Source organism: Bactrocera neohumeralis, chromosome 4 (genome assembly GCF_024586455.1).
Source record: "Bactrocera neohumeralis isolate Rockhampton chromosome 4, APGP_CSIRO_Bneo_wtdbg2-racon-allhic-juicebox.fasta_v2, whole genome shotgun sequence".
Lineage (NCBI taxonomy): Eukaryota > Metazoa > Arthropoda > Insecta > Diptera > Tephritidae > Bactrocera > Bactrocera neohumeralis.
Genome location: NC_065921.1, coordinates 35,725,435 through 35,796,780, shown reverse-complemented (window position 1 = coordinate 35,796,780; position 71,346 = coordinate 35,725,435). Strand labels below are relative to the sequence as shown.

The 71,346-nt window shown below is 35.6% G+C and overlaps 7 protein-coding genes, 2 long non-coding RNA genes and 1 pseudogene across 11 annotated transcripts; 2 read left to right on the top strand and 8 right to left on the bottom strand.

Moving 5' to 3' along the window:
- Nucleotides 1–9,847: 9,847 nt before the first annotated feature.
- LOC126755109 (uncharacterized) lies at nt 9,848–24,754 on the bottom strand. 3 transcript variants are annotated; one of them, XM_050467444.1, is made up of 4 exons: nt 24,672–24,754; nt 22,506–22,747; nt 14,026–14,244; nt 9,848–11,033 (listed from the first exon to the last, which is right to left on the bottom strand). In XM_050467444.1, exons 2-4 carry the CDS (start codon nt 22,555–22,557, stop codon nt 10,621–10,623), a joined length of 684 nt encoding a protein of 227 aa, XP_050323401.1. In that variant the 5' UTR covers nt 22,558–22,747; nt 24,672–24,754; the 3' UTR covers nt 9,848–10,620. The 3 variants fall into 3 exon arrangements, with proteins under 3 accessions (XP_050323401.1, XP_050323402.1, XP_050323403.1); XM_050467445.1 differs by lacking the exon at nt 24,672–24,754 and adding an exon at nt 22,867–23,118; XM_050467446.1 differs by lacking the exon at nt 24,672–24,754 and having other exon boundaries at nt 9,848–11,030; nt 22,506–23,128.
- Nucleotides 24,755–39,048: 14,294 nt separating this feature from the next.
- On the bottom strand, nt 39,049–41,606 carry LOC126755101 (uncharacterized). Its single transcript, XM_050467437.1, has 3 exons — nt 41,369–41,606; nt 40,531–41,306; nt 39,049–40,420 (listed from the first exon to the last, which is right to left on the bottom strand). The coding sequence occupies exons 1-3, from the start codon at nt 41,451–41,453 to the stop codon at nt 40,271–40,273; spliced, it is 1,011 nt and encodes a 336-aa protein (XP_050323394.1). The 5' UTR covers nt 41,454–41,606; the 3' UTR covers nt 39,049–40,270.
- Nucleotides 41,607–42,105: 499 nt separating this feature from the next.
- Nucleotides 42,106–43,001, top strand: LOC126755114 (uncharacterized). The gene is made up of 2 exons (XR_007666455.1): nt 42,106–42,257; nt 42,322–43,001. It is a non-coding gene; the product is annotated as an uncharacterized LOC126755114 (long non-coding RNA).
- On the bottom strand, nt 42,976–44,848 carry LOC126755107 (solute carrier family 25 member 35-like; annotated as a pseudogene).
- Nucleotides 44,849–44,940: 92 nt separating this feature from the next.
- On the bottom strand, nt 44,941–48,086 carry LOC126755102 (solute carrier family 25 member 35-like). Its single transcript, XM_050467438.1, has 4 exons — nt 47,718–48,086; nt 47,480–47,655; nt 47,286–47,421; nt 44,941–47,117 (listed from the first exon to the last, which is right to left on the bottom strand). The coding sequence occupies exons 1-4, from the start codon at nt 47,781–47,783 to the stop codon at nt 46,569–46,571; spliced, it is 927 nt and encodes a 308-aa protein (XP_050323395.1). The 5' UTR covers nt 47,784–48,086; the 3' UTR covers nt 44,941–46,568.
- A 514-nt stretch (nt 48,087–48,600) lies between these two features.
- Nucleotides 48,601–50,485, bottom strand: LOC126755104 (solute carrier family 25 member 35-like). Its single transcript, XM_050467439.1, has 4 exons — nt 50,151–50,485; nt 49,917–50,092; nt 49,725–49,860; nt 48,601–49,436 (listed from the first exon to the last, which is right to left on the bottom strand). Exons 1-4 carry the CDS (start codon nt 50,220–50,222, stop codon nt 48,912–48,914), a joined length of 909 nt encoding a protein of 302 aa, XP_050323396.1. The 5' UTR covers nt 50,223–50,485; the 3' UTR covers nt 48,601–48,911.
- Nucleotides 50,486–51,257: 772 nt separating this feature from the next.
- On the top strand, nt 51,258–51,757 carry LOC126755115 (uncharacterized). The gene is made up of 3 exons (XR_007666456.1): nt 51,258–51,434; nt 51,492–51,586; nt 51,662–51,757. It is a non-coding gene; the product is annotated as an uncharacterized LOC126755115 (long non-coding RNA).
- A 3,427-nt stretch (nt 51,758–55,184) lies between these two features.
- Nucleotides 55,185–55,994, bottom strand: LOC126755106 (aquaporin AQPAn.G-like). Its single transcript, XM_050467441.1, has 2 exons — nt 55,463–55,994; nt 55,185–55,408 (listed from the first exon to the last, which is right to left on the bottom strand). Exons 1-2 carry the CDS (start codon nt 55,988–55,990, stop codon nt 55,220–55,222), a joined length of 717 nt encoding a protein of 238 aa, XP_050323398.1. The 5' UTR covers nt 55,991–55,994; the 3' UTR covers nt 55,185–55,219.
- Nucleotides 55,995–56,181: 187 nt separating this feature from the next.
- On the bottom strand, nt 56,182–59,870 carry LOC126755108 (lens fiber major intrinsic protein-like). Its single transcript, XM_050467443.1, has 2 exons — nt 59,352–59,870; nt 56,182–56,370 (listed from the first exon to the last, which is right to left on the bottom strand). Exons 1-2 carry the CDS (start codon nt 59,868–59,870, stop codon nt 56,197–56,199), a joined length of 693 nt encoding a protein of 230 aa, XP_050323400.1. The 3' UTR covers nt 56,182–56,196.
- A 57-nt stretch (nt 59,871–59,927) lies between these two features.
- Nucleotides 59,928–62,648, bottom strand: LOC126755105 (aquaporin AQPAn.G-like). The gene is made up of 3 exons (XM_050467440.1): nt 62,430–62,648; nt 60,511–61,069; nt 59,928–60,448 (listed from the first exon to the last, which is right to left on the bottom strand). Exons 1-3 carry the CDS (start codon nt 62,495–62,497, stop codon nt 60,263–60,265), a joined length of 813 nt encoding a protein of 270 aa, XP_050323397.1. The 5' UTR covers nt 62,498–62,648; the 3' UTR covers nt 59,928–60,262.
- Nucleotides 62,649–71,346: the final 8,698 nt, after the last annotated feature.

The window sequence follows — 71,346 nt, the reverse complement described above, 5'->3', positions numbered from 1 at the left end:
ACTGCGATCACTTTTGTTAGAGTTTTATATCATAATTTAGTCTTTGATTATGGCGCTTTATAGGTTTTCGGCTAATGATGTTTTGTGTATATATGCATACATATAACCCTATATCTGTCTATCTCGATTAGTTTTAGGAGATACGTTCAACCGTTATGTGAACAAAACTATAATACTCTCCTTAGCAACTTTGTTGCGAGAGTATAAAAATGGGGCACAGAAATGGCAGGCATTTAATCCAAGTAAACTTAGTGATGAAGGGTTGCTCCAGTTAATGGAATCAGTTGAAATAGACGAAGATGATAGTGATTTTAACAGTGACGATAGATTGGACGACCGCTATTATATGCCTGATGAAGTCTCTATGGAAGATGAGCATAGCATGTTCAGCGTGTATTCAGAAAATGAATGAAGCAACTGATTCAATTATACAAATCACCGATATGTCCTTGAATACTCGTATAAGTTCAATAGATGATATACCTCTGGGATCATCAACGGTTACTGAAATACCTTAAGCAAATTCCTCTACCGCAGCAAGGTCATTGGCAGCAATACACTTCAAAGAAAAAACGTACCTCGATCTCCATTACCAATCCCGGAAACTACTTAGTCATTCCCTCTTCTGGTGGTTTTACAGGTTCAGGTATATGTTTTTCAAAGTTTGCACTTGATTGCCTCAATCGATAACACGTGTTTTATAGATATTGAAAATATCTCGAAAAGTGCAAATGATTTTTTAAACATTATTTGGCGAAACAAAAATATGTGTTTGCATGGGATTGAAGTGGTTTTCCGCGGCAACTCACGCCTACCGCCGCGTATTACAAAGCTTGACACACCGATGGAAATGTTCTGCTATTTTTTTTACAAAATAACTAATTCTAACGTCAACAGCCAGTTTAAGATCGACGCTGAAGAAATTTTTAAATACATGGACTTACTTATTTATATGTCCGTTTGTAGCATAAAATTAAAACATCATCTTCGGCAGTATATGCCATATAAGCCACACAAGTGGGGAATAAAATTGTTCGTCTTGTGTGACTCCACTGGATTTGCGTATCGATTCGTGTCATTTTATCAGATCAACCGGATCTTGGAAGTACTGCAAATGGCGTTATACGACTACCACAAGCAATACCTGATTTTGCTCATCACATTTTCTACTTCGACAATTTCTATACATCGTTACTTTTGTTGGTATATTTACGCGCAAGGATCATCTACAGCTTGGGCACAATACGAGCGAACTGAATACCAAAGTGTAAGCTTCCGTTGGATAAGCATGTTAAGAACGAAGAAAGAGGCTACTCAATTGAGTACGTGGGTGCTGCATATGGTGTCGATATTAACACGGTTTTATGGAAAGACAACAAGGCAGTCCGATTGGCATCAACTTACGTTGGCATTCAGCCATTAAAAAAAAAAATGAACACGAGCAATCGGTCCAAGTTGCACGCTACGATCGAAAACAAAAGATTAAAATTGCTACAACAATCTATCAACGGAAGATGACAAGCTGTTAAAGTTGCCTGAGTTCCGTAAAGAAATTGCTGCTGGTCTCGACGCTTACAAACTCAATCGTCCTGCTGTTCGGCCAAGTTTCACACCATCAACACTCGGAGGAAAGAAACTAAATGTGGGGAAAAGAACAGAACATCCAGTCGCGGATGTGCGTTTTGATCAGTATGATCACTTTCCCAACTGGCTTCCTAAAGATGGTGGAAAAAGAAAATGTAAATTATGCTTAAGTTCAGAAACGCAATGTCTTTATTCCAAATGTAACGAAAAACTGTTTGACTATCATCGCAAAAATTAAGAAACTTTGTTATTTGAATCCCCCAGTTACTGAAATTCTTCATTTGTTTTTCTTATTCTCTTTTTTTTTTAAATAAAATAAATTTTTAATAGAAACCACAAGGCTTCCCTGAAGCGGGCTTCAGATTATTCTCACCTGTGAGCACAAAAAAATTTAAAAAAATCACATGATGATATTTTTGAGGTTTATGGAGCCTAATTACCCCAGAAAAAAATTCCCTATCTTTTCTGTCCACGATTTTAGTTTTGCTTGTTAGAGGGTTAAGACTGACGTAAAGAACTTGAGCAATTTTTGTAATGGATTCCTTAACAAATGTAAGAAAAATGTAATTTAGATTTAGTAAGAAATAACAGCAGTCTATATTGTACTTGAATAGATTAATATTTTGCTTTATTGCTTTTATTTAATTAAAAGTTGAGGTCGCAACTAACAAAATAAAGATATGTCTCCTCTGACTCGAAGAAACGCGCGAGCTACTTTAGCCGTCAGTTTCACTGCACCCTATACTGAATCCTGAAAATCCCCCAACACAAGGTACAGTATTGAAGTCCAATAAATCGCCTTGTAGTTAGAAATTTTTATTCTCCACCTTCACCCACTATCTGAGTCAAGCAGAGCATCAACATAAATTCCATAAAGGTCACAGCATCACCATCGCACTTATAACGCCCAGATAGTTCGTGCTCTTGACACAGTAAGCCATAAAAGACATAGAACAATCTGTCCTTCCTCCAGGACTTTTGAAACTGTGGCAACCCCCAGAGAGAATTTCATGACCGCGTATGCGGAGTACATCATTTCTAACTCCAATCCCTAGCTGCTTATCTTTGCAATGGACTCATTAATTTGCTATAGACCGGAATCTAAGCTTACTTTACACAAGCCAGGGCTAGCTCACTTTTCTCGCTTCTGAATATCGCTTGGGCATCTAATTGCAGCAATATTGTGAAAGTGATTATTTTTACTGTCAATGCTTTGCCAATCTTTGCTTTGGTATAAATATACTTATATACATACATATGTATATATTAAAAAATATATATATTTAAAACGAATATTCAAATCGTGAACGTAACATCGAGTGGCAAACTTTTTTTTAGCATTTTTATGTATATACGAGTATACATATGTATGTATGTATGTATAGTATGTATGTAATTGAAATCTTTAAAATTTGTAAAAAAAAAATCAAAACGTTTCATTTATCTAAGTACCTACCTAATTTAGATTAGTTGGTTTATATAATTTTTTTATAGTTTTGGTCACACTTTACTTTTAACATTCATAATTGAGCTTGATATGCGAGCTCTTGACAGTGTCTCGAACTTTTGGAGATGTTTCATGTTTGCCAACTTCCGGTTTGTGTCAACGTTTGAAGACATAAACTTTCGAGAAAGCTTCTGATATGTTTATACACATGTGTATATAAACTTACCATATTCTAGCAACATGTTGATAAAAATATTTTACTTTTATTCAATATCTTTTTTTAAACAGCTCCATTTCTTTAGTCGGAAGAGCATTGATGGTCGGATGTTGTGGACTAAAAATTGTCCTTTCTTCCACGAAATATAAAATAATTCATATAAGAATCTTATTACTAGGCTGAAACTCGCAAAAAGCAGAGTTGTTTTCATTAATGGTTCAAATAGTTACGGTAAACAAACGAAAGTTTGTTTGTGCTCACACCCTCTAATAAATATTGCAAACTTTGGAAGTACTATAAAGCCAAACTCATATAATAGCGCGTTAAAATAATTTTATAGAAGTTGAAATACTTTATGTGGACCATGGAATTATTGAAGTAGTTTTCATATCACATTTATATCTCAGTATTTTGTTTTAATTCAAATTTGTATAGTTTTCCGGCGCATATTTGATTGTGGCAAGGTCATGCACAGCGAACCAAGGGGTCGATATAGAGGCGAACTATTTCTGTCAGCAATAAAGGTTCATATAGTTTTTTAAATTCTATAGAATTACCTTTTCGAGAAATTAAACTTTGAATTTCCAATTTTTTTCTAAAACAATGAGAAGCCCGTAACTAAAATTTCGAAAGCAACGTAGTCGTAATCGAAAGTTTCACCATTCAAGCTCTTTGGGATCAGAAAGAAAGTGGCTTTCACAATATATACAAATTTTGAAGAATTAATCGATAATCAACCTCTACTGTAAACAACACGTGTTTGCAATTTAGAATTTACACACAAAGCAAACACAGCAAAAATGCAAATTTACTAACTACTTCTCGAGCATGCATCTGGTAAAGCCAATAATAATGGAAAATTAATTTAACGCAAATTGAACTGCATTTAATTTCAAGTTCAACTGGTTCTATATACCCCATTCGTTCCCAAGCCGTTAGCATATAGCACTATGTGCTTATTAAAAACAACAGATTTACTTTTAATTAAAAATAAATCACTAACGATTACATTCTATGGAACGTTAAATTACAGAATTCATATACATAATTGCATAATATGACTAACATTTATATATGTACATATGTGAAGGAGCAGTAAGTCAGCTGTTATAGCGTTTTCTTTTCTAGCTGAAAATGGCAACATTAAAGAAATTTTCCATTCATGACATGACAACTGAATACAATAAAATAAATCTATTATTGGGCTTCAAAAACTGATCGATTCTTTGTAATTAGTAGAAAATTTTGATTTAAAAAAATAACTATCAAATACGAAGAATAGAAATCGCCTACATTCTGAGAAAAGAACACACAACTTTGAAGACCCGGGCATAGGACAGAATAAATGCAATATATGTATCTAATTGTGAGAAAAGAAAACGCTGTTAGTAATATGATCTTAAACCTTGTTTCTGGCACTCATAAATGATCAGCGTGAAGAGCTGAGTCGATTTAGCGGTCGTTTGTCTGGCCGTTGTTCGTCCGTTTGTCTGTTTGTACATATTCGAACTAGTCCTCATTTGTCGGAACGGCCAATATCGGACCACTATCGCATTTTGTAGCTAGCATATAAACTGAACGATCGGAATCAAGTGTTTTTTCATTTGACGAAATATCTTCACCATATTTATGGATTATTTCTTAAGGCAATGATGCAATGTCCGAAGAAGTTGTTTAGATCGGATTGATAGAGCATACAGTTGTTACACAAACCGAACGATCAAAGTTCTTGTAAGGACTATTTTGCATTTGTGAAGCGTGAAACCGAAGTTAATGCTTTTTCTTTACCTTTTCACTCTACATTTTCGAGTACAGAATTAAATATTCAATAAAAGAATTTATCACAATTTTAGCATGTGTGATAATTATCAAGTTATATATCTATAAGTCTCAATTTAGGGTTATTTCTCTTGATTCTTTGAGTTGAAGGAAAAGTGGTGGTTCCTTTAAAAAATAAGAGCATTAGATGGAACCGAAAATAACATTCATTAAATACCATTTCATAGCAAAGGAAAAATAATATTATTGCTTTTTATTTCAGAAATATAATCCCGAATTTGATTGAGCTTGTCGAAGGGCAAATTTTCTTCTAATTTTTGATTTTCGTTCTGTCGAATTGTTAACTGATGCCTACACAATTTTTTGAAATCTAAAAATGTTTGCATGACAGGTGTTACACAGTGAAATTCATGATTGTTTACTCGAGTTTTGAGTTGATTAGCCTCCTCACCCAATTTGCCGCCCAGTTTGCGAAAGCTAAGGTGTGTTCTATTGCCATCAAACCAAGGCAAATACCTCAAGTTTTAAATATTATTCTTATCAGCAAGACAATTTGCCGGTAAATGTTGCACAAATATGAACACACATACGAAGTTTAATCTAAATTGAGCGTTGAATGAATAAATAAAAGCAATTCATGTGCTTAATTATATTCAGTTTATTTTATGGAGCTGTCAGTCTCTCACTAAGCAAATATTAGTCTAACAACCCAAAATAATTACTTTATTAAGGCAATAATTAGCTGGGCACCGTAACAATGAAATCTTTTCAACGGATCGTTTTCATTTCATTTTTAACGTGTTAGCATTTTTCTAAATTTATACTCTAGCAACATGTTGTTACAGACTCTACATCATAGTTTTTTTACATAGAGATTGTTTGGTTTAGGAGTACTTACATATGTATATATAAACGATCAGGATGACGGAACGAGTTGAATTCCGAGGGAAATTCTGAGCAAACCCGAATGTCAAAAATGGGTTGAATCGATAAATTCTTTTCTTAATAGAGTTGATGGCACTCTCAAACCTAAGATCAATAGATCGATCCCTTAGAATCCATAGACTTAATATACAATTTTGAAATTTCTAGTTGAACCTATACGATATACACGAATTATTCCTATATTGTAACGAGTGATTCAAGAAGAGGTACTTTTTTCATTAACCTTTTTTGACAGATCACGCGTGAAGCCAAGCTGTCATGTTATTTTTGTTCGGTGTTGGCATTAAACAGCTGAGTCAACTGCAATACCAAAAGCTCCGTCAGGATCGCGAAGGACCTCCCCGAGCCAAGGCGACTGCCTATCGCGCGGCATCTCAATCCTCAATCTATTGATGCAGAAAATAATTCTAGCTGCAGAGCTTAATCGAGCAGGTATAATATTCTATAAGAGTGTACAGCTGCTGGCGTACGTGGATGAAATTGATATCATTGGCCTCAACAGCCGCGCCATTATTTCTGATTTCTCCAGAACGGATAAGGAAACAAAGCAAATGGATCTGGTAGTGGACGAGGACAAGACGAAATATTTCCTGTTATCAAACAAACAGTCATCGCAATCGCGACTTGACTCCCACGTCACTGTTGGCAGTTATAACTTCGAAGTTGTAGATAATTTCGTCTACTTTGGAACACTATTAACACCAACAACAATGTCAGCATCGAAATCCAACGCATTATAACTTTTGCCACTTACAGGTGCTACTTCGAACTGAGTAGGCAATCGAGATGTAAAGACTTGGCATATTTTACGTCGAGCCACATTTTGTTCAGCAATGAGGCCAATTTCTGGCTCAATGGGTATAGTATAAACAAGCAAAATTGCCGCATTCGGAATATAGAGCAACCTAAAGAGATTCAAGAGCTGATATTTCATACAAAAAAAAACAAGTGAGTACATGACTTTGAATATATGTATGTTAATAAGACCAAACTTTATTGTTATCTATTCACCGTAATATACTACTGTGATCAAATTGAAAGGTGAATTTTGTCCATTTCATCTTCTTCAAAGTAATCCCCTCACGCTGCAATATACTTATGCCAACGAATTTTCCCGTCATCATAGCACTTGGAAAAATCTTCCGTTGTGATGACCATCAGAGCCTTCATCATTCGAAAAGCCTTTCACTTTGATCGCAGTAGTATGTTGATAGCCAAAACCTGTGAGTATTTCTCCGGCTTTAATCTGCAAGTTACAAGAGTATAAAATGTTCAGTACACCCGAACTTAGCCCTTCCTTTCTTGTTGATTTTTATTCACAATTGTATACATATAATGTACATATGTATATGAGATTCTGGAAGCTAAAGAAATATTAGTCTGTAAATTTTAGACAAGTTTAATCGTAATTTTATTTATAAAACATTAATTTTAGGAAAACAAGTCAGCTAGATGTCAATAAAAAATATATGATAACTCATAGATAACGAATTGAGTCAGAGTGAAGAAAGTCGGAAGATTTTAGAATATACTAATAGCGATAAATACGAGTATACACAGATCGATATACAAAAACTTTCATTTACCGATTCCAACTCGGACTATATGTATGTACGTATAACATAACTACTCACAGCGCTTTATCAAAAGCTATGTTAAAATAATTAATAAAGATAACTGAATCGTGTCTAATTCAAAATTGGTCCCAACATCACATCCATTTAAAAGTACACTGGAAAACTACTTAAAATTTCCTGTCCCCGCCCCAAAATGAGAATTATTATAGTATGTAAGTAAGTATTAACTAAAAGTTAAAAAATACAAAAGCGATGCTTCGAACTATATACATACATATGTTCACATCTATGACATTGTGATAATTGATGAATCCCGCATTTACGCGTATGAGCCCGAAAGTACAGAGCACTCGACTCTATGGGTGTACACAATCATTTGTTTTCCATTTGTCTTTCAAAAAATTCAGAAAACCAACTCACAAAGACGGACCACTCTTCACCACAATAATACTAGCTCACACACATCGACTGAAAAAACTGCATTTTTGAGTACTCAAAACATCAATCATCATCAAATAGTCCTGACTTTGGACCGAATGTCCGAGTTTTATTCCCGCACGTAAAAGAAAAACTAATAGGTCAACGTTTTTCGAAACCTTCTGCACGCGGTTGATGCGTTGAGAACGTGTATTGGAAGATACCTGAAACAGAGTGTCAAAAGTGCTCTCACAAGGAGTTCAAAAGCAAGCAAGCTATATAGATCTTAATGGAGAATATTTTGTAAAACAATAAAGCGATTTTCGAGGATTTAAATTTGTTTTTGTTCTCGAATCCGGAAATATAAAAGGCGACTTACGTGCATATATATTCTACTGTCGAATATGCTAACGGAACGAAAAACTTTTTCCGATAGGAAATGAGCATGGTTGTGATCCGAGTTTGCCATAGTTCAAACTTCATTAAGAACGGGTCAAAGAGCAATAAGAAAGCTCAAAGTTTCTTCAAAATGGTTACGTAGCTTTTAAGATCTGAAATAGATGTCAACTCATTCGACTACATGTACATACATATATATAGAATATTTTGATATTGAGAATGCTATCGAGTAGTATTTGATTAGTTTACTGTGTTAAACAACCGTTAAGTTCCGAACGTTCCTGAGCAAAATGTTTTTACTTCAGGGGTTACATGGATTTACGGGTTTCAAAAAATCGATTAGTCTTATTAAATTCTACAACACCTCTAAAATATTGTCAGAATTCGTGTAATAGTTTCGGAGATACAGCCTTAAGAACTTGTGCGCTCTTAGCAAGATTTCTCTAGAACTACTTAACCGATCTTCATGAAATTTTATACAGGTTGTACCTCAAACTCTTAAAAACTTGTACGAATGATTTTTTTCGATTAAAACTATTTGAAAAAAAATTTACCGAAATTTTCACTGAAATTTTAATTTTTTTTTTAAATGTCTGTCAAAAATCCAAATTTCAGTTAATTTTACCTTCATCCAAATTCTAAGTTAAGGTTTTAACTAAAACGCTATCGAAAAAACAAGCAAAATTCGACACTTTTTGTTCAAACCGCCGCTATTTTGTCAAATTAAAAAAAAAACAAGCTTCCATAGCGCGATATCGACTTTCCTACAGATTAATAATCTTTCATGTCATTTCAACAATTTATTTAACTATTATACAACCAATAAATAAACATAAAAACAACCATTTTGTATTCGTCATGAATGTATTTATTTATAAAAAAATCGGACTGATTAGTTGATTCCAACATAAAAAAATCGCGAAAATCAGTGATTTTTCGGAGGGTCACACTGAAACGATCCCTTAACTCAAACTTAACGAATTTGATGTTTTCATGGATGCATTTTACTTGATCTTTTTGCACTTTCCCTAGTTGATACGCATCTATATGATTCATAAAATTTATGGCTATGCTTATGATATGTAATTTTTATAGACTTTGCGTAATGTAACTAATCTGTTTGACCTTCATGAGTCGTATTACCGAATTCATTATTAATACATAGCACAAATAGTTGTTATTTATGAATGAGTTAGTAATGAGTAGTTCCCTGATAAATTCTATTGGCTCCCGTAAGTTTTTCACCTCCACTATAAGTGAAGGACATAAAAGTTAATTATTACAAATAGTAGACCCTGAAATTTTCAGTAGAACAATCCATTCACCGATATTGCACTATAATCAAATAAAAACGTGCCATTTTTAATTTTCATTCAATTTGTTAATGATAATTTAATTCATTTTATTATCTTTTCTTAATATACTACATAATACTTGTTCGCACGTTGTGCACTTAATTGTATTAAATACAAAAAATATTAATTATTTGTTTAACATATTTTGTTTTTCATTTCAAATAAACACTTATAATAATATATATATATATTTATGTATGTACATATAGTTTAATAACAGCAAAACTTAAAGCACCGACTAATTACAGTGGAAAATATGGTTTTTGCATATCTTCGCAAATAATTCAGTCTTTCGCTTACATACTTACAAATCAAGGTAAAGCTAAGTCGTTTTATGTATGCACATAACGTTAGCATTACGTTACGTAATTGAGGCTACGTAATAGAAATGATACATACATATGTACGCACGCATATTATTTACAAAGTAATATTTACATATGGTGTTTTGGTTTTCATTTACAAACGCACTGCAATTACTTACATATATTTACATATGTACATATACTAATGGCGATTGTTACTTTTGTTATTCTCATTCACTTGCAAAACATAATAATAACAGAGCTTGCTTAAATATGTATTCAACAAATGCAATTAGAAGCAACTTTAACTAATATCACAGTTCTTTTGAGAAAATTTGATTCGTTTTACGGTGTAAATATATACATACATATATATAAATGTGTTCTCCATATACACTATTATACAGTTAAACATGGTAGTTACTAGTTAGAGCTATCACTTGCGCAAATCGACTATGACGTATTAGAATACGCTTTACGTTAAGCGCGCCGGGTGTGATTCATGCTGACACATACTGTCACATTTAAATCGATTAAATGTATAAACACATGCGCACATATTGGCGACCGTTAGCCCAGCTGCCCAGCTGCCCAACTAACAACTGAATTTCTCCAACTCATTCACTGTGTAGAAATTGATTGCTGGCGTGGTTGGTGTCTGCGGCGTGTGCACACCGCCACCATTACTGTTATTGCTCACATCTTTGTTCGCTGATGGATCCATGGGCGCGAAAGGTATAACGAAGACGCTGGTTTTGGCGTCGTGCTGCATTTTGATCACTGAATCGTAGCTGGGCGGTGCGAATTCGCTGTACGAGGGCGAGGGTGTGGGCGGTGCAATTGGCGTTTCGTTGCGCAGCACGCTGCCTCGGGTCTCTGTGCAGCGTCTATCCGAGCAGGCCATGAGCAGGAAGAATGCCGCCAGCGCCAGAAATGTGGCCACATACCAAACTATGGTTATGATGTCCATTGCAGTCTGTGACAATTCGTTGGATTGTTCGTGTACTGCTGCAAAAAATACAAAAAAAAAAAATACAATTAAACAGTTTGTAAAAAAGTATAGTAAATAATTATTCAAGTTTAATTATAGAAGCAGTGTAAAAACAACTACAAGTTCAGCTGTACATTGGAATTCACACTAAGTCCCATAATGACTTGGCTTAAATCGCTAGTTGGAAATCGAGTTGATGATTACTATTAGTCCGTTGTTGTGAAATAGAAAACGCAGCGCATGCTGATTGGCTAAACAGCTCGTTACTTTAAGTAAGAATTTCATAACTGATTGCAGCGATAATTACCAAAAACGAATAAGGGAAAAAACTGCGAACCCAAATAATGATGGTTCAATGGCTTCTTTATCGTTTTAGCTCTTTAAAAATAGCATTCTTATTGCACATGTAAATGTACAATATGTTAACATAATCTACGGTTCCACTCGTAAAGGTAATTGTGCTGTAAAGTGCCGAAAATCGCGATTAAACTTTCTTTACTCCAAGGCTACTGATTACACAAAATTATTAACGATTTTTTTACATTTCTCTAATTATAGAACTGCGCGTCTAGTTTTTAATCACAGCTGGTTAAATATTAGATCCCATGGAGTAGATCGTGATCCAACTGATAGTGGACAAATAATGGGTATTAGCAGAGTAAAATTTTAACCCTTATATTACCAATATATTTCCTTCATGTAAAAAATGATGCCAACAATTATATCGATATTTTTCAACGGGGAAAGAAAGTTCAAAGTAAACATAGAAAAAAAATGGATTCCGTAGAGGTACATACATATGTTAGCTACGCGGAGCACTCTAAATATCTATACGGATGACTCGAAAATGGACGATTAAGTTGGTGCGGGAATATAACCTCGTATCGCATATCGGCCCGAAACTTGGGAAGCAGGGCAGCAATGAAAAGGGTTGCCAGAAGTAAGCAACTTTACTTCTACTAGGCGCCAGGCCACAAAGGCATCGAGGGCAATGAAATAGTGGACGATATTGCCAAGAATGCAAACACAACACAAACGAAAACACAATCATGCATTGTCTGTCTATACGACGATCTCGACAGAGGTATGGTAAAGAAAATCAAAACCCGATGGAACTAGGAAATATCTAGAGCAGGGCACCAGGGAAACAATAGACCATCTCTTGTGTACTAGTCCCGCATTGGCAAGACTACGCTGTAAGCATCTGAGGTACCCACGAAATGATACACTGGAGGATGGAATGACTACTCTTCTTAGACCTAAAAACTGAACTCCATCTGGTATCACAAAGGACCAAAACTGGTCTATGTGTGGCTTAATGGCCTATCAACTTAACCTAACCTAACCAATCCCCGATATGCAATATTTTAGCGCTATAAGAGGAAAGGTTAAAAATTAGCGTTGATAAAGACCACCTATCACATAATGTTCCACAATTTGTTATGACTTCAACATACACCCTGTCAAGAAAGTATCGGGAATTCTTCATTTTCCCTTCACATCTCCCGCTTATATGGAAGACAGGTACATTTCTTTTTCTAGGTTGGTACAACTGTCCTTAATTATGAAGACAAAAATTAGCGCGATCTGTCAATCAGTGTGTTAACAGCAGCTGTTTATGTCAGTCTACCTCAGAAGTGTTTGTCGAATTTTACAAAATTTTTTAACGTATTTGTGTTAAATTTTGGCCAAAAACTCAACAAATATCATTAAGCAAGCACCGTATTCATCTGATATGGCCCCCTATGACTTTTTCTTATTCTCCACACTGAAATATCCACTTCGGGGAACACGCTTCGACTCAATTGAAATCATCAAAACAAATTCGACGCGAGAGCTGAAGGCCATCCCGGAAAAAAGCCTATAAAATATATTTTGACGATTGGAAGAAGCGTTGGCACATGTGCATCGCTTCAAATGGATGTTACTTTGAAGGCAATAAAATAAATTTGGATGATGATCGAAACATTTTCTTTTTATTTATAAATTCCCGATACTTTCTTGACAGGGGTTATAACGCAAACTGATCGTATATATATAAATAAAGACTGGTTACAAAGGGTAGTGTTAATAAACATAATTACACCCTAAAACAAGAGAACTGTAGGAGACCATATAAAATGTATCGATTTGTCCGTCTGCCAGTTTGTATGTATATGCTTTATTTCGCGTTTTTGAGAAATCGATTTGAAATTTTTTATACATTCTTTTCTCCTTAAGCAGAAAAATATCGGACCACTATAGCATATAGCTGTCATTCAAACGACCGGGATTCAGTTCTTGTAAGGGGAAAGTTTTTTATTTGACGAGATGTCTTCACGATCTCCGTAAAAATTTTCCAGATCGACCACTATAGCATATAGCTGCCATATAAATTTATAGTGCAAAATTCAGTTCTTGTATGAAAAACTTGCTCATTTGACAGAATATCTTTACAAAAGTTGCCATGGGTTGTTATTCAAAACAATGACACAATCACCGAAGAAATTATTCAGATCGGACCACTGTGGCTTTTTTCTTGTTGTTAAATAAATTCGTCGAAATTCTGTGAATTCGCAATCAAATCAGCGAGAGAGTTTCACAAGTTCGTAGAATAAATTCCAGATTTCAGGAAATAGGAAAGATATTTTACAGAGGCACTTGTAGCTTTCATAGTGGAAAGTACCGAAACTTCGTACACCGAAATTTAGACACTTGTTGTACTCTAAGCCATTAAATATAAGTATTTATTAATGGCTAATTCTGCTGATACATAATTGATTACTGTTTATTAATAGCACATGGCGTCGCGCTTTATTTCACGTATGCGATATGGCTTTATGTCGTGCAACAACACTGAACGATAACACAAACGGCTAGCAAAACAAAGCAAAGTGCACTTTTAAGTTTAGAGCTTCAAATACATTGTAAATGCTTCTTAATTAATTTTAATTTTAACGGTAATTTCGCAGCACTCGTTTTAACCCATTTCCGCAAACTAAAGTGGTACTCTTAGGCACAGATACTCACTACTCTTTATAACAATTATCGTGGTGTTGTTATCATCAAACTCTCCACGCGTTTCCAAATGTATGTTCGGCACTGTATCCGTATAATTTAGACGTTCGTTAAGTGGTTGATTCAAAAACGTTTCATGTGAATTGCCTTCCGAAAAGAAGTTTCGCTGATTTTGTCCCAAACTGAGCAAAAACGATTGACCGAGCGTTCCTTGCACTAGAACAGTTAAAACTGAAATGAAATCGCATATCGAAAATCAATATTAAAAACTCATGAAAAAATATGATAACGAAATAAAAGTAATGATAAAAGCGCAGAGTCTGTATGTATACTGTAATGAGTGTGAACAATGATATGCATGTTGAGGTGGATTTTAAATTAAAACAAAGAATAGCAGTAACACTGTTCGGGTGGTGAATAAACGACATCTTCGTAATTGATGGCGCAGACGAAATATGGGCGTGTGCCAAGATTTAATACAAACTTACAATAACAATATGCGCATTTGAACTACAACTGTACTTTACTAATGTCGTAACAGCAGTCTTGTAGTTTTCATTAGGTTTACTATCGGAAACCTACATTTCTAGTATCTATGCGCAAAAATAGAACGCTTGCAAAGGTTCTTCTGGTATAATCCGGTTATCGACAGTATGACGCAGCCGTTCTGAATTGACGTATCGGGGTGAACTGGCTAACAGTTTGTTCCGCACCTGCTCAGCCAACTCTTTCGACAGAAAACACGAACCATTCCGTTGTGATAAGAAAGGTAAACAAAAGGCGTCCATCACGTATCGCAGCCGATGTAAATTGGCAACGCTTGAGTACGTATGTACGTACATACGTACCTAATACGAGTATATACAGTATATCTGTAGGTTCCGTTAAGTGCGATTCGGATTTGCCGTACTTAAACTTTGGACACTGCACCCGGTTGAAGACTAGTATATATGTAATACAGGTAACGAGCCAAAAGTTAACGGAATAGAAAATAGAATCCAAATTCAATATTACTAGTCATGAGTCGTGGTCTTTAACGCTTTCTATTGATTAATGGTCAAAAACGGTCTTTTATGGTTCATAAAAGCCAATTAACAAATAATCGTAAACTGGTTCCGATTTCCTATAGTATATGATAGTTATGACCAACCGCCAACCTGGTGTATAGACATAGATACTATTTACAGACTTTTTACGTTCTTATGCCCCAATAAACATGCCTATATGACATATTTCCACTTGAATTAAGAAAAAAAGTAATAATGGCCATTGATAAATAAATAAGGAGAGTGTGTCGAGTAAAGTGATATATACAATGCGACAAGCTTTCTGGAAAAGAAAACAACATTAGTTAGCTAAATAATTTTAGCAAGTGATGCATGCATTTATAGCTAATATTGACACATTCAAGGCAAACAGCACTTCAATTTACTATGAGTTGCTTAGGGTAGTAAGTGAGACCGCATCAGCTGATCGACAAGTGGCCATTTCGTCACAAATCAAACTAATTGCTCGATACTTTTTATCAATATCATTATTTATATACATTGAGATAATGGTTACTATCAAAACATTCTTTACTGTGAATACAGTAAGTAGATCGGTATACAACAATGAATCGGAAGATCCCCTATTGGATTTTTTTCCTAAGGTTTTTCTAAAGACCTCCAAACCTACAACTAATGTACAATAATATAATTTATGTGGCAATTTCCTGAAACACAAGGTCGAAAATTTGAAACACCAACCTACTTCGACAAATCGTCTGACATTCATTTCACATTTCCAGCTGATCATCTCAATATTTTTTGGTTGGTATCAAGAATGATAGCAATAAGATTGCGCGACCCAAATAGCGGTGACATAATGAATTTCAGAATGAGAGAGAAGAATATGAAATAAATACAATTACAATGAACGCAAGTCAAATAAATCGTTATAACCTGAGCAGGGTACATTAAATTTATCACCTTAAAGGAAGCTTCGGAGACCCTATAAAGTATACTTATATAAAAATGACCAACGTGACTGGTAGAACCAATTTAGCCATATCTGTCCATTTTTATGCATGCGAACTAGTGCACCAATTTTCGAAATGTTGATTCGAAATTTTGCCCACGTACTTTTTCCCGCATAAAGCAGCTCATTTGTCGGAAACGACGGTATCGGACAAATATAGTATATAGTTGCCATACAAACGGACCGATAAAACTCAAGTCCTTGTCTTTACAAAGTTCAGATCGGACCTTCATTCAAACTGACCGAACGAAGTCAAGATTAAGATCTTTCTACCCATTAGCAATAATAATGCAGAATGAAGGGTATGATAGCTTCGCTGCAGCCCCGGCATGTGTCCTATTGACTTGACCTATTCGCACAAAAAAATGGTGTATGAGGCCAATTGAAATGATAACTATCTCCCCAGAAAATTTTAGGACACATTTATTTAAGTAAAAACTTTATCTATAAGGTTAAATTAATGGCGCACGCTGTCATCCAGTCATCAAATTGGATTTTCTTATTAATATTTTTAGAAAAATGATAGTGTCGAGTGAAAAATTGTTATCATTAGCATATGATAATATTATAAAGATAGTTTATACACGCGGCACGATATTTTTCTGAAATAACTGAAGAACTTTTGAAATCTCGAAGTCATATGAAAGTCGCATAAATCTGAAAATTGTCGTACAATAAATTAATTATGAATGAAATCTATTGTAATCAATTTTTAAATTAAGTGATAAAGTATATGGCCTACTAACGTCCCATCAGACCGGTTGACGACTGTGTAAAACAATAAAAGATAATAACATACTAAAAATAAATAAATAGAGTCGAATGGACTGTAGTATATTATTTTGGGATAAATAGAAAGCTGTCGAATGTACACCGAATATGGATTATAAAACCTTTGTTGAAGCAATAAAAAGAAAAACAAGAAAATGTATGCACCCTTCACAAAATCAATAGATTCCTATCAAGAACATGACTTTGATGGGTCTGTTTGTATGGCACCCATAATGGCTACAATATGTATATGCAATAATGATTCAATCAGAACAATTTCTTCGGAGTTTGTACTGCTTCCTTGGGCGGTAATCCATGCCAAATTTTGTGAAGATATCTCGTCTAATAAAAAATTGTCCATACAAAAAACATGATTTTAGTCGTTCAGTTTGTATAGCAGCTGTATACTATAATAAGATTATAAGGAGATTATAACATTGTCTTGGACAGTAATCTATGGAAAATAATTTTTCCTTTTCCATACATGGACATGGTTTTGATCATTCAATTTGTCCGACTGATTCGTGCTAGAGTGGTTCGATATCGGCGATTCCGACAAATGAGACCGATGCGCTGTTCAGGGTATAAAAGATGTAAAGAAATAACAATGATCATTATCGACTATGCCGATCATCAAACTGTTGGATATCTTTTTTGTAGTAAAATTTGTTATTCGCTTCAAAATGGACATCATTTTGATCATTTGTGACACTGAGATGGTTTATGAGTTCACGTTGTCCCAATTTGCACCGAGTTTTCGAATACACAAATAATCATGAACGATATGTCCAACCCGACCGTTTGATAGACTGTCGGCCAGGAATAAAGGGACATCCAACTTATTCCAGTGTGAGAGCGCTTCAAAATTAGCGTTTTTTATAACATTTTCCATTGTGGCCAGATCGAACAAAATAAGAATTTTTGGGCATTTATCAACCTAATACCCAACATTTAGTACTATTAAAAATTACTATATAGTGGTTATATATTATATGGAGAAACTATTTGAATCCTTTTAAAGTATATTAGAACACCTGACTTTTGACCTTTCAATACCCAATAAAAGAATTTAAGCTTGTTTGCTGTCAATCATTAAATGTTTTTAATCATTTTCTGTTGACAATAATACTGTGATGCTTTAAATTACAAAACGTTTCTCAAATACCTTTAAATTTCGCAAATTTATTTAATTTTCATTGTTTAATATTTTTATAAGTGGTCTGAACGATGCAACAAATTCCTCCGTTTACATATTTTTTTTGGTAAGATTTCAATCTGGCCATCGCTCATTTCCAATTGATAAACGTCAAAACCTACTGAACTCGATTAGCTGCCAAAGTTCAGTAGGTTTTGACGTTTAGCAATTGCTCTCTCACTGGAAGGAGTTGGACATCTCTTTATCTCTGCTGTCGGCTATTTCGATCAATTTTACTTTACGGCCATCCAAAATAATTTTGTGACTTTTTCCCTTTGAACCGAGCGCTGCTTTCATCGTCTTCAAACTCATTACGGTGGATTAAATAGTATTTCATTAAATCACGAAATATCTTTTTATCATTTTTTTTTTTTAAATACCAAAAGTTGTAGTAAATTCTAGTGGTTCGCTTCCATTGGAAAGATGCGAAGCTTTCAGTCTGGAAACAAATATTTGAAATTCATTTGCGAGTCAGGTTTAAGTTCAAGTTGAGAACCTCTAACTCTTTTCTCATTGTCAATTGCTGCAATCTCTACAAAAGTGTTGATGTCGCCGTGAAAGCTGTGCTAATGACAACTCTCGAGTGAAGGTGCTGCTAAGAGCAGTCGCAAATCTGAGAGGTACGTATTTTCTCGAGTTGCGCTCGAACTTAAATGCTTATTGGGGTTGTTTAAAATTATCAACAGTATACCACTTTCGAGCAATTGTTCATCACATGATCGTTTGACGGTATCTGTTGATGTTGCCAACAAAAAAAACTGCCGTTAATTGCCATATAAAATATATGACAAACATGATTTACATACTAGATAATAGCGCTTTATATGTATATATGTAAGTACATACTTATATACCTGACTTTTTCAACTTATGTATATACATATATACATATGTGCCTATATATAAATATTTGTATATTTACTATTGTCATTAGCTTGGTGTGGTACGGCTTGCTCCGTTTCATTTGATTTGTTTGTGTATCTAAGTAATTGTCATGTTACTGCAAGATAGGAATGTATGTATGTATATACATAAGGAGAAACGTGCAGATTCACAAATAGGCACATACATATATACATATGTACATAATCGCCTAGGAGTTCATAAAGTGTCTGAATTCGTAATTAACACAATGCAGGTATAATAATGATAACTGCGCCGAACTCCAGTTGTACTTAGTAGACACGCTCAGAACTGCTAGCCGTGCCCCAAGGAGATGGCTCCAAATGCGTCAAATGAATGTTTTGATTTTTCAATTGGCGCACTTAGACGCATGCCTACCTTTGAGAACCGACGAAATTATAAATTGAGTGTACTTTTATAACAAAATAACACTTCATCTTTGCAAATATTTGCAAATAAAACGTTTACTCAACTTTATTGACATTCCGCTTTACTTTTGATTATTTAAATGAGTGTCGATATGTGCACCCTTTTATTTCCCAAAGATTGTTTATAACTCATTGACACTCATATAAATTTCATTGTCAACATTTTATAAGGAAGTTAATTGTTGATTGTTCAAGTTACGAATGCTGTAGTGACAATGCTTGCAAAAAACGCAATAGGTACGTAGCTGAATATATGGGTTTATATACATATGTATTGTATTTGGAATTGAAGTGGACCAAGGAATGTAGCAGCGCAATATCTCGAAAGAATACAAAAATTATATCTCTTTAATGTTTCTTGAACTGCGCTAGACGCCGACTAAAAAGCTTGAAACACAGGAACACTGTCGGAGTTATGGAATGAATGTCCAATCCAATGAATGGCTCATCACGAACGTCCGACAACAGAACAAGAAAAGTTTTTGGAAAGTCCATTGTTAATATTTTGGGTTCAAGGTCACCAAAACTGATGAATAATAATTAAAAAAAAGTTAAAGAAGGAGAGTGCAAATATTACACACATTTTATTTAGTCGTAATAACGTCAAAAATCAATCGCATCGTTATTACTTAGATACACACTTAGTTCTCATTCAAGAACTCAGAGGCAGTAAGATTTCCCAAACCGGCCTTGAAAGCAATTCTCTTTTAAACTAGGGGATTAGAGGAAAAAAAATACCACTTTGGTATATTAAATCTTAATGTTATATATTTAATATATTATTCTGGTTATTAGTAATATGCGTTGAAGATACAGCTAAACCTCTGTACTGTGAACCTTTGTAGCGTGTAATTTCTTCTTTTACATATGTACATATGTGCTACTATGAGAAAAAATAGTAAGACTTTGTTCAATAATTTTAAAATTCTTACTTTACTCTTCAAGCTCTATGTCGTCCCCTTCAAACTAATCCCCCTTGGCCGCAATATACTTGGGTCAAAGTTTTTTTTTTCAATTCTCGAAATAATTGTCGAAGTCAATTTCCGGAATAGCCTTTAATGTGCGCTGCGATTCACGTTTAATAACTTAAATTGGCTCAAAACGGTTTCCCCGATGTGATCGCTTGAGTTTGCTAAATAGCCAGAAGCCACTTGGAGCTAAATCAGGCGAATACGGTGGTTGTGGCACGATATTGGTTGAAAATTTGGCGTAAAACTCAAGAAAGAATCAATGCAATATGCGACGGTGCATTATCGTGGTGCAAAAACCATGAGTTGTCGGCCCATAATAACATTCAAATATAATGAATCGGAAAGAATTCGGAGTGCACCACACCTCGATAATCGAAGACAACTGTCAACATAACCTTGATTTTTAAACTGCTTTGACGTGGTTTCTTTGGCTTCGGCTCACCTTTGCGACGATATTCGGCCGATTTATCGTCTGTTTCTAGTCGTAAGCATAACTCATCGCGAGTAATAATACGTTTCACGGCATCCTGATAGTCGGGAAGCATTGTTTCACAAACGTTAACGCGACGAAAAAAGTTGAGTGGTTTTGGAACCAATAGTGCTTTCACTTTTCTTGGGCTCAAATGACATTTGAAAATGGTTTTCATTGGTCCTTCCGATATTTCAACGATGCCAGTAAAATCTCCGACTGCTAGTCACCAGAAATTTGAATGGATTTTTTGAATAATTTCACTTATCGTATAGCCGAATGCTCTTAATGTACTTCAGAAAAAGGAGCATATAGTAAATACTAACGATAACTGTGATGTGAAATTGGGCACAGATGTCACGGAAAGTCATACCAACCTATAAAAAAATTTCGACGAAATTTTTTTTTTCGCGCGCGAAATTTAAATTAAAAAATATCCCACATAAATAATTCGAAATCGTTTCGTGCAACTATAATAACAATAATGAATGTCTCTCAAATATAAATGCTTGTTCGTGATCATAAAATTTGTCAGCCCATTAAAGTTTCAATGATAAACGATTCAATTCTAATTTTAAACCATATTAGATAAGAAAAATTTTATTTCTTCTTTCGAAAAGCCTCTGCTTACTACGCTTTCTCACGCCAACTTACATTTCATTAAACATACTGTCTGTATGATAATTAAAAATTATTTCATATTTCCGTATAATCATAATATTCGCATTAAAATTGCCTGTTAGCTCATTCTTCAGTACATTACACAATTCGAAATACGCGGAACTGTCAACCGAAACCACTCTTACGCTGCAAACACTTGAAGAAACTGAATATGGGCACATGTGTAGAGTAGAACTAGATAACACTGCAAATATTATATTAGCAAGAGAACTAATTAAAAATTTAATAAAGATGTGCACTTAGAAAAGTCTGCTTATCTATTTAATGGCACTTATTGTCTTTAAATAGCACAAGACTTAAATTTTGCAGAAAATGAGTAGCATTTTTGTTATACCCTGAACAGTGTATATTAAGTTTCCCACGAAGTTTGTAATACCCAGCAGGAAACATCGGAGTCCCTAAAACATATACATACATACATATAAAAATGATCAGCGTGACGAGCGGAGACGATTTAGTCATGCCTAGCTGTTGGGATATCAATCTAAAATTTTGCACACGTTTTATTCTCCCCATGGAACCGACGAGGTCGGTCTTATATAGCATATTGCATCGATACAAACTGAACGATCAAAAACAAGTTCTTGCATGGAAAAACTTTTTATATAACAGGATATGTATGTATGTATTTGTACAAAATTTTGGATGTATGTAGCACTCTCCAAGCCAACAATAAAATCGTTGAAGAAACTGTTCTGATCGCACCCAAACCAAACCAAACAAACTAAATTCAGATCTTATAAGAAAATTTAACCTGTGAAGGGTCCGATGTTAGCTTTTTTTTTATTTAAAAAAAAATATTTAAAACATTCGCACGACTTTCTAGACTGGGTTACTGCAGATAATTAGTTATTTCATGAATTAAGCAATCAAATCAGTCCTTATCGGTCATTGGGTAATTGTAATTGTCCAGATTAAGGGGATTTCACCCTAAGTGTATTATTCAATATTAATCACTGCATTAGTGCCGTATTTATGATTTTAATGCTGGTATGCATGTGTGTCTACTTAAACGTTAACTGGCAGCTTCGGCTAAATTTAGTGGCGGTGCTTACCTGTGATTAGTTTCAGAAGATATTTATGATCCAGTTTGGTGTACTTTGCCATCTTTGCTATTTGTATTTGTTGTTGCTGTTTATGGTTTAGTTTCAGTTTTTTAGTTTTTTTTTAACCAACTAAGCAAGATCACTTTTGTATTTTGATAATTTTGTTGCTTGTAGGTTTCGTTGCTTTCAAAGCGATCACTTCACTTCCTCAATTCGTTCGAACACTGAATCGATCGGCGCGTACAACTACACTGTTCGTGAAAAACAATACAAATTATTTTTAATTACAAAATTATAATTTTTATGTACAATTTAATTTGCTTAATTCATTTGTTAATAACGCGCAGTCAACGAAACTCGGTGCACTCACGCGAACTCAAAAAATACAACAAGCTTGAAATATTGGTTATGAACAACACACGACAATCACAGTGAGCGACTGAAATGCGAATAGTTAGAAAACCGGCTGAAAGATCAATGCAAAGCGGCAGATCGGTTGGTCATCTCGCGACGCTAACGATTCAATGCATGTGCGGGAGCTTCGGCAGTGGAAAGCGCAACGGTAGAATGGCCGTTGAGAGGGGCTCCCCAGCCAAGCGTGGCGAACTCAATGAAGTGATGTTTAGGAATTCCAGAAATGTAAGCTGAATCACATTTTGCAAAAAGCGCAGCGGCTGTGACGAGTACGAAACTTTGCCTTTTCTTTTGAAAGACATATGTATGTACATACGTCAAATCCGAGTGACTAATGACGTTTCTATATTAGCATACTTTTAGAGATTTTTGAGTGTAAGTAAACGCATTGTATGGACATAAGAGAGCTCATTATCGGTGAAAGGTGCGTGGCTCAACTAGCTGACATACATACACATGTATATATGTATATATGTACACACATAAGTGGCTTAAGCGCCGTTTTATAGCTTTTATACAGTATATAATCTATTTTGTTGTTGCTTGCAATTGTTATTGGCGATTAGCATTTTTTTGTTTGCTGCATCGATTATACTCATATGTCTAATTGCTTTAAGGACGCATTTTCTCGTGTAATAATTATCTAGGCACGAACCTAAATCCAATCCCGCAAAACGCCATGAAATCTTCTCTCTATCAGCACACTAGTGAAATATGGATATCAATAAGACCATAGCAAGCAATGTGCATCAATTTGTGCAAGTGTTTGTATATACAGTAGAATCCGCTTATAACGACATTCAAGGGACCGATGAAAATACGTCGTTGTAACCGGTCGACGTTCAAATAGAATTTAGATATGTATTTTTTTTTTTTACCGTTTTACGCTCGGCGACCCCAGCAGTGTTTTCATACTAACTGTAGTACGCTGGAATGTTTTTTTCAAAAATTTTTTTTTTTTTGCTATTAAAAAAAACCGTTTTCAGTATCAAAACATATGTAAGCTATGTACTAAATTCCGCAACTGATCGGCGACATTCATTCTTAATAAAAAAAGGGCTAATAAAATTTATTCCAATTCAAATTATGTATACATACATATTATCAACATATGTACGTATTATAGCGAAAGACAAAATAAATACAGTGTACCGTACTTTACATGTTATTTAAGAAAACATTATATACCGCAACTGATCGGCGACATTCATTCTTAATAAAAAAGCATGCGTCGTCGTTATAACCAGTAAACTTATCTTAAAATTTCCTGAAATTACGTCGCTATAGTAGCCGGTATGTCAAAAAAAAACGGTGACGCTTTGTCCAAATAGCAATGTTTTTTTCACTTTAATATCTTTATTTAAAACGAAACTTTAAGTTTTCGGTTTCCGCCATTTTGTGGGCGTGGCAGTGGGTCGATTTGGCCCATCTTCGAACTTAACCTTCTTATGGAAAGCGTACCAAGTTTCATCGGACGCTGTAAGACGAGGTCGTTATATTCACTTTGGGATTATACTTTTAGTATTACAAATAACCGTTAAAAAAATTAATTGTAAGCTATGTTAGTCAAAAAAATTTTAAAAGAGCGATTTTCAATGTAAATATCTTTTGCGTTATTTACTTGGCACACACACGAGCTCTCTTATCACTATTTAACTGTTGATGGCAAAAACAATTATTTATATTTTATATTTAAATATTTGATTTTGTTTAACATTGCCAATGCACCAATTTTCGTTTGCACAATTTGCGTAAATTTACCGATGCGTGTGAGCAGCTGAATATCATTTACTTTGCTATTAGCGCACAAGTGGGCACTTTACTACGCCACACCCGCCTTAAGTGGAGTCACGTTCTAGAATGACCTAGCCCGCAACGGCAAGCCAAGCTCAGATGTTCACTCAGCTGTCAGTGGAAGTGGCGATCTCCAAGCAGCACGCATTAGGGTTGTCTGCCGGGTTTCAGTGGAAGTTAATTACCGTTTACTTTTGAGTTCAAGAACTAAATTCTCGAGTGTTTTTGAACTATTCTGTAATTATTTCCTTAAACAAAAGAAAAATTATTAAATAACTTTTGCAGTTAAATGTGATTATTATGCTCTTGCAACCAGTTGCTACAGAGTATTATAGTTTTGTTCACTTAACGGTTGTGCGTATCACCTAAAACTAATCGAGATAGATATAGGGTTATATGTATATGTATATAAATGATCAGGATGACGAGAAAAGTTGAATTGAAATGAAGACTATCCGTCTGTCCGTCCGTCCGTGCAAGCTGTAACTTGAGTAAAAATTGAGATATTTGATGAACCTTGATGTGCAGGTTCCTTGGTACAAAAAAAATTTCGAATTCGTAGATGGGCGTAATCGGACCACTGCCACGCCCACAAATCGTCATTAATCTAAAGCCTATAAATTGCCATAACTAAACCAATAATTAAGATACAAAACTGTTATTTGTTACAACGAATTACTAAAACTACGATAAACCAGTAACTAAATATGGCAGAGCCATTAAATTTTACCTCCAAGATGGTATGAGAAGGCTTCATGAGAGCCGATGTGAAAATTGGATAATGGGCGTAGACCCGCCCACTTTTTGGTGAAATCCCATATTTCGGAATCCGACAAACCGATTTCTACTAAATTTAGTATGCATCATTTTTAGAATATTCCTATATTACTGTGTGAAAATAGGCAAAATCGGACTACAACCACGCATTCTTCTCATATAACACAGTTTAAAATTCCATTTAATTCTTTCACTTTCCAGTACAAAATCAAGAAGTAATTATATAACGGAGTAAAATTTTGCAGTAATAATTCCCATAAAGTATGGCTCCTTTTGACCAAAAATTGTCCAAGTCCAATAAAAACTGTTCGAGACCCTAGGTACCGAATATGTGGACCCTAGTATCTATAGTTGACTTTTAACCAAAAATAACGGTCAATGTGTTAGATATATAATCGGAACAATTCTTCCCTGAGCCCCCATATAAAGTTTTTCGAACTTCCAGGTGATACTGGATTTATCAGCCAATATTTCATTTATCTTAATGAAATTGGGAGAGCGTGTTTTAATCATGACAGTTTATCTTTGTGACTAAAATGGATAAATTTGTGAGGTACCTTAATGAAACCCGGGGAACATTTTTTAGTATGTGGCATGATAATAGTTAAGAGATATCCTACATATGTGACATGGTCTACGGAAAGGGGGCTTAGGTGTCGAAAAATACGAAATAACGAGAAACTGACGAAACGAGTTGTTTATTTTTAACAGCTGTTTCTCCGAAAACTAGTTTTCGCACGTTAGCTCCCTTTTCGTAGACCAGGTCACATATAATGATTTTCGTTTTTCTAAATAACATTTCTTACGCCGAATTTGTCGGCCAGTGTATGAGTTATGTAGAGTATATGTACGTATAAAATCTTAGATTCTGATCTTCTGGTTGACGTTTTACATATCAAGGTATTTGCCTGGCTTTAATTCCTGCAAGTTGCAAGAGCATAAAATTGTAACAAAAAAGCACCCGGAAATTGTAATTAAATTCTTTGGGTAAATGAGGTCGGTCTTTAATTACTATATTAAATATGAGACCTGTCCACTACATTGTTATCGTTGAGGACATGCCTGGTTCTGGGCGACTTTCGGCCTCTTCAAATGATGAAAATATTAAAAATGGGAAGGATATGGTGCTTGAAAATCGTCAGGTAAGTGTTAGGGAGATGGCAAGAGGGCCGATATCTCTTACGATGATTTTGGTGGATATTTTGGGTATGAAACGCAAAGCATCGGAGGCCCTATTAAGTATACAGATCACCGATCTGTATGATAAGCAGTCTCGTTTTAGCCGCGTCTGGCGGTCTGTATATATGGGAACTAGTCTCTCAGGTTTTGAGATATGTACCTTCTTGTCTTTTTCTCACCAATGAGGTGCCCATTTGTCAGAATCGGAAAATTGTTTCATTTGACAAGCTCTCTTCAAGAAATTCGGCAGAAATTATTTCCGAGTCATCGCCGCAATCTCCGGAGAAATAGTTCATATCGGACTACCCTAACATACATTTAACTGCCATAAAAACTGAACTATCGAAATGAAGGGCTTGTATGGAAAACTTTTCAATTTGACGAGATATCTTCAAGTAATTTGGCACAGATTAACATCCAAAACATTGCTGAAATGTCCGAATATATTATCAGATCGAACCACTATAACATACAGGTGCCATCCAAACTGACCGATACAAATCAGAATAAATATATTTTTATATCTTTTCATGCAATAAAAATACACCTGTGAAGGATATTACAGTTTCGTTGAAGTTCAAGTTGACGTTTTATCTCGTTTTGCCTTTTGTTTCGCAGTTACCTTTCTATGAAACATACTGACACGTACTTTAGTTATTTTTGGCTAACTTTACACTATCTACTAAAAATGATATATCGATGGTAATGCAAAGAATTCTCGTACATAATATGATTATGTACCTCCTTAGCAGAAGAGGCTACAGAAAGATATTTGACTCCTAAATTTATGTATCTTTTACAGATCAGCTTTTTATAATCGAATATTTTAAATGTTTCCCCGTTATCATGCCAGTGTACTGAGTTAAATAAAAAAATACAGTGTACTTAATTAAACCCAGGGATCCCTTTAGCGTATAACTGTCTCATAAACTGATCGAACAAAACAACATTTACAAAAAAACTAATAAAATTAGTTCCCATTTCCTTACATTCGTTCTACTGGATGACTAAAGGTGGTTGTCGGAGGTTCGGCTAGAACATATGAATTATAGAAAGTATTGAGGTGACTTTATTTCGACTTCTTCAACAACTTCTAAAACTTCGATGCCCTAAGATTTTACTTACAGCATTCATTGACCAATGTCCGGTTAAAACTCTTACAACTAGAAGAAGACAAACCTTACTGAGGACTTAAAGCTCACTTAATCTCTTGTGATTTAGCACGGGCCAAACTCCAAACTCGCCAAACATAAACATGCTATATACATAAGCATCACTATACTTTATAAAGAATCATTCTCTCCATAAAAATTATTATTTTATATTTGCTATTGCTATTTACCATAATTCCTTATTTATTTCTTTGCTGAAAAACTTGAATTGTTTTTATAACTATAAATATCTACGTTGGTTAACTCAAATGGTTAACTCCCCAACCATTATAGAAAAAGGATTTACACTTAAAAATATAATATTATATATGGAGAATTCAAGCTGTTTCCATGAGTCTACAGGTCCAGTATAGATTGCAGTGTAAATATAGTGCATTGTTGAAAATATCAAGAAATACTCTCTTATTCACAATAATAATAATTTCCTTATTCAAGTTATACTCAGAGCATGAAAATTCAAGTACCTTCCGAAATATGTACTTGAACAAAAACGACAAACAACTAATAACAAGCACGGCCATTAACAAGTGGCATGAAGCCGGTAGTACGCGTTACTTTAATTGAACTCATTAATTGAAAAGTTCAAAAACATTATTTTTATACCCATGAGTACTTTGTCGTCAACGGTAATATAATTTTATCATATTATATACATATACTCATACAGACATGACCGCGTCGATTTTTTGGCGTCATTGTCGGTAGCAAATTGTGATTGTTCATCGAACCCTAAGGAAAAACCCTTAAGAGAGTATATTTAAAACTTTATTCAACCATAGTAAGGGAAAAAAGGTCCAACGTCGAATGGTCTTCATCAATTGATATGGATTTGGAACACTGGTAATGGTGATGAAATATATGGCACTTCAGGGATTATGTCTAATTAAAACTTTCAAACACAAACAACGATTTTTTCAAATGCACATGCATATAACCGCGTAATCATCAAGTGCTCCAAAGAAGGCGGAGCGTTTTTCTCGAAAACATGTTTCAGAGTCGCTGAACAAAATTTCTACAAAACGGTTTCGCGAAATTTATACACAATTTAGATGTATAAACTCTTTGGGTAATAAATGAAGAAATTCTTGACAAAAACTTAATTTTTTTCAAGTAACTTTTAAGTAAGAATTTTTATATGTAAGAGACAGGGATTCTTATATACATATACATAGATATGTTATACTAAACAAAACAAAAGTTTTTCAGACTTCCACTTAGACCAGGTTAAGATGAAATCCATTGGAAACGAAAGATAAAATAACAAAAATTAGAAACAATCAATTCCGGATGATCTTTGGCCGGGAAGGAGAGGAGCGATGAAGGGTTAGAAACGGTTTATCTCGATTTCCAGTGAAATTACAAGTCCTATAGAAAAGAGTTTTATGGCGAAGTTGTAGATAATCATAAAATCGACATGTTGTTACAGAGTATAATTGTTTTGTTCGCCTAATGGTTGCTTGTATCACCTCAAAATAATCGAGTTATATATAGGGTTATACCTACACATATAAATCATAAGGGTGATGAGACGAGTTGAAATATAAGATACAGAACTATTTTACACAGGGGATCGCAGTGGCATGGTGAACTTGTCGGCTAAACTTTTTGAAAAAAATGTCGTGGCCCGCTCTCTAATAGGCTCAATTTACATACATATATCCTAAACCACTGAAGCTACGACAACTAAATTCGCCTAGAGCAAATACTATAAGAACTCCTACCGACAGTTTGAAAATGTACAAAATGGGATGATAACCCCGCCTACTCCCCATATAACTACTAAAAATGCGATAGATTAAAAACTAAATATGCCAGAGACTTCAAATTTTACCTCCGAGATGATATGAGAGCAGCCGGGGTCAAAATTGTACTATACAATGGGCGTAGCATCGCTCTGTTTTAGGTGAATAATATATCGGTGTATATCTCGGGACACCCTCTACCGATTTCAACCAAATTTGGTAAATAAAATTTTTCTGACATATCTATGCTAATGGGTTGGATTGAGTCAATAATTCCCTTAGCCCCCATATACCTAATATAAAAGTTTTCGAACTTCCGAGCGACTTTATATCGGCCACAATATGAGTTATCTTAATTCAATTGAATGAGTGTGATTTTCTAATGCCAAATTTAGATAAAATCGGGTCAATATTACCCCTATCTCCCATATACCTAATGAAAGATTTTTTTCCGGTTGGCTTTACACCAATATTTATGATATCTTAACAAAATTAACTGAACATATACCATAATATTTGGCTTACCTTAGTTCAATGCCGAAAATATTATAATTTTACTTATTCTAACAAACCGTATTACTATTAATGGTTTAGCTTTAAACGTGAATGGAGCTGATGTAGACCCTGGTCTTATTTTCATATCCCTAATATTATCAATTCCGATCTTCTGCTTCACGTTTTGCACATCAAATCAATATAACAAATTTAGCTTATTCTTACACTTAGCCATTTCTTACTTGTTCATATAAATTTTATGCGGAATTGAACCACCAATTGGAAGAAGGGAACTGAGATAATTAGAAAAAACTGATTTACTCTCAACGTATAGATCAAATACCCATGATATCTTAAAATGAAATGTAGTAAACATTGCTTATATGCTGTAACAAAAAATATTTTATGTAAAGAAAAACAAAAGTTAGGGTAGTTTGAAATTCTTGGAATTTTTCCCTTTTTTCAATTTATGAAAATAAAGACACAAATATTAAAGAATATTAGCATTTATTATATTAATAACATAGAAAAGATATTGTATTAATCCTCATCTACATATATCAGCACCATCCAATGTGGTTGTGGGCCAAGTCAAAATCAAATCATAAAACGTCTTATACTCTTCAGGAATATGTGGTATGATTTTTCGCACATCATTCATCTTTTTTCGTTTATGGGTAGATTTGACCGGTATGCTTTTTCGTCAGGTATTTTAGGAGTAGTTCTTGATTTTCGGAGCAAAAAAGATGTCTTTACAAATCCGTCAATGAATTTGGAACAGGTTAAGTAACCTTTATTACCACTTTTGTACTCAAAATGTTTATATTTTGATATTTTAAAAGTTGTACTTTTATCTATTGACTTGCAGGTTTTCTTGTAAAACGGCTGCCATGTTGTTTTAAAATTCAATAGGTTCTCTTTATTAATGGCTTCAACCAAAAATCCCTTACTTTTAGCTTCTGAAATCAAGTTGTTGTACTGAGCTGAGACGTATATTCTAACTTTTCTTCTAATAAGTCTCTTGGCTGTTGCAAAATTACGATCACATTGCAAAAAGGAATGTCCTCGAGAGTAAAAAAACCTTATGAGTGTGTTGTTCCTATTTTGCTCTCTGCAAGCATCGCTAAAAACGTGTAGTTCTTTGATTTTACGAGCCATTTTCTGTATCATCATCCATAATAGATTGCAAACATCATCCATACCTCCTTTAGCTTCTCCCTCATGATAAGTATAGAAATGTGCTTCGTTTGTTTCTAAATCGTGAACGCAAAACACGTACAGCCATAGTTTTCTTAAGTAAAACATTTCTTGAACAGGAATCTTTAGCAAAGGTAGGTTCTGCATATAATCAAAAACTATAGCGCCCACATCGTCTCTCTCATTGCATAAAGTTAATATTTCTTTTTGTTTATTATAAAACTTTTTCGCTCGTTTCACATGTGCCATTTTCTCAGCCACAGCTACTCTCTTTGCATTATCATTAAGTGAAGTACTTTTTATTTTGGATTCTAGCTCTTCACAGACAGAGCAAACGTCGACTCGTGGCCGCCCAAATCTATAGTCGAAATTTTGTTTAAAATATGTCCTATAGTAATCATATTTCACAACATCTTTATATTGGGGGTAGTCCTTGGAAAAAAGTTCAAACATTATTTTGACATTAAGGCTAGCCTCTAAATAATAAAGCTCTCTGTTGCTGAAATGCAATAGTTTTAGGGGAAATGATCGTATGTGTTGATCGATCGCAACATTTGCTTCATTTGGTAAGCTATTTCCTCGATTATGATGTTTACCACGCTGATCTTCTGGGGGTTTACCTTTGGTGATAAGACGAGTCAATCGGAATATAAGTATGTTTATTTTTCACAGAGTGTAATATGGAGAATGCTTCACGACATACTTTTATTTTTTCAGTATTTTTCATGGCAAAGTAATGAAAGCTACTCTCACGGTATTTTTTATTCTCATTGTCCGATTGGCGGCGGCGGGCTATATTTGAGCGTTCAATAAGGCTCATAAGATACGTGTCTTGCTCATTTTTGGGTCGTCCATTATGAACTGTATCCATTATTGCTTGTCTATCTATATTACGGAACTGATGAGTGCACTTTTTTTTGCATTTACAATCACGTTCTTTATAGCTTTTTGCCTTTACTAACCTTCCAATAGACGCTGTGTTTTTTGTATTTTCTTTTTATAAAGGTGAAAATTACGTACCCCTCTTTTCTTCTTTTTTGGAATGTTAATCTCATCATCAGATGATTGGTTCTCAGTTGACATCGTTCCTTCTTCTTTTTAAATAATCACAACAACGCGCACCACAAACGTTTGTATTCAAGGTCAAGTGTCAACTAAATAACTGGTAAACAAAACAAAATCGCGATGATCTAAGCAGCCGGCTAACCAGCCAATCAAATTCAGTTATTACTAACGGTTTAAGTGGATAAAAATGTCAAACCAAAATGACCTTTAATTGTATGACAAAAGGTTGTTAGTTGGAAGAAAGAAACTATTAGGTGCCACAATTAGTTTTACTATATCAAGTATTATAAGCTGATGCAGGCGACACGCCCAACTAGATTTCCAAAAACAAAGCGAATTTTATAAGTCATAATTCCACATTCACAAAAATTAAAATAATATATTCTAATAATCGTCAGCGGCGATTTCATGGTTAATGTGTATGATTTTTATGCAGAGTAAGTGATTAGAACCCACATTTTTGAATGAAATAAGAAAACATCTATGTAAAATTTAGCAGTTAGTTAGACATAGCAATTGCAATTCTTTCACTTTAATTGTAAGCCCCTTCTAGTTATTTCGTTCTAGGGATTATTCGTCAATAAAACGGTTTCTACAATGAAGATCTACATATACTATAACCTATAAGCATGACGCATGTCGCAAGGTGCCTGCGTCCGAACGATAATCCAAATTTTGTAATGTTTTCAGCAACACTTCATTTGTTGGTCAGTGCACTCACGCTGACGATAACAATCAAATCTTCTTTTGTTTAATTGTGTTAATGCGAATTGTTATTTAAAAACAAGTCCGCAAGCATGTACATATGTACATATGTATGTACATTACCACAAGTTTTTTGACCAGTACTCTTATCTCTGTCTCATGAGTACTCTAAGTTAAGCAATGCCAGCAATTCAACAAAAAAATATGGAGAAATACTAGAGGGGGAATTTTGCCCCAGAGTGCTGTGAAACGGATCAGTGTCAACAAACTAGATATCTTTTTATATCCCTAGACGCATATTGACCGCTCGATAAAAAAAATACTATCTTGTTTCACCCAAACACCCAAACCAGGACACGCAGGGATCCAAGGAAACAAAATATCTGACAAACGAGTGAAAGAAGCACACAAAGAACCTCTGCATAATTTACCACAAAGGATATTAACAATTATGTTAAACAACACATCACCGACTGTTGTCTAAACGATTAGAGACAGTACAATCATTAATATAAACTTTCTAACCCATCAGGCCAAAACTCACATTATTCTAATACCAACACCTGTGAGAATATAAAAACATTTATAGACATCAGAATTGGACATACACTTGCTATATAGGACGCCTTGTGAATGACAGAAGCAAACCCATATTACTTTATGTGGTTCGGAATATTTCAAAATACCTCATATCCTCGTTTTCGGAACAACCATCTACAAACCATCTGATTTACTCGTTCTGACAGATGACAATAACATTAACCTTTTCGTAAAATATTTGCAAATATACAAATTAAATGTTTAATATATAAGTACCTAAAGTACAAACTAATCTTTAATTTGCCTTCGTTCCATCGAATACGATATTCGACGTGGCCAATGCACAAAGGAACATAATCCTTTATCTCGAAAACTCGTAACGTCAACTCATCTGATGTTATCATCGTCCATGCCTCTGCACCATATACCAGGACGGGAATAATGATTGAATTATAGAGTTTGTTTTTTGTTCGTCGAGAGACGACTTTACTTCTCAATTGCTTACTCAGTCCGAAGTAGCACCTGTTGGCAAGAGTTATTCTGCGTTGGATTTCGAGGCTGCAATTGTTGGTGGTGTTGATGCTAGTTCCAAGATAGACGAAATTATCTACGACTTCAAAGTTATGACTGTCAACAGAGGCATGAGAGCCAACTCGCTAGTGCGACGACTATTTGTTTAATGACAGAAGATATTTCGTCTTGCCTTCGTTCATTACCAGACCCATTTGCTTCGCTTCCTTATCCAGTCTGGAGAAAGCAGAACTAATGGCGCGGGTGTTGTGGCCTTCTTCTTCTTTATTGGCGTAGACACCGCTTACGCGATTATAGCCGAGTTAACAACAGCGCACCAGTCGTTTCTTCTTTTCGCCACGTGGCGCCAATTGGATATTCCAAGCGAAGCCAGGTCCTTCTCCACTCCTTCCAACGGAGTGGAGGTCTTCCTCTTCCTCTGCTTCCCCCGGCGGGTACTTTTAGAGCTGGAGTGTTTTCGTCCATTCGGAAAACATGACCTAGCCAGCGTAGCCGCTGTCTTTTAATTCGCTGAACTATGTCAATGTCGTCATATATCTCGTACAGCTCATCGTTCCATCGAATGCGATATTCGCCGTGGCCAACGCGCAAAGGATCATAAATCTTTCGCAGAACTTTTCTCTCGAAAACTCGCAACGTCGACTCATCAGTTTTTGTCATCGTCCAGGCTTCTGCACCATATAGCAGGACGGGAACTATGAGTGACTTATAGAGTTTGGTTTTTGTTTGTCGAGAGAGGACTTTGCTTCTCAATTGCCTACTCAGTCCGAAGTAGCACCTGTTGGCAAGAGTTATCCTGCGTTGGATTTCTAGGCTGACATTGTTGGTGGTGTTTACGCTAGTTCCAAGATAGACGAAATTATCTACGACTTGAAAGTTATGACTGTCAACAGTGACGTGAGAGCCAAGTTGCGGGTGCGACGACTGTTTGTTTGAAGACAGGAGGTATTTCGTCTTGCCCTCGTTCACTGCCAGACCCATTTGCATTGCTTCCTTGTCCAGTCTGGAGAGAGCAGAGCTAACGGCGCGGGTGTTGAGGCCGATGATATCAATATCATCAGACAGGTAAGTGTTTTTTAAGTGGCGGATCCCAAACCCAGCGCACAACCCTGTGGAGGTTATGTTTCGCCTTCTCAAGTTAGGTCGCCTTCAAACGGATGTTCTTTGGCTACCCGGAGGATACTTAGTGTAGGACCGGATGTCGTGAGCTGCTTGAGCCATATGTAAAAGAATCTGGCCACTCCCTAATGAATGGCAATCAGAGAACTTTCCACACTTGCGTGAACTTCTATACATGACTCCATCCTCCCTAATTTGCCATAGACTTAAGTAATATAAATGAAATAATTTAATCTGTAAATATTAGTGCTTTACATATATGTAAGTGTGTATATATGTAAGTGGAATAGTTATTTATATTTATTTCTCTTCTAAATAAATAAATAAAAGTTTTACTATTAATTTTTTATTCGTGTTAATATTTCAAACAAACAAACTTTTCACAAAATTACACGATTTTTAAGTAAAAGAGATCAAAAAGCTGTGTCTGTCTGGTTACGATTTCTACTTTTCTGATCATCTGAAAACAAAAACACAGTGGGGTCTCTTGAACTTGTAGACTAATATTTTATAAATTTCATTTTTTTTTATAAAATAAAGGATATGTTAGCAAATGTTAAAGTTTTTTCGCCAAACTCCCAGAAATCGGTGCACTTTACCAATGAATGTGAATGGGAGGATGCAAAATCTACTCCAAAGTTATTTTCTCAAAGTGAAATAAATATGTGATCAAGTTAGGACTCAATTTGTCAAAGCGTTGGACGTGGAAAGATTTTGTTTAAGTTTGTAGAAAATGTCCGAAGTTTAGTGTGGAAGTTTTGGTATATTTTGTTCAGCAATTAAAGAGAAAAATACAGATATTCAGAGCAAATGTGAGTATCAAGTTAGACTACCTCCGCAATCATCTGGACAGTGGCGTAGCTACAACTTCGGGCGCCCGGGGCCAAGGATGTTCTGCCGCCCCCCTTTATCTACCTACCTACAAGTTTCATGAGGTGGTTCGAACAAAAGTGAATTTTTATAAAATATCTTCGATATTAAGTATATAATATTTAGGAACTAGAAGCCACGCAAATTATGAAGTTCTAAATTTTCACAATACGGTTTTTGAGGAAATTGATAGTAAATTTACAAGACATCTTATTAAAAGCCATAGAAAAAAACCCATTTTCACCCTATATCTTGTACACTTTTGACACAATTTGCAGGAATTTTTGACCGAATTGAAGTTTTTAAATACCATTTTTGAAAATTTGGAGAAATAAAAGTATTTGTTACATTGAAAGCATAGGGTAACTGTGAGAGTGATACGTCGCGACGACAGAGTAAAAATAAAGATATTGTTTTTTTTGTTACTCCTACGTCGCAATGTGTCGCTCTCACAGTTTGCCCTATGCTTCAACTGTGACATATCCGTTGGTTTCTCAAAATATGTACGGCTAAAGAAACTATGGAATTTTTTGTCTGTACACGAGGCTTGTTACAAATGTTTCTTGAAAATGGAAAAAAATCATTAAAAAAACGAATCCACGCTTTCCACAAATTTTGAAAAGCTTAATGACCGTTTTGGTTTTCTTTGTGATTTTGAACAAATTATAGAACTAACCAGAGACTCATACAATGACAAACTCGTCGAAATTAAAGAAAAATGCCAGGAACTTGCCGAATCCTATCCAGATGACTTGGATAACGGAGATATATACAGGGACAACCCAGACGTCCTACTTTTATTAAAGAGAGCGAAGAAAAACGAAGAACAAATTGGATTTTCGCCAGAAAAAGTTTTATTATACATTTCTTCAATGGGACTGGAAGCCTACAAGACGTTAGCGACAGCTTTAAGAATACTACTCACTATACCTGTATAATTGCATCTTGAGAAAGATCTTTTAGCAAACTTAAATTGATCAAATCTAACTTGAGATCGACCATGAATCAGAGTAGACTTTCCAATCTTGCGATTCTCTCAATAGAATGTGAAACTGCTTCAACTTTAAATTACAATGATATGATATGTGATTTTGCAGCGATCAAAGCTGGAAAAGTGCATCTTTAAGTTCAATCACTATTTTTAAGAAAGATGTAAGACAAATTCAAAGACTAAAGAGTATTCGAGTAAAAATTAATATTTTTCATTGTTATTCAGATTATTACATTGTGAGTGTACAACTCTTTATCTTTTATAATAAATTTTGTAAAAAAAAAATGTTGAAGTATTTTTCTGAATATTAAAAAACAGCGAAGATCGTTTTGCCGCCCCAAGACGTTGTGCCCGGGGCGACGGCCCCCTTCGAATAAGAATGGGTCAGAGGTTAATTACAAATTATTTAGTATTACTTTGCTATTATTCTCTCAAGAAACTTTTCTGGATCGGGGTGATACAAAGTGTTCATTTCTGACCTCTGAAATTCAAATGATTTCTTTCAATCCCCTTGCAACTACTATACTGATATTTTTTAAGATAAATGCATCAGGGACTCGAAGAAACGGACTCATGCATGGAGTTTGAGTTGTTTCGTTGAGTCTATTAAAAGTTTGACCACATTAGGATCGCCTCATATTAGAAGCTGTATTTGTAGCAGCATTGAATATTTGTCTTTGCTCTCAACGTCGCTGATTTGGTTTTCTATCCATCTTTTATACCACGGATATATCTTGCTCGGAGAGATCGACAGGATCTTACTGAACATGGTGTTGAATTTTGCAATACAATATTTTTGATTTACTTATTGACTAAGACAACCAATCACACTGGGACGCGTGAACTCAAACAAATATTGGCAGCGCTATCTTTACTATTTTCAATTTTTTCTTTAGATTCCTTCTGATTCAAGCTTTCGTATCCATGAAGAAATTTCGTTTTACTTCACTATTCAAAATCACAGTTAACAGCAACAAATTGAACAAATACTCAGACGTTGAGTGCAGGCTTGGGCATCTAATAATTACTTAAAGAATTATTAAATTTAAAGAAAAAAATGTACATATATGATGAGATTAGACATTCTTTTTTATTTTGACTTATGACGGGATATTCCTATCAGTGAGGTACAAATTTTGGCCGGCTACAATTTCGACTTAACTAACACATTGGACCATGAACTATCTGAACGGTCAACAATTATCAGTATTTTTTCGAGGTGAACAATCTAAATTTGGAGAATGAAACAAATTGACATGTGTTCAAAAGCGAACGTATATGTCCTAGAAGTTTCTCGCTTCTTCACTGCGACGAGTTTAAATTTTCCCCAGCCAAATCCACGGCCACCCTATTCACAAACTGAACGAAGGGGTACAGACTGAACCTCAACATTTCGGTCAATTATATTAGTCCTTAACCGGATAAAAATCTCTTCTTTATTCCTCACATATATTTCAGGAATCTTTTCTGCCGATACAACAACATCAACAGTCTGCACTCTTTCACTTCGCATACAACCGCTTTGTTACAAAAGTACAGAATCCTCAAATCGCTAGCCGACAGTACATGGGACATGGACAATGGGACGTTGTTGGCAACATACAAATCAATCGGCAAACCAGTCAGAACACCGATAAAGCATCTTCATGGTGAAATCCACATGCTCCCTGTAAATGAGCATTATACACTTCTATTCAAGGCATGGCGTCGAGTCGACAGACCTTGGCTGGATAAAAATTACGGGACCGTTCCGGTCCCTTAGACCATACACGTCCGAACCCGTCGAAACAGTTCGACTTCGATGACAGTTAACTTATTGTTTTTCCCTCAAGCAGGGTCTGGATAATTCTTGCAATAACAATAACAACATCTCCTCCCGGATTTACTAAATGTATGTGGAATGTTTTATGCTGATACAACTACAGCGACATAAGTTTTGCGTCTACAAACACAAAGAAGAGTTACTTCCAAACTGCTATATTTATTGATTTTGTCTTTCTAATTTTTATTACCTACATATGTAGTTTTTCTTCTTACACTCAATATAAAATAAATTGTAATACAAGGTAAATTCACACTAACCATGTGACAAAATTTCAACTACACATTATTACAATTAATTTATTACCAATAAGGTTTTCTTATATTAGTAGGAAATATATTAAACAATTAGCGAATAGAACATACATAAATTAAATATATTTTAAAATTCGTGTGCATTTAGACAGCTAGAAACTTTATAGACTTAGACAAAGAATATAAAATGAGAAATAGTAAAAAAACAATAAATATAGTCTGTAAGTAAACACAAAATTTTCGACATTTACTTAAAATTAAAAAATATAAAAAATTTAATGTAGGGGTGAATCAAAAAAAAAAAACTTTTTGAAAGAAAAATTAGTATTTATGGTGTAGTTGATTTTTTAACTTGGGAATAAGATTTACTTTTTACATTTTTTCAACATTTGGCTGCTTTACTAACTGGCTATAATTTGCATTTCGTTTACAGTCATATTTACAAGTATGTATATACCAATATAAATGAAAATGGTGTTTTAAAGACAGTGAGAATATTTGTATACATTTCAAAATTTTCATCTTCATATTCGAACGTTTTATGATACTTATTCAACATTTAATTTACACCAAACGGTGCCGCAAATACTGATGTTACGTATTTTGTATTATTGTATTACATAGTTGTGATGAAGATACATATATTACGACTTTATATAAATAAGTATCTTACATGTATTTGTATAACATATTGACTTTGTGTTGGTTGACAGTGATTTTTAACATTTTATAATTGAATGGTCATATTTTGAAGGCAGTTACAATTTTCAACAGATACGTACATACATCTTATTCGAGTTGGTAAATTGTCAAATAATAACAGTACTAAATGCAGAGTTGTACATTTTTAACTGTACATCGATGGCACTCTAGACATTCATTTGATCGACATATTACATCACAAAAACAAAAAAGAACAAAAACAAAATTATAATACAAAAATCTGGTGGCACAAGTTTGACACTTCAATGTTAATTAATTCACAAAACTGGATCACCCACATTTGATTGAATTGTAAAAGAGATTCCTTAAACATGTAGATAATAGTTTGGATTGCGTCTAGCAGTAACATTTTTAAATAAATTGACTACAACGCCACACTACCGCTTATCTTTCTGGAAATAATGATTCATAGCTTGGCGGTAAATCTTTTGGTGATTGTGGTTGATGATGTCGATTATCTTGTTCATATCCAATACTCGACGTAATAGCACCGCTAAAAGACGGTGCGTTTGGTATCTGAACTACAGGGGTTTCCTGAAATTGAAAATTACATCATTATGAAGATATTCACAAGCACAAAAACAAAGATTACTCATTAAAAACATAAAGCACTTCGTTGAAAGCTTACTACAATATGTACTAACCGTTTGCCCTCTACGATGAGCAGCCGCCGAAGCTTCGTGTGCATGCTGTTGCACGGTTATGCAATTCCAATACTTCCAACAGACCCATATGCAGAAACCAACACCCAACATTGTAAAAATTAGCGAAGTTAGTGCTGAAAGTGCTACATAGGTGGTGTCAGCTTCCACTGAAGTAGGTACATCGTGAAAGCATGATATTTCATCTCGACATGGATACATACAATTCGTTATATTATCACGCACAAAATGACGGGAAATACACGAGTACTGGTCTTTCGGATCACAGAGAAAATCTCCAGTGTATTTACATTCAGAGTGCGCTGTCATCACCATTCGCAATTCGAGTGGTTCCTTTATCGAAACTCGCTTATCGATGTAAATGTGAATATTAACTTCACGATTACGTTCATCGAATATTAACCGACCCGGCCCGTCTATTGCTATTTCGTTGCATATCTTTTCAGATGCTGGACGATTACCACCAACAAATTGAATATAATCTATGCAAGCATTATTGACAGGATCACGTCGAAATTTAAGACGTGTGATGACAGTGTAAATTCCGCGAGGCGGTCGATGAGGAGTTTGTACGCGAAAATAACAATCGTATTTTAACTTGTTAGACGAGTAATAGCCAGGTAACGTTGTATTCCACATCTGGGTTATGATGGCTGCAGAATCTCGATCCTCAGTCAGAGTAAATGCGGGATGAACATGAAGGGATCTCTGTATATCTAATAAAAATTTGTCCGCGCATAGATAATCTTTTAGGATTACTATTTTAGAAAGAAAGAAATGTAAATTGTTTATGCATTTGGATATTGAAGTTGTGACTTACTGTTTTTATAGCATTCACATAAACTACACGCGTTCATGAGCAAAATAGCCCAATAAGGTACTGAAATTTTTGGATTTATTTTCATTCTGTGCACACATTCACTACACTCAAGGACGTTACAAATTGCTTTTTAATTCTGTTGATACAACATTGTTTTACTAGAGCTATTTATTTCTTCTCGCATGTATTACTCAGTTTATTTCTTTACAATTCTTATTTATTCTTTCACTGTCATTTGTTGCAATTTTATTTTGTTTTAGACACTTGCTTCTCTTACGTGGTTGCCACGGTGGGATTATACAGAAAACACAAGTGAAATATGTTATATCAATGATCCAAAGCTACACTGGTGTCTTTAGAAAAGGCTAAAAACAATACACGTAAGTTCTAAATTATTAAAAAAAACTCTTCAATGAATAGTTTCTATTATATTATTGTGACAAACAATATACTTAGCTTTTTTGAAGGCCCTGTATTACAACACATAGGAAAACAAATCTGAGAGAACTTTTGCCATTGAACTTTTTTCAAAATGTAATTTTTGTAGTTTTGCAACTGTTACAATGTATGGAAATTTATTTCATATACATATATAAAAACAAGCTCATGGGAAAGCTCTACAAAAAGTTTTTATGACATTATGGGTTATCAAACAATTTTCGAACACTAACACAACTATACATTTTCTTGCAGACCCTAGCTTAAAGGAAGGAAGGAACGGCCTGGCAGCACTTGTATTCTGTCATTCTGCTTCATTTTCAAAACGTCATTTTTTGTTTACGTTCCTATTCGTAATTGAAGAATTGCTAAAAAAAAAGTTTGCCAATTTTTGCTCGTTTGAACAATTGTTATAAACCAAGGAAAATTTTAAAATATCCAATAAAATAAAGTAATATATTTATTAATAGATGTGATTTTACTATTTTTGTTAACTTTTTTTTCCATTTATTCAGATTCATCTTACTTGCTAGTGTACACTTGTTATACATTCTTACAGTTTAGTTTCTGGACTTCTCATTCTTCGAAGGAATATACACACAATAATGACTGAAGCAAAGAAGAACGCACTTACAGCTGCTTATCGCGCTCATAAATCCCTGCAATTGGAATTAACAGACTTTGAGGATAATACAGCATTTGCTGCACACTTGGTAGAACAATTAAGGCGTCTGCCTACAGATAGCCGTGTTAACGCCATGGCCGGTATATTAGCAATACTGAATCGCTTTGTACGCGTACAAGGAGAAACTCAGTAAGCAATTCGCATGGAGATTTATTTCGCCGGTTCATCGTCCGCACACTGCGTACCTATAAGGATAGCATAAGAGGGCGGTGACGGTGAAAGCAAAATATGTTAAGGGAAATGTGTTGCTAAAAGCATCGAATCTTTGGAGGTGTTCCTAATGTGCGTTTATATATTTTGTTGTGTGTCCTGTTTTCTTGTAAGACATGGCATATGTGCTACCTATTTTTCTTTTATAGAACTCTATTGAAAGTATGACATCGATGTTCGAGTTATGAGGGAGTATAATGTAATAGTTAGCATGATTTTCCGATTCATCACAAACATTCATACATATATTTTTGTTACATTAAAACACATCGAAAAAACTGTAATAAGTATTTAATTTAATATATAGAATATATCAATCATTTTGCAAAATAGTATGATTTAAATAATCAAATTAAATGTGTTTTGTTTACGATTGTCACTGAATGCTTAGATACTTTGGTATTTGTCTCGAGCCGAAATAAGTAACTCAATAAACAACAACACAAGTGTTGAATGTGGGGCCTGCCTCAAATAGTTTGACCAAAATCCTTTATATTAGCCTTGTAGTCCTTCGAATCTGAATACTTTGTGAGCACAATCCCAACAGCCTTTATATAGTATTCCTTTGCCGAATGAGTCATTACCTTGATTATACAGCCTTGTTGAAATTACATCAAGTGGTGTAATCGCCAAAGCCTCTTGCCTTACCAAAAGTTGCAATCTTTCCTTTAAAATGTTTCTAAATGCATTTACATATATCTCCAGTGTGTTGGTTTTGGTAACCAACGGCAATTTCGCTATTCGATCGGGCTTTTAATTGAATTTTCATCTGCAAACAACATTTGCAAACTATACACCATATAAAACGGGCTTGCACAAAATGAGCCAGTAACACCACCGCGAAAAAATGAGCATACCGCGAAAAAATGAAACATCACCATTTCTATTATGCATCCATTTGTTATTCATGGCTAATTCAGTCAATTGTAAACAGTTTTTATTACCTAGAACAAATTAATTGTTGTTAAATAAAAAAAAATACACCAGTTTTAAATACTTTTTGTATCAACATTTTATTTTGCTATCTTTTATATATATATTGCCATAACTGTATGTATTTAAATGAGTTGCATTTTTGTTGTAATTCTATCTTATATTTGTACCTCGAGTGGGTTGGTGAAGCAGATTGCACCCATCGCGGCTAAACCTCCGATCATGAAATCAGAGATATCCATATTTTTTATTGTTGCAGAGCGTAGCTATCAAATATTTAGTATAATTATATTTTTACACAATGAAATCTTAATATTTAATTTGAATCGACGTAATCAGCTAGCCATTGTTTAAATTTACTTACTCTATAATGAAATTAACAGCTATTGTATGAACCTACTAACCTGTACAATGCTGCTATCAACAGAATATTGAAGTTACAAACAGCAAATGTTATCTACGAAGGTAAGCATTAATTAAAAGGTTTGTTTCATAACTGCCAACTGTTATGGGCAATTCATATGCAACATTTGCTTCGCTTTGCGTCTGAAATTTGTTTTAACAGAAAAGTTCTATGTCCGTTTATGAATGAGTACGTTCGCATAAAAAGTTTTCGACGCGAAGCCAAGGAAAATTTTGGGCAACTTTCATCTTTTTATTCTTTGCCAAGCAACAGTCACCATTTTATTAGAGAGAAACACCAAAACCGTTCATTGTGGCATACCCTTTGGTTTCTAGTCTTCGTTGGCTTAGGGCTTAGGCTCGAAGCGGAGCAGAGCGTAAATGGGAAAATGCGATTGACTTGGCTTTAAGCGTCCACTCTGCGAGCACCCTTAGTATGGACTGAAAACGAGCAAAGTTGTATGTGAATGGGCCCTTACTAGCTACCAAAGTTTTTGCTTGAAAAGTTTTTCTTAAAACGAAATGCTGGCAGAGAAGAGCACTAGTTGAGAGAGCAAAGTTAGTAAGATTTCATCATGCAGAAAATAGCTAGTAACATGCGAAGGAACAACTGTTAAACATGCATATGAATTTGAAGCATTTGCTTTGATTTTGTTCATTTTAATGGTTCTATTAATAATTTTCAAGTGTTGATCTATTACAAATGTTGATCTTTCCTCTTTCGTTATTTCGCTCTCTGTAAGTGTAACTTTCAATCTTATTCCCTCTGATGGCTTGTAGCTATTAGCAGTTATAAAACAAACCTTATGGTGTTTAATAGTTGGGAGACAATTGATGATAAGTAATTTATCTTTATGCTGAACAAATACACTTGTGTGCAATTAAATGTAAAAATGATAATATATCCAATATAAATTAATAAATTTATTTAATTATAGTAAACATTTATTTTATAAAATTTGTATACTCTCATAAAACACACTTTTAAAAGTTTATTTAGACTAATATAATTTTATTTCTGTTTGTGGCGGATCCATGGTTTCCTTCTAACATAATTTTATACTTTTGCGACATGTTACTACATTCTACCTAACAGTTAGATAGATAGATAGATAGATAGATAAATGTTATAACGGTTGTTTGAGTCATCTATTCGAGATAAATACATACATATATGGCTATATATACATGTGTGCATATGTATATATAAATGACCAGGACGATGAGACTTGTTAAAATTCGGATGACTTGGTATATGTATTCCTTGAATCCAAGGGGGGTTTGGTATTACAGATGGACGTAATAGGACCACTGCCTCGCCCACAAAACGGCATTATAATATGCAATAATATGCTATAAAATCCAAAACCACCATCCCGTGTATTCGCCTCTGATTTCTATAGAAAATTACTTAATACAAATGAGTCCTTTCAAAACGGATTTACCCTCTTCGTTGCGGCAAAACAAACACATTATTTTGATTATGGGTTGGATGTATTAAAATCAGGTTATTTCTATTTATCGAATCGAGGCGTATGTAGGAGATTTTCTGCGCAATATACAATTTTACTGAGTATTCGACTTTTATGGAGTCAGTATAGAGGAATCCGCTTCAATTACAATTTAACCAGATGAAGTTAGGTTCTTGGGCTCTGCTTTTACCTCCGAATACTGGGTTATAGAAATCGTGCTAACTTTCCTGAGCAAGTCATACTTGAAAGGGTTTTAGACCAAAATCCTTCGAGTGTTTTTTAAATACCTGCTTATGAAGTCTGGTAACTCTTAGCCATTTCCTTCACATGCTCAAATGTTGTTTCCGGTATGAAGATTATAGAACGTCTTTTCGAATTTATATCATAACCTCAACCATTAAGAACTTCAAGATATTTGTATTTATACATAAAATTGGAAGCGAAATTGCTTAGCGAAATCAATAAAAACCTGGACGTTGAATATGGTGACAATTTTGTTTCGATGACGATTGACAAAGTTTGGTGGAACGAGTTTTAAAGTGGTCGCACATTATTTTTTTTTGCAGAGCTACTCTCACCGGTGAAGAAAAAAGTATACTTCCAACAAATTATAATTCCAACAGAGGCAAACCATTGTAGAACAAACCTCTACCTTACTCATCCCTGATTATAGAGACGTGTTGCAATAACAGCTGACGGTGTAATGGTAATTGAAACTACTAAGCCAGCTAAGAAACCCCCACACACTGTATTCAATGAAGGTTGCATCTTTAAATTGTGTTCATGCAGCAATGCTTTCATCTCGGCAAAGATAATTGTGCATTCTAGTCCTAAAATCGATTTGTTTCTTCTTCTTTCTACCTACATATGTATGTACGTATTTACATATTGCTAATAATATTTCTTTAATAAATGATTTTGTAGATTGCATACGTTGTTAAGGGTTCTCGCAACTGTAATGTAGAATATCCGAATTAGGAAATATCGTTTCATAAACGAAGGAACGATTCCGTTAAATTGTATAGCCTTTCTAGTTGTAATTTGGTTTGAAGTATTTCGCCTACGCTTTATTTACAGTTTTATGTCGCCTTTGGTACTTATGTTTCAAAGCTAAGAGTTCATCGAAAAATACCAGCAAAAGTACCGAGTGCGGAGCAAATCGCAAGTAGCTTGCCCAAAAGCCCTTATAGAGCCCATATAAACCTTCGCTCCGCGCTATTTTGAAAAAACAATCCCACCAACCGCTATATAATAAGCCTTTGCCATTAGCATCCAAACCTTGATTGTAGAGCCGTGTTGATATAACGTCCGGCGGCGTGATTGCCAATGTTACAACACAACCAGCCAAGAAAGCAGCACACATTGAGTTCAATGTTGGTTGTACAACTAAATTGTGTTCGCGAAGCATTGATTTTGTTTTGCCAAATGTGGCGATTTGTGCGCCCGAACCAATTGAAGCCCGTGGTATGGAGGCTATAGAACCACGCCACAATGCTGCAAGTCCACCACTTAGATAAATCTGCTTCATGGCGTTAAACATACCAGTGTGATGATGTTGATATCCTACAGCCACGTTCTTGGCCGCTTGTGACTGCAGCTGAGTCTTTATCTATAAATGAAGTAATGAGATTAATTAGCGAATAAAGACTAGGTTGGCAGCATACACTGCCCAAATTTGATAAGATATCATAAGTTCTAAACTACGTAAATATATAATTTTATCACATAATCTTTAAAATAAATTACATAACTAACTAAAGTCAATTATAATACAAACCATTAGAAATGGACTAGCAAAATAGGCTCCGACGGCGCCACCAGCAGCGCCCCAAAAGAGCCCCAATCCAAATGATTCACCACCATCCTTGGTGCGAGTCCACTGCCTATTGACTGCGGCGTTGTACATCCCAAGTCTGTAAGTAATATACATTTGAAATGTGTGTACATTGCATGGCATTTAGTGAGGAGTACCGTATAGAATTTATTGTAAATTGAAAGTACATTGCCGGCACCAGCCCTTTTTGCAGTCCAGTCCAACCGTCATTTTTGATAACTGTCACAAAGGCATGCACTATACCCCTATAGCGAACATCGTAGGTCCCGCGCACGGCTAACTCACCCTGCAGTTGTAAGCGCGTCTTAATCACCTGCCGAAGAGACAGCCCACATAGGTTATACATATTTTACAAGAAGATATATTGTAGATTACCTCCAGTGGATTTGTGAATAGTATGGTCCCCACAGAGGCCAAACCACCAATAATAAAATCACTCATTACGTGGCTTTGCTTGAACGTAGGCGATTAATCAGATATTGCACATTTAAAGATTTATTTAATATTCAACGGTGTTTACTTTAGTATTATAGTACTAAATGGAAAAGAGCTCTTGACACTTCATCACTCGGCAATCCAAAACGCAAATAATTTACATTAACAAATATCTTTCAGCGACCTAAACAAGTCCACCATTTCGCCAAACGACAACGATACACTAAAAGTTTAAGTTAAATTCTGTTATAAAGTAAATGAAGCCACTGGTTAACTATGATTTTTGCAGCTCTTATCTAACTAAACCATTGTTGTTAGAAATAAAATAAAGAGAAGGAAGTTGTGGTGTGATCTTTTCTATCATATGATTACAGTAGTGGCAATACATATTAATTCATGTGGGTAACACGGCGTATGAGCTTTATCAATTGAATGAAGCAATTTAAAAGCTGAAATTGTACAAGACCTGAAATGAAAACCGGAAATTAACCTAAATCTGGATTCAGAATAAGAGAATCGATGGTGATAGACTCAAGTTTTTATGATTAGATACGTTTATATATATTTCTATTGATATAAAAATAAAGCTTTAAGCAAATAAAGCTTAATACAATTTATGTATGTATGTACATCTAAAATATTATTTAATTTCTTTGTTAAGCAGGTTGGCAGGAAATAATTAAGATTTATTGAGATGAGGAGATTTCGTCAAGCTATTAAAACAGAGTGCAATCCACTTATTTTTCTTACACTTCATACTCATAATTTGATTTAAGTTTGCAGTTTTATTACAATTTTTTGTGAAAACTAAAGTTCAATAGAATGTAATTAAAACCATCATTTTATTATCATTCATCTATATAAGTAAATATTCTCTATTTTCAAAAATATTTTATTTTTTAATGCTATGTACAAATACAAGCATACTAATGTAAAAGATTACTGTTATATCACGCTTAAACATGAACAAGATGAGAGATAACAATTGGCATATTTACGAACAACAAAAACAAATAATTTGGAAGAAAAATAGAAAAATATTATTGCTTAGTTACTTGGACAGTTGCTCTATTTTCTTCTATTGTGCATGCATATGTATAAGGCCTCTGTTGCTTGTCAATTACATTTATAGTTCTAACTATAATATTTGTCTCTAATGGACATTAATTCGTCATAAAATAGTAGCACTAACGTAGAATGCGGTGCGATGCGCAAGTAATTTGGCCAAAATCCTTTGTATAGACCAAGCAAACCCTCGGTGCGCACAACCTTTACTATGCAATCTAGCCAACCATTGTAATATATACCTTTACCACTGGCATCAACCCCCTGATTGTACAGACGAGTGGTTAGCACATCGGGTGGTGTTATAGCCAGGGACATAATAGTGCCGGCAATACCGCCGGCGCAGAAGGAATTCAATGTGGGTTGCGTTACCCAGCCATTGTCGCGTAACATAGACTTCGTTTTGCCGAAAGTGGCAATTTGAGCGCCAGAGCCCAAAGCTGCCCGTGGTACAGTAGCCATTGAACCCCGCCACAAACCAGTTATACCACGCTCAGCATAGATTTGGCGCAAGGCTTGGAAAGTGCCGGTGTGCTTATGTTGGTAGCCGACAGCTATAGCTTTAGCTGCTTGTGATTGTAATTGCGTTTTTATCTGAAATAATCCATAGAGTATTAGATATCATTACATAAGACTAATTTTTGCCATAAACTATTCGTTTGAGTAATTATTTTTCAAGTGATTATATATGAATGGATTTACTTCTTATCACTCTAGGAGCATGTTGTTTTTGTTACGAATTGCCACAGACAATACACGTTTGTACAAACATATAGCATGCATAAAATATACTGATGTTTTTCGTTAATGAACGCAGCAAAAAAATTTACCAGATGATTTCGAGGATGATTCAAAAACCATTTGAACAATTATATAATTTACCATAAAAAAGGGACTAGAAAAATATGTGCCCACACAACCACCCAACGCGCCCCAAAACAAACCCAATGGGAAGGAAACATCACCATTCTTCTTGTGCATCCATTTTTTTTGCATAGCCGTAGTATAGAAGCCTAATCTAAGAAAAAATATATTTCATAGAAAGTTCTTCGTCCAATATGTACATAATCTTACCTAAAAGAATTTAATACAAATTGAAAGTACAACGCCGGCACTAGTCCCTTTTGTAGACCACTTATCCCCTCATTCCGCCCGACCACAATAAACGCATTAATTACTCCTTTATAAGGCTTCACATATGTGCCACTTGCAGATAGTTCGCCTTGAAGTTGTATTCTCGTCTTTATCACCTATTTATATTCAATGAGGGTAATAAGGATATACTAATTTCAACTAACGGGTACTAACCTCTAATGGATTTGTAAAGTATGTAGCCCCAAGGGAAGCCGTACCGCCAATAATAAAATCTGTTATATCCATTTTAAGTATCTAACGACGAAGTGGTGCTGATGAATTGTGGAACACTACACAAAACGAAAACACACTACTGCAGTCTTCGATTGCTGAAACTTTTGTTAGTGCAAAAAATATTGATACATTATAGCAACAATACACTTATGAAATTCTTTTCCATTGTGGACTGAGGTAGATCTGTATTTAAATAACAAAGATAAAATAAAGTAAAATTTAATTTTCTTATCTCTTCAACACTCAGCTGATCCCATAGCGGGTCATCCGCAGTCATTATAAACAGCTGATGTCATATAAAAGTTTGCCAAAAGAAAAACAGCGACATCTATATAATACTGTCTTCGCACCCTAAGTTGGTTTGGCACTTCGATAATTTTTTAGCTTGCTACAGAGATCGTATGAGAAGCAGAGATTGTATATCATATGATATGATGATATAATATGATATGCGTTCTCTGGGAGGTCAACGGCAGAAAGATGTGAACGGAAGTAGGAATTGAATATATATATGTACATATAGTATATCAAAATTATTAATTACAAAAAGCTATTTGGGGTTTATATTGTCTTAACCTTTACACTCAATATATTTTTTTTAAATTAATAAAAGAAAACGCAAATGCTGCATCAAACAGCTTCTGGAAGCAATTTACCAATGTTTTGTGCTCCAACTGACAAATGGCAGCGAGAGGAATGGAAAGAAATATTTATGTGGCATTCTACTCAATTTGTCATCGAAATTATGTGGGGTATAATTTAACGTGAATGAAATTAAAAAATCTCACATTTGGAGAAGAATCTTCTTTAAAATTATTTCCACCTAGAAGAGAATCCTCATCTTCTGATAAATGGAAATTTTGCAATTTTCACTATCGACTAGACCTCAAGACAGACTTGTTTGCGAGACAAATTTAACAAGTGGTCGGAAGCTTTACATGCTATGCTGTACACTATTTCAAAAAAGAGCAAGACTTTTTAAATTAATTTTTTTTTCTGGGTTGGTATGGCTGTCAGTGACGTCTGTGCCAAATGTATACGCTTGTCTTTCTGAAGTACATAAAGTGCATTCGTCGATTCTTGCGATGAGTAAAACTATTTAAAAAATAAGTTCCATTAAAGTTTATGTGACTGAAGCCCCTGCACCACGTCTAGGTGCAGTATGTTCGCAGAAATAATTTTTTATATTTAAAATAGAAATATTCGTTTCTTTATGACAATAGGGTATATTGGATAGTACTCTAATATTTTGATTCTTTCATAACATAATTTGAATTTCAGCTGAATCGGAAGAAAACCAAGTCCATTTCCCACATACTGCTGCTTTGGACCACACCAGTAACTATAGCACAAAAATCATTAACTGTGTGATATTTGTAATTATTTCAGAATTTAGACGCATTAACTAATTTTTGATGGCTTTCTCCTTATTCCTTTTTTTACTGGCGTAGACACCTCCATGACTTTCACACATAACAATTGAGCTAACAGCAGACAGGAGGAAATTATAATTACATGTAGCTCATTCTAGCATTCGAAGGTCCAAAAAAAAGTATGTATGTAAATTTATGTAGTTTGTCGAGAGATAAAGGAAACGATCCAAGAACTTTTCGTTGTGTTAAAATTAAATAAAAGAAGGTTCGAATTCCAGAAAGATAGCGTAAACATAAGCATGAAAGGATATTTGTGTATATAATTGCAGTGGAAGACCATTTCTTAGCGCCATTTTTTCTACAAAATTTTTCTGTGTATTCTTGAAATGTGTGTTATAAATGCAACAATGTCAGCCTGGAAATCCAACGCAGGATTGCTCTTGCCAACAGGTGCTACTTCGGACTGAGGAGGCAATTGAAAAGTAAAGTCCTCTCTCGACGAACAAAAACCAATAAGTCTCTATAAGTCACTCATAATTTCCGTCCTGCTATATGGTGCAGAGTCTTGGACGATGACAACAACTGATGAGTCGACGTTGCGATTTTTCGAGTGAAAGGTTCTGCGAAAGATTTATGGTCCTTTGCGCATTGGCCACGGCGAATATCGCATTCGATGGAACGATGAGCTGTACGAGATATACGACGACATTGACATAGCTCTCGAATTAAGAGACTGCGGCTACTATGGCTAGGCCATGTCGTCCGAATGGACGAAAAAACCACAGCTCTAAAAATTTTCGACGCTGTACCCGCTGGGGGAAGCAGAGGAAGAGGAAGACCTCCACTCCGTTGGAAGGACCAAGTGGAGAAGGACCTGGCTTCTCTTGGAATATCGAATTGGCGCCCCGTAGCGAAAAGAAGAAACGACTGGCGCGCTGTTGTTAACTCGGCTATAATCGCGTAAGCGGTGTCTACGCCAATTAAGAAGAAGAAGAAGTGTTATAAATATATCCTAAAAATTTCAAATAATCGATACTGTGCCACTTAATTAAACTCATATTGTTAGGTTAGATTGGGTCATAACCCACAGGTCGTTTAATTGGTCCAAAATCGATGAATCCCACCTGAACAGAAGTTCGTCATTTGTGTTACCCATAAGCTCCTAAAGGTTGATCACCTGACATCATCATCGAAAAATCCTTTTATTCTTACCACAAATTTATTAAGGCGATTAATATCAATCCCAGCAGCTTCGCTAGATTCGTCAAAGGTGGGTCTACCGAGGTATTTCAATCTCTGTGTGGCAATAGTTGGGAAAAAGAGTAGGAAGTAGCAAGATGATTCCACCTTGTGTTTCTCCATACAGCTTTGGCAAAGAGCGTCGGACAGAATATTTAACTGCACCGCATGTAAATCTATTGGACAGGGGGCAGTCAGAACACCTATAATTGTTGAGATTGACTTTATTAGAAGCCAGTAGTTCACTCTGTGCCAGAAGGTTCTCGCAGTAGCACAAGTTCTGGTTATTGAACAGCGCTTGCTGAGCTCACTGGAGGTTCAAGGGTTTAACGCTAGAACCCAAGCAGCTATCGGAGAACCGATTCGACTACAATCCGATGAAATTGAGGAAAAGGTGCCCTGCTTTGCTTTGCAGTTCCAGCGATTTCGCTGTGCACCCCTTGACAAGTTTTGAGTGCACAGTCAGTGAGCTCAAAGCTAGTATAGTGACGGGTGTTCCAAGTAGAGGTACTTACTCCCAAAAAACGTTTACAAATCGTTCAACTTTATTGCGAAAATTCACGTTCTGTAAAAAATGTGTTTCCCCCGTTTTGTTCAGCTTATGTTCAACATAATCGACCTACTGAGCGTACTATTCGCAACACAACCACCCACCTTGAGACCCAGCATTCATTATTGGATAATATTTGACCGACTAGACCACGTCCAGCACATAGTGAAGAAAATATTGCAGCCGTAGCAGAGAGTGTACACGAAGACCGTGGAGAGTCATTCGTCGCCATTCGTAGCAACTCGGACTGACGTATAAAACGACTTGGCGCACTTTACGTCGAGATCTTAAATTGAAAATGAATACAATACAGCTTGTGCAAGAACTAAAGCCGCTCGACCTTCCCAAACTACATCGCTACGCTCTATAGCCTCTTGAAAAGTTCCAAGAAGATCCGACATTTTCGAGCCAAATTTTGTTCAGTGATGTGGCCCATTTCTGGCTCAATGGGTATATAAACAAGCAAAATTGCCGCATTTAGGACGAAGAGCAACCCGAAGAGATTGAAGAGATGCTATTTCATCCACAGAAAACAACGGTTTAGCGTGGTTTGGGGGCCGATGGGGAAAAAATCGCAACTATCAAACGAGGGTTTTTTTGCGATGCTCCGGAAGTTGCACATATAAAACTTTTCGAATTTATGAAATTCGTCAGGAGCACAGAGTGGTGCAGAATGTACATAAAAGAGTTCTGCTTGTGTCAAATTGCGCCTCTTAAGTATCTCGGTGAGTCCTCAGATATTCACCCTACCTTTGGTACGTCTTTTTCACCTAAAATTCTCTTGGCAATTAATTACAAAAACTTTTGACTTTGTTACGATAAACTAGATTTTACAATTCGGCAAATCTGGAAAAATAAAGAAAATATCAACCGCCAACATATGATTAGTAATACTCCTTTTTGTTATCACATTTGAGTACAGAATCTGTGTAGACTTATACGTCTGCGAGTATTGAAACAGAGCGGCTCCTTAATCTTTGAATATTTTTCACTATAGGATATAACTTAAAGGTTTAGAAACAATCTCAACCTTTAAAACTAATAGTGTTCTCTTGCCAATACTTCAGCTGCACACTTTCACTCCGTCCACATCATTTCGCTCTGAAATTATTTAATGCGGTTCTAATTGGCGATAGCAAGGGAATAGTCCAGTCATTTAAGCTTAAATTAAGTAAGAATCTCGGAATTCGATATACCCATTATGTAGGTTTTGAGACAACTTTAGGGTGTCAATATACAAGTATTTACAGACATATAGATGGGTATATCGAATTCCGAGGTGAACTTACTATAATGACTGGACTAGAAAGGGTGGCCACTCACTGTAGAAGACAGTCTGGATACAGTTTTGTAGAGACATGACTTTGTGCGCTTCGCTAGTTCCTTGAGCGTTCAAAGGACCGATCAAGAAGAATACTTACGATGTATGTATTTGAAATTAAACTTAATGAGTTAAGTCTTTTATATACTCGAAGCAGTTCACATACTTTCATACAAATTATTCTCAGATACGTCCAGTGCTCTAGAGTGTATCACTGAAAATATCCTACAGTTAAGAAGTTAGGTGTGCCTCACTATGAAAGGAACCTAAGGTACATTATAAGTGTAGTAAACTCTTAGTTTAAGATGTAAGCTTTCCGAGTTGAGATCGATACTACTTCGGGTTGGGTACTTTGAAAAGCCAACTTAGGGTTGCGCACTGCTCAGGATGCTAGTCGTGTGCTTGGAGAAAAATACGTTTAGCTGACTAGTCGTTAACAATTATTTTATTTAAAAACTGTTATTAAAATTTGTTAGTCTCAAACCGTCGTAAGTCTTGCGTCTGTAGAATTCGATTTATTTGATAGTTATGCCTCTCCTTCAGTGCCACCAGCGTCGGAGGAGCCGGCTGTATGTAAATATTTCCAAGCTAACGGTACCAAAATTGCAGCGGGCACATGGGCAACGGGGTATATCCAAAATCCCGTCCAAGTATTTGTTAAAACGGCCGGCGGTAGGGAGCGTGCCACGTTCATGCTGGCGCCGGTATAAGGTGCCTATTAAAAGAAAGATTTCTTCAATGCTTTCATCATTATTGTTCCGAAACTTACCGCCGCAAAAATAAGACCGCCAATCAACAAACCAAAGCGTATAGGTAATGAATCATGCACCTGTGGATTACGTTTATCCCAGGCGCCACAACAAAAATACACAAGTATGCATGTTAGGAAGAACTCAATCAAGATTGCCTGCCATATTTCGATACCAAGTACTGGCTTAGTGACGCAAAAGCTGTCGGTGCGTACATATGCCGTAAGGGACGCGAATAGCAGTGCATAACCGGTGAGGCCGCCCAGAAACTGACACAATACATAAAAGCAACCCAATTGCCACTCCATATTGCCAAGCATGACGGCCGCAATGGTAACGCTCGGATTGATGTGCGAGCCGGAAATCGTGCCCAGGGTATGCACGGAAATATGCACGGCCAGTCCAAAACCAATTCCGATCATTGCCAAGTTTCGTTCATAAAATGGTAATGTAATGCCCACCACAGACGCACAGCCGACACACATGAGAATCGCGGTGCCGATGAATTCGCTGACACACACCATAAACAAATGCCTATCGAATTTCATTTTAAGATATGCTTTCACTTAGTATAATACGCCAAATTTGAAGAGAAAATGTCTATATATTAATATAAATATATAAGTGTATATTTGACCGTTCGAATATTATTGCCAGTCACATAAAAAAAAAAACAAATAAACTGATGAATTTTCGATATTCAAAGCAAACAAATTATGACTTCATACGGCAGTAATTTCAATATCAGAGTTGTTTACTCTTCGGCAGATTTCGAACCTTCGTTAAGTAAAAATTTGTGCACGAGTGACATGAGAATTGCTGCCGGATACGTTGTTACATGATATATCCAGTTGTTCGACCAATACCAGTTGAAGAGAGCACCAGCTAAGCTCTTTGCTGAGTTCATGCTTAAACCGCTCATGTAACCCTGTTGAAGAAGAATAGTTCTTATTTAGTGTTTCTAACTATAAGTTTGTAATAATTTTTTTTTGGATAAATGTGTTGGATAATTGAGCGAAATGAGACTAGAACCACGCCTATTTCCTCAATAGAGCTCAGCAAACAGTAACTCTTTGAAGTTGTAACGGAATTCCAACAATGGCTTGTGGATTATCATCACTCCAAACACGATAGTTTTGTGCATATATTGGCAAAGAATGAAGTATTGCTCATTGAAAACCACACATCTAAAGAAACACCCGTTATGAATATCTCGCACATGAGGCAAAAAGTACTCATGAAACAGTTTGATTATATGACTTATAGTACTCGTATAAGTTAATACGAGTTAAGTTCTTTGGAATGTTCATAATTTCTGAAAATACTTTTAACAAATCTTATCCGTTCTGGAAGTTCGCACAATTTTTTCTAATATTTCGTTTCAAATATTTTCTACTCTATATCTATTCATTTGCATAAGTTTCTTGTTTATTTTTAAGTGAATCTTCAAGAATTTAAGAAATCAGAGATAATTAAAGTCGGTGTCGTCGTTATAAATAGTATAACTAACCTGTCATTATTTACTTAGTTCTGCCAACACTTTAGTTACAAGTTCAGGTCGTCTTAATAATAAAACTATAATATATTTTTAATAAAGTTAGTTTTATTTTATAATGCCTAGATTAGATGAACTATGTACAACATTTATCCTTTAAACAAGCCCTCAAATGAACCAAAGAACACAGCTTCTGAACCAAAGATTTTTGAGACTCTCCAAATTTCGGTGAGGGTTTCAACAGGTCATGTTCTCCAACTCGGACCACAAACTGGATTCAAATCCGGACTTACAGACGCCAATTATCTCCAGATGTGTAACCAGGAATATTGCTTTTAAGTCACAGTTTTCCACCCAAGAGAGCTTAACTACTTTGAAAATTTGGTCACTTACATCTTTCAGCCTAATGTGCTTCAAGGGTGTTGTCAGAAGATGACCAGTTGGCTGGTTATATGGAGATCATCTCAAATAAGTCTTGGCGTTGATTCCCTTTTCCCTTGCCATCATTTTCTGTTAACGTGTGTTAAGAGGATTTCTGCGAATGTTTTTGCGAAAAGAATTGGTTGAATTGGTTCGAAGCACGCCCGGCTGACCACTTTTCCTTCAGTCATTAACTGTAGGCGTGTTTAGAAATTTTATCAATAGTGCGGTGAACAAACATTTTCGAGATATTAAATGTTTTCACAAGCTCATAAATTTCACTTGCTCGTTTTCGACACTTATGTGAAGCTGTCACCGCAATACGGTTTGCAACAGATAATATATGGTATCAGCTACCTGGCTGCCTACGGATTGAAATTATCAGATCGATCATGTTTTGATAGACGGAAGACACGTCTTCAGTGTTCTAGACGTGCGTAGGCTCCGAGATTCTAACATTGACTCGGACCACTATCTTGTTGCAGCCAAGATTCCCACCCGTCTCTATGCAGCAAAAAACGCACGTCAACAAACACAAGGAAGGTTCGAAGTCGAGAAGCTGCAATCACAACAGATAGCCGAACGATTTTCTACTCGGCTTGCACCCCTCTCTCTGAGAGTACTCGTCAACAACTTGGACGGTATTTCAAGCTCCTTACGTACAGAAAGGAGCAAAAGGACAGCTGGTACGACGAGGAGTGCCGTGTCGCAGAGGAGAGAAAACAGACTGCATATCTCGCAATGTTACGATCGACCACTACACGTGCGGGATGGGATAGATACCGAGATTTGAAGAGGGAAGCCAGACGCATATGTAGACAGAAAAAGAGAGAGACCAAAATGCGTGAGTATGAAAAGCTTGACAAGCTGGCTGACAAGGGTTGTGCTCGAAAATTATACGAAAAGATGCGGCGACTAACAGAAGGTATCAAGACTGGAGCATACTCTTGTAGAAGCCAAGGAGGTGAACTAGTAACTGATGCCCAGAACATAGTAAAATTCTGGAGGGAACAGCTCTCTGGCCTGCTGAATTGCAGTAAAAGTACAACGCCAGGAGAAGGCAAACCCGATTCCCCAATCGATGACGATAGAGCAGACGTTCCATTGTCCGACCATGAAAAGGTTCGAATAGAAATTACCTGTCTGAAGAACAACAAAGCGGCGAGCGCCGATGGATTGCCGGCCGAGCTATTCAAACACGGCGGCAAAGAACTGATAAGGAGCATGCATCAGCTTCTTTGTAGAATATGGTTGGACGAAAACATGCACGACGACTGGAATTTAAGTGTGTTCTGCCCAATCCACAAAAGTGAGATCCCACAACATCAGCTGATGAGTCGAATATCGCATTCGATGGAACAATGAGCTTTATGAGATTTACGATGACATTGACATAGTTCAGCGAATTAAAAGACAGCGGCTACGCTGACTAGGTCATGTCGTCCGAATGAACGAAAATACTCCAACTCTGAAAGTATTCGACGCAGTACCCGCTGGAGGAAGCAGAGGAAGAGGAAGACCTACAATTTGTTGGATGGACCAGGTGGAGAAGGATCTGGCTTCGCTTGGAACCTCCAATTGGCGCCACTTTGCGAAAAGAAGAAATGACTGGCGTGCAGTTGTTAACTCGGCTATAACCGCGTAAGTGGTTTCTACGCCAGTAAAGAAAAAGAAGAATATATGGTAAGCATAAACTCAAGTAAACAAAATTAATCGTGAACCAAAAAAGAATAAATCTTAAACTGTAACATTTTTTACTTTTGTATTACGCCCATATATTTAAGACAAGGAAAACTTCCATTAGATAAATCGCGATGACCTGAAACTTATAAAATCCTTAATTTGTCAAATATTTGACCCTATATCGGACATATTAGGGAAAGATCACCTCCAGAAAATTCCACTTACCTCTAATGACTTATTTATATATGTAAATATTATCTCCGCAAATAATTGAGCAGTTGAGAGTTTTCTCACAATCGAAATTTACTCACCGCGCAAAGTACCAGTGACATCATTACCGCGCCCATACGTAAAGATATGGATTCTTGAATGCCTTGAGTGCGTTTATCCCAGGCAGAGCACTGGGCCAACACCCATGCTGAAGTCATGAGGAATTCCAAAAGGCAACCACCGAGTATAGAGGTCTGTGGTGACAAATCAGTTACACAATAGAGATCTGATCTCGTCATCGCCGGTGTTGTGTAATAAGCCAGTATCAAACCGAGCATCGTACCCAAGTATTGCATAATCACATAAAATATGGCCAAATCCCACTTCAGTTGTCCCATAATGACGCCGGCAACTGTTAAACAGGGATTCATGTAGGCGCCAGATACACAACCGAATGTCTGTATGATTATCATCAGTGCGCAGCCGTCACAGAGACCATACGACATTACGCCACCTTCGGCAACTAACGGATCAATGCCATAACAATGTAACTGCATCCACATCGAAGCGGCACAGAATTCACCGAAAATTTGTACGAAGAAAAGCTTGTTGAACTTCATTTGCCACAAAAGAGGACGAGGAATTAACTTTGCACAAAATCAAGTTGTACACAACACTTATCGTATATGTTTTTATTACATCGAGAAAATGGACAATGAAAGAATATAGAATTTATGAAGCAAATTGATTGAGGAGATGAAAAAATTTATGTACATTTGACATATGAATGCTATTTGACACATTGAAGTTGAATGAAATTCCTGCTGTTTGAAGGCGTTGCTTGAATGACATGCCCATAAGCTGGTTTGTATGTATCTATGATAGTGTGCACGTCGGTACGCTCGGACATTTTTTTAGCCACCAATATTTGAATTTTTTCTAGCACACTTTAACTTTTTCGAGAGATATGTACGTTTAATCAGATCGTAATTTTATATGTTTATACTCCTAGTCATCTCTTTTCGTTCAGCTCCCGCTCCACCATATCCCGCTTGAAAATCACTTTGTAAAAGGTGGCGCTCACCGCTGCACTGAGCATTGGCGCTGCCCAGTATATCCAATGGTCCTGGTAATCGGAATTCCAGACAGCTGAGGCAACAGCTTTGACAGGGTTGACCATGGCACCAGTGTATTGACCCTAAAATTAGTATTTGTATTAAGACATTTTATGTTTGTGTGCTTGCTTTAGTTACACCTTACCCCCGCGAGACTAAGGCAGGTAACGGTTAAGCCGAAGCGGATCGGCAATGCGTCTTGAAATGTAATGTTTCGTGAATCGGCCGCACTACAGGTGGTGATTATCAGCATTGCAGTGAGAATGAACTCAATCCAGAATCCTTGCATTGTGGTAATTTGTGGATGTGGTGTGGCAACGCAGACACCATGTTCGGCGCCGCCCAACTTCACGGCACTCTCTGGTATTAATGCCATCATTAGAGCGTAACCGAGAAAGGCGCCAAGTAATTGTCCCAAAAAATAAACGCCCGCCATTGTTAGTGAGATCATATCGTAAATGTAAACGGCCAATGTGATGGCGGGATTCAAATGTGCTCCACAAACGCAACCGAAACAATGTACGATCACCATTACTACTAAGCCAACCGTAAATGCCGACTGAAACACGCTGTGTTCGAAGCTGGCATTATAGGAACATCCCATACAGCCGAGAAATACCAGCATTGCGGTGCCGATTAACTCGCCGAGAAACTGGCATATGTAATCAAAGGTACTTACATCTATATTCAATTTTTTTAAGCAACTGAAAAATAAGGTGTGATTGTCATTAATAATTTTCTACCGGAAAAGAAACTTAGCCTTAATGTCTTTTTCTACTGAACTATTTGAATCGTACCACTTATAGACAACTTAAATCAAATTGGAATATAACTGAATAAATGTACATATACATATATGGTTACGTCAAATGGCCGTTCCCAACAGGGATTTAATTTGGACAGCTTATAGCTTGTGGTATCTGGAACACTCCGACTAAACTATTAGCCTTAGCGCTTAAATGTCCATTGGACAATCCCCAGGAAGCGTTGACGAGATCCCTAGGTTCAGTGCTAGAACGCAAAATTACCAAGAGGGATCCAACTTTTTCTAATTCCGATGTGAGCGGAGCAAGGACGACCTTTCTTGCTAGTTCATAGGCTATGCAGAGTCTGAAAATGAAGTAGTTTCATGCTATACATATATGTATTGTAAGGTTAGACCGTCCTTGACATCCTCAAGGATGCAATTGAAAGAGATAAAAATTTTAACGTGACCGTCTTTAAACCCCTTCATATACGCAGTTTCTATGAGCTTCAGAGCGAACTTCACAATAAAAGTGCCGGCAATATCCACCGGTGCTATGTGTAGAATCGCATTGAGTGCTATTGTTGGTGCATTCAGCAGTGCACCGCAGATCTCGATGAGAGCTGTTCTTTTGACACTTTCAAGCTTCTTAAAGCTTAGTATCCAGCTCTCAAGAAATGTAAAAACTTGAAAAAACGCTTAAGAAATAGTGAAAAAAATTTCTTGCGGTACATTCTCTTGGGCTTCTAATGTGGATCATTCACAATGCGTAACCAGCTGTCAAAATTACTTGAAGAAATAATGTATTTTTTTCCTTGAACAATTACTTCAGAGCTGGATACGGACCTTAACGAGTATAGCCCTTTCGAGCACCGTGCACTGAACGAATACACCATAGAACATTATTGGCTTGACTATGGTTTCGCAGAGCCAAAACACAGCTTTTGGTAAGAGTCCCCACGCCTTCCCTATAGCTCTTCTACAACAGGAATCATTAGTATCATTAGCACAGTTATGATGCCTCAAGTTATACTTAGTACGATACTTTTTTTTAGTTAGTACGATAACAGCACTTATTTTGATAAACTTGTTTTGATACACTCACAAAATTCACAGCCTATTTGTTGTAAGATTGCTCTGTATTATGCTTGCTAAGTCAGGTTAAGATAGATGAGGCATTTTTTTTTAAATAATAAATCTGTTAATTCCTTCCCCGCAGTTCATTTAACAGGTTGCCTAAGAACCGGGTTCTTGGTTATATAATTCACTTCTGTTGATGTCGCAACTTTCAATACACAAGTATTCAATTTAAAACAAACCTTCTTGTCCATCGAATCGGCTGTGGCTCGAGAACATATGTCGGCTGTTGTAAGGATTCTACGCCCATTTTATTTGAATTTTAGTCCTGTGATGCCAACAAAAAACAACGTGTACCGCGCTGGAAGTGAAATTGAAAACTGCCACTATAAAAACTTGCAAACGAAAGTAAATTAAAGGCAGCAAACAAACCGATCGCACGACTACTTCAGCCAATATTTCCGACTGATATAACGGTGTATCCATACTTATAGCCGTAATATTTGCACGCTGTCTGCTACACTAAATTTTGAAGTGTTTGGTAGTTGAGTTTTGCGTCGCTTTTGAGTTTATTTTAACTTAATCTTCACCATTGTAATGGAGTGCTCTATTGCAAATACATTAGGAAGGTTAGAAAATTACCCAAATTTATTTTAATTAAGTTTCTAAGAAAACTTCAAATAAGCATAAATACTGTTTGCACGAAAATGCAAAGAATTTGGAGACAAATAGTGAATATTTTCTTTCGATGTGGAAATGAGAAAAAGGATTTCATTGATAAGCTAAATCGTAGGACTATCCACATCAGCAAATATGAAACCTTAAAAAGTATTTCTTCTGGTCACTGTTAAAACACTGCTGAAATCGTCAAAGTCATAACGTGTGGGGAATCGTGGACTGCTGGATTTACCAATTCCGTGGGATTCCGCTTTAAGCCACTTTTGCATTACCTTAATATTTAGTGATATTTAATGAGTGGAAACGGTAATCACGTCTTGGAAAGAAAGGACTTTTAATGCATATTATCTTTTATTTGCATGGCTTATACTTATTACTTGTTTACATGTCTAATTATAAGTAGCCAGTCAAGTATTAGACGAGTGCTTACTTAATATTTTCACACAAAAATTGTAGAGTTCGTTTAATTAGTTGCTAACTGTGTGGTACATCATTCTGGTCGTGCTAATTTTAAATTGGTAAGAACTTTTGAGGTTGTTTACAAGTTCATAGAATGGTCATTTTATTTCGGTACTTATAGGTAATGGCACTTGTAAATGAATTAATTATTACTTTGATTTCTCTCTGTTGCCTCGTCTTGTATTGAATTGTGTTTGTGATCTATACAAGTACTTCTTCAAGCAGAAAACGTGTTAAAAATGATGTAACGATTAGCTTCTTAGTAATTTGTAAACACTTCTACAAATCTACTTATCTCCAAAGTCAACAAATAAATGTGAATGTGCCATAAAACCCTTTATATATGCTCTTAATATACATAATTATTGAGAAGGATCTTAATAATGGGTCGGTTTAAAAACTCTAGTTTTTAGATAAGGAGCAGCTCCCTTACATTGTCAGAATGTTATGGAATAATATTCACTAACACGAAAATTATTTAAATATCTCACAGCAGTAGCAATTAATGTGCTCATGTCTATCATTCCTTTGTATACTATACTATATGTTTTAAAAACTTTGTTGTAGTAATAGAAGACACGTCTAAAGTGATACTTTACAGCAAGTGGATAACTTGAAATGAGTACTTATGGTTAAAATATAACGAATGCATGAAAACAGAAGCAAACAATTTTGTACGAGTATATAACGAAATCGCATCGTTATCGAAAACATCTTGAATAAGATTGTGAATATAAATGCATGTGGAATACGCCATATTGCCTAATTTTACCCTAGTTGTTAGAAGAAGAGGGTAGTCAAAATATGCCATTAATTAAAAATTCTGCAAACAATTAAGATTGCTCTAAATTTTGGCGAAACAAAACACTCTACATATATATTGTGACAAAAAGCTACCCGGAAATTGTAAATAAAACGCAAAATATTTAATTATTCATCAATTATATTGTCGGCTTCAAAGTGATCCTCACCAAATATAATACTCTTATTCCAACTATTTTTCCAATCTTCAAACACTTTCCATAAGCACTTTTTGGGATGGTCTTCAGCTCCTTCAGCGAATTTTGTGTTATTTCTTCGATCGACTGAGAATGGGTTGCACGGAGCGGCAAGTTCTATTTGGTGAACAAGAAAAAATCACACGTAGCCAAATCACCGCTGTATTCGGTTGATCTGTTGATTGCGTACAATTCCGCACACGAAATTTGGTTCAAAACATAAAATTTGAGATAAATTCGATAAAACGATATTTTATCCATTGTAAAAATCGCATCCCCCGACTTAAGCAGCTGCTAAAAACAAACTGGTTGACAAATCGCGTTCATATTCGTCTTAGTAACTAAGGGCAGTCCTACCAACTTAGCAAAATACTGTTTTTGAAATATCATTTACCTGGGGAATTACATTTTCCGAATACTTTTCTATCAGAATGTTTATACCTTAAATCTATGGGAGTGGGAAGTTAGTAGCTATAAAATACAACTGAAAAGTAAGAGCAGTGTGAAAGCATAGGTTTGCCAAATATGTCCCTTGCAAGACAGTACAACGAACCGGTTTTCGGAAGTAAATTCCTTACGCCATCCACTGCGTTTTACTTATATACAGCTGTTATCAAAATAAAAGGAGTGCTGTTTCATACCTACATATTTCTCTTCGCTGTAGTATTTATTTTTATTTGTGTTCTTTATTCACCTAATTACTTTGAATATGAGTGCAAATCATGACCCGTTATTTCTGTCTTTGACTTTTTTTACTGAAGTACCTCTAGCTCTATTTTTTATTAACTCTTGGACAAATCAGGCTGTTAGATTATTTAATTTTAACGAAATAGGTTGTGGGAAGCATTGCACACCTGAGTAACGTGAATTAATCCAAAAATTGATGGAAAAAACCTACAAGAATGTACAAAATATTATCGGGTGCGGAGTTTCGATGATACGAAATGCTGAAACTCGCGGACGACCACAGGTGATATCAAATAAACATACTACTTGCATAACTAGATCTTTTCTCAAGCTTAAAAATAAAAGATGAACTAAGCTTACATTGCAAGCATCCAAAGTATTAGCCGACGATTAAAGGATAATAATTTAACAGCACACAGCCCGATAAAATGCATTTTCATACAAAGAAACCCCTAGCTAAATACACAGCCCTGATTTAATTTGTAAGACGACACATTGACTAGTCACCAGAAAAATGGCGTACCATATTATGGACAGATGAATCTAAAATTGTTTTGTTTGGTGGAAAAGGTTCTCGTCAGTATGTGAGAAGACTGCCCAAAACCGATTTTTAACCCAAAACACTGCATCAAAACTATTAAACATGGTGGAACAACAAATCTGAACTATACTAGCGATGAAATGCTATTGGTTTGGGTCTTCCAGCAAGATAATAATCCGAAGCATACCAACAAAGTGGCAAAGAAATGGCTCGCTGATAACGCCATAAAAGTTCTTGAATGGCCCGCTCAGTCGCCCGATCTCAATCCGATCGAAAAATTGTGGGCAGTTATAAAGAAGGAAGTCGCTAATAAAGCTCCCACAAATATTAATGAGCTTTGGGATATGGTAAAAGCTGTTTGAAGCTTTGAAAAATTCCCCACAAAAATGCGAAAAATTGGTGGGGTCAATGGAAAGACGCTATGCTGCAGTTTTATGCAACAAAGGCGGTGCAACAAAATATTAATTTGTTCTTATTAATAACTTTTTGTCTAAAATTATTAAATTTTTTTAAAAAAGCATTATTAAAGTTGTTAATTTTTAGGTTTTTAATGAATTATCCAGGGCACTCCTATTTATTATTTTGAGAAAGCCATTTTTGTAATAATTTCATTATTATTTATTATTATTTCTAAGAATTCACCTAACGGTTGTACGTATCACCTAAAACTAAGCCAGATAGATATAGGGCTATATATATATATGAATGATCAGGATGTCGAGAAAAGTTGAAATCCGGGTGACTGTCTGTCTGTCCGTCCGTGCAAGATTTGGCGCATGGTGAAAATCTGGTCGATAGATTTTCCAGGTCTGAAGCCACTTTGCTAAGGAACAATCAGTTTGTTGGCGGCGGGCTTCAGTCTTTCACACACTACGCTCGATAAGTATGCGATATTAAGTTGTCTTATCCTACGGTAATTGGAGCAGATTGTGGATCCTTCTTTTTGTTGATTGGCAGAGCACACTTATGTTCCAATCATCGGGCATGCTTTCATGCGGCCATATCTTGCAAAGAAGCTGATGCATGATGTTCCCTCCATAATTTCAGTATGCTCTGGACACAAGTCAGTGCAATCTTTTCATACACACGCATTTCGGTCTCTTTCTTTTTCTGTCTGCATATGCGTCACTCTTCTCTCTTCAACACTCGGTGTATATCTCAACCTGTTCATGTTGTGATCGAACGCAACATAGCGAAGTAGTCCTCATCGTACCAGCTGTTCTTATGGCCTTTACGAAAACTAATGGTAAGGAGCTTGAAATGCCGTCTCTCAGTTCTCTTATATCGAGTAGAAAACTCACCATATAACGGTACTGTCAAAAACTACTAAAAGCGCAATAAATCAATAACCAAATACGCTAGAGACATTTAATTTTACCACCGAGATTGTATAAGAGAGCTTTATGGAGCTGGTTTGAAAATAGGACGGTGGACGTGGTTCCGCCCACTTTTTAGTGAAATCCCATATCTTGGGACCCGACCATCTCCATACTACATACATATAAGGATTTTCGCTTTTCTAACAAATCTCATGTTTCTGTCAGTGTATGAGCTACATATATTTATAAGATGTATATATAAAAAATTGTTTGGATTTCCATCCTCTGGTTGACGTTTTAAACCTTAAAGTATTTCCCTGGCTTTGATTCTTGCAAGTTGCAAGAATATAAAATGTTCGGTTGCACCCGAACTTAGATTTTCCTTACTTGTTTATATTTTTTTCATAACTGACTATGTAAGATAAAAAAAATAAATTCGAAACATTTAGGTCACGCTTACATTATTTTTTTCTGCATTATCCGTGAAATCGATTTGCACTCCTATTATTTTGATAACAGCTGTAAATGCTTATATGTGTGTGTTTTCAAAATGTATAAATCACATACTACATGTGTATAAGTAGGTTGCTAAATATATTTCTGGCCTAATAATGTAAATAGGCATATTTATCAACGAAAATGTTTTTTTTTTTTGTTTTTTTGTCGATTGCTGTTTTGTTTCGGGCTCATACGCATAGATCTATGATTCGTCACCTGTGACGATCTTATAAACGTCTTTTGAAGCACCGCGATCGTATTTTTTCAGCATTTCTTTACACCAATCCACACGGACCTTGTTTTGAGCGATTGTCAAATTGAGCGGGATCCAACGAGAACAAACCTTTTTTACGGCCAGGTGTTCATGCAATATCGAATGTATGCTGGTGGGAGAAATGCATAGGCATGCCTCTATCTGAAGGTATGTTACATGACGGTCTTGCATTATCATTTCACGTACGGCATCGATGTTTTCTGGCACAACGGCTGTTTTTGGACGACCTTCACGGAATTCGTCTTTGAGCGAGCGTCGGCCACGATTGAATTCGTTGTACCAGTTTTCACAGTGCTATAGGATGGTGCTTCATAGCCATACAAAGATTTTAGTTCATCGATGCACTCTTGTCGTGATAATCCACGTCGAAAGTTGTGAAAAATGATCGCACGAAAATGTTCACGAGTTAATTCCATTTTTTGGCCGAGATGAATTTTTTAATTCCCTGTAAATAAAACAATTCACGATTAAATGACAAAACGTTCTGAGTGATGTTATGCTAAAAAATGTCAAACTTTCCAATGGAAATGTCAGATTGCACCTGGCAAGACTTAGTGTTGCCTTAGGCCATAATGTATATAGCAGCCCTCGTACCAGGAGAATAGAGTGAAGGAAATAAATGTTTGCTATGTTTTGTCAGAATAATATTATTAAGGAAATGAAATTTTCGAAAAATCGATTTTTTTTGTTACATCATCGGATAGTTTGTCATTTTTCATTGGGGTAGGCTTTTTACGTGGCGGTTCCCAAACCCAGCGCACAACCCTATGCAGGGGATGTTTCGCCTTCTCACTTTAGCTCGCCTTCGAACGGATGTTCTTAGGCTACCCAGAGGATACTTGGTCAAAGACCGGAAGTAGTGAGAATCGTTTCTGGCCACTCCCAAGTGAATGGCGATCAGAGAACTTTCCTCACTTGCGTGAACTTCTACACATGACTCCATCCTCCAGGATAGTATATACTGTAATAAACATTCACTAAAATTTTGAAATCGAAATTAAAATTATTACGGTCGCTACAGCGTTTCTTGTGGAAAGGGAACATAGTGGGAAACGGAGCTAGACAATTTTTACCGATAAACTAGTATTTATGTATAAGTATGTATTTGTGAAGTGTGTATAATCTATGGATCAAAAAATAATACTACGTTTGCTTCATAATAACAAAGGCTATGACGCGTAAGTTTAGAAATGTAGCTATTATGCATAGTATACATGGGTGTTTAACACACTGAAGGGTTTAAGACTAAATAGTATCAGTACTAGATTATGTAATCTTGCTTTGTTCTGTACTTAGATGTTATAGGACAAATTTAATTAATTTTTAGTTTTAACTAGCCATTATACATGAATTTTTACACTCTCCTCTCATTCCATACATTTATATCTTGGCACTCTAAAAGGATATGTATAGCGGAGGTGCAAAATCAGATAACTGATGGGCCTATAGTGGTTTATGACTAAGTTATAAATGAATGCACAAAACTTGGCATTGGTAGCGATGGTCTCAGTGGGTAAAAACTATTTTGTTTTAAACAATTTTAAAACATTTTCGAGAGTCAGATTGATATCTCTTTATTAGATGTTTTATTATTTTATACTAAAATTGCTTAACCTAAATATAATCATTATACTGTATTTCGTTTCGATGATATATGTACGTATGTATAATGATTATCAATATTCTATTAACAATATTTTCTCATACAATATATTTCTTTACTGTGGATTTGGTTATTTCACCAACAAAAGTAAATACAAAGTTTAATGGGGGCAGTACAAATTTCCACATCAATTCAAGGATTTTGAACATTATCTTGGTTTTATAAGAGATTTCAAAAACTTAAAATTTTAAAAGACTTCTCAAGCTAAATTTGGAAGAACATCATACTTATACCCAAATAAACAGTGCGCGCCAATTGTTGCAGATAAAGTCTTTATTATAGTTATAGCTTGGTTTTCTCAGACATCAATCAACTGTAGTCACTTATATTTCAAATTTAATTTTTTGTCCTCAAAATATCAGCATAATGTAGAGTTGTGATAATAGTCACAATTTATCTTATGTTCTTGTTTCTATTTTTTATTATTTAATGGGTTTTTATGAGTCGAAGAATGCGCAATGGTATTCAACAGAAAGTGCTGCCATATGTCATATAATACGATTAGCTAAAACTAATAGGGGAAAAGTTGGGGGTGCGAACACACCGCACATGGTACCCCCTTTCAATACAAACGAGGGTCTGACTCCATGTAATGGTATTATAACCTTATCACCAGCGTGGAGAAAAGTAGACAGATCGGCAACCTCGGATCTTAGTACGGATATCAAAGTGTAATCCTCTACTCATTTTAAATGAAATATACTAATATATATAATATCATGAAAAAGGACCACGAATAAGAGCATGGGATGTGCGCTCACTATTAGAACTAATCAAATTGCTACGCAGAGCGGTCCAACGCTTCAACACTTATGCTCGGCTTTTGTGGGCAAAATCACAATATTAAATGGTGATGGTGTGGAGTTTCTCCTCTCCAAGTTAACTATCCAAAAAGCGTCAACGATATTCGATGTTGAAAAACTAAAACACGTAGAAACTTTTATTCGATTTACGGAATCCCTGGAACAACACCAGTACTCTTGGGATTGGAAAGTTTTCCTTAACGCAGCGGAGGAGCACATCGACCACAAAATGAGTACCGGATCTTCGATCACACATAAACAAATACAAATTAACAATCACAGATCTGTAACAAGGGTACACCAATATCGACAAGCAAATGAAGAAAAATGGCAGAGCTGATAACAGAAGTTGAAGTGATAAACTAGCAAGCAAAGCACAAGCTGAAACACATCGCACACGAAATCTTTATCGCATCCGAAATCTTTATCACACGGTAAGCCGGTTGCACGCTTCAACGCGATTAAATCGCTAAAAAAAACAGCAAAACTTCCGGACCGGACAACATTAATCTCGAACTATTTAAAGCTAACCCAAAGAAAACTGTTCGGATTTTGCTACCCTTACTGAAAAACGTTTGGAATTCCGGAAAAATATCATCTAAGCTTAATGAAGGAGTTATTACTCTTCTTCGAAACCGATGTAAGACAAAAATATGTGTTATCACCGCTCTTATTTTATTACTGCTTGACCTTGTGCGGTAAAAAGAGGAATTTTGGGGATGGGAATGGCCGCTTTGAAGATCTAGACTATGCTGATGATATCGGTCTGTTGACATTAGCCGTTTCAACAAATTGTGATAGGTTCAAAAGCTAACAGGAAGTGCTCAATAAACAATGCAATCCTTCTTTAGTCGCTGTTTCCGCGATATATTCTGAACCAATGTTATAAGCAATAGAAATTGATAATTTTTAGTACAATGTCGATTTGGGTATGAGCTCTGCAAGTGATGAAGAAAACTGTGTGTGCAATTATTTATAATTTAGTCACTATCGTGTTGATGACCTGTTGGACGATGAATCGATCAATTGATCTTCAAGCCTCAAAAATCAAACATACACGTCTACGTCTGTAGATACTTGTATAAATGTACACATCCACAGATATTGAAATAAACGAGCAAATAGTTGTCTACTGAGCGTAATAGTCTCCGGTACATTTTGCAAGTAACGATTTAAGTGGTCAGTAGGGTAATATTTTTTCAACATTTTTTTTTGCATATTTTGTTCCCTTATACCCTT

Bases quoted from the DNA above. Each gene is read 5' to 3' on its own strand.
- LOC126755109 (XM_050467444.1), bottom strand. From the start codon at position 22,557: ATGGCAAAGTACACCAAACTGGATCATAAATATCTTCTGAAACTAATC. The intron at 14,245-22,505 runs GTAAGCACCGCC...ATTTCATTTCAG, and splicing joins TCTTCTGAAACTAATCACAG to TTTTAACTGTTCTAGTGCAA. The intron at 11,034-14,025 runs GTGAGTATCTGT...TATTTTTTGCAG, and splicing joins GATAATTGTTATAAAGAGTA to CAGTACACGAACAATCCAAC.
- LOC126755101 (XM_050467437.1), bottom strand. From the start codon at position 41,453: ATGAAAATAAATCCAAAAATTTCAGTACCTTATTGGGCTATTTTGCTC. The intron at 41,307-41,368 runs GTAAGTCACAAC...TTTCTAAAATAG, and splicing joins ATGTGAATGCTATAAAAACA to TAATCCTAAAAGATTATCTA. The intron at 40,421-40,530 runs GTTAGTACATAT...TTTCAATTTCAG, and splicing joins CTCATCGTAGAGGGCAAACG to GAAACCCCTGTAGTTCAGAT.
- LOC126755102 (XM_050467438.1), bottom strand. From the start codon at position 47,783: ATGAGTGATTTTATTATTGGTGGTTTGGCCTCTGTGGGGACCATACTA. The intron at 47,656-47,717 runs GTAATCTACAAT...TCTCTTCGGCAG, and splicing joins TATTCACAAATCCACTGGAG to GTGATTAAGACGCGCTTACA. The intron at 47,422-47,479 runs GTACTCCTCACT...TATTACTTACAG, and splicing joins TTTACAATAAATTCTATACG to ACTTGGGATGTACAACGCCG.
- LOC126755104 (XM_050467439.1), bottom strand. From the start codon at position 50,222: ATGGATATAACAGATTTTATTATTGGCGGTACGGCTTCCCTTGGGGCT. The intron at 49,861-49,916 runs GTAAGATTATGT...ATTTTTTCTTAG, and splicing joins TTTGTATTAAATTCTTTTAG to ATTAGGCTTCTATACTACGG. The intron at 49,437-49,724 runs GTAAATTATATA...GGATTATTTCAG, and splicing joins TTTCTAGTCCCTTTTTTATG to ATAAAAACGCAATTACAATC.
- LOC126755106 (XM_050467441.1), bottom strand. From the start codon at position 55,990: ATGAAATTCGATAGGCATTTGTTTATGGTGTGTGTCAGCGAATTCATC. The intron at 55,409-55,462 runs GTAAGTTTCGGA...TTCTTTTAATAG, and splicing joins GCGGTCTTATTTTTGCGGCG to GCACCTTATACCGGCGCCAG.
- LOC126755108 (XM_050467443.1), bottom strand. From the start codon at position 59,870: ATGAAGTTCAACAAGCTTTTCTTCGTACAAATTTTCGGTGAATTCTGT. The intron at 56,371-59,351 runs GTGAGTAAATTT...CTTCTTCAACAG, and splicing joins TGTCACTGGTACTTTGCGCG to GGTTACATGAGCGGTTTAAG.
- LOC126755105 (XM_050467440.1), bottom strand. From the start codon at position 62,497: ATGGGCGTAGAATCCTTACAACAGCCGACATATGTTCTCGAGCCACAG. The intron at 61,070-62,429 runs GTTTGTTTTAAA...CTTATTTTTCAG, and splicing joins CCGATTCGATGGACAAGAAG to TTGCTTAAAAAAATTGAATA. The intron at 60,449-60,510 runs GTAAGGTGTAAC...TACTAATTTTAG, and splicing joins CCTGCCTTAGTCTCGCGGGG to GGTCAATACACTGGTGCCAT.